Source organism: Cornus florida, unplaced genomic scaffold (assembly GCF_030987335.1).
Source record: "Cornus florida cultivar Cherokee Brave unplaced genomic scaffold, ASM3098733v1 CherokeeBrave_3.0.0_Hap2_Chr10, whole genome shotgun sequence".
NCBI classification, from domain to species: domain Eukaryota; kingdom Viridiplantae; phylum Streptophyta; class Magnoliopsida; order Cornales; family Cornaceae; genus Cornus; species Cornus florida.
The window spans coordinates 32,357,841-32,429,929 of record NW_026775580.1 but is presented as its reverse complement, the minus strand read 5'-3'; the positions used below and the strand labels follow the sequence as shown (position 1 = coordinate 32,429,929).

The 72,089-nt window shown below is 34.8% G+C and overlaps 3 protein-coding genes across 13 annotated transcripts in view; 2 read left to right on the top strand and 1 right to left on the bottom strand.

Annotated features, from left to right (window-relative positions):
• Positions 1-1,813, top strand: part of LOC132279389 (cytochrome P450 734A1-like) — a 2,349-nt gene extending 536 nt beyond the window's left edge. Inside the window, exons 2-4 of the mRNA XM_059781347.1 lie at positions 232-476; positions 624-987; positions 1,112-1,813. Of these exons, the coding sequence (XP_059637330.1) occupies positions 232-476; positions 624-987; positions 1,112-1,531 (1,029 nt within the window). The 3' untranslated portion in view covers positions 1,532-1,813. The remainder of the gene's footprint in view (positions 1-231; positions 477-623; positions 988-1,111) is intronic.
• Positions 1,814-22,380: 20,567 nt separating this feature from the next.
• LOC132279158 (uncharacterized) lies at positions 22,381-29,430 on the top strand. 4 transcript variants are annotated; one of them, XM_059781090.1, is made up of 7 exons: positions 22,381-22,770; positions 23,268-23,347; positions 27,599-28,241; positions 28,346-28,450; positions 28,588-28,923; positions 29,046-29,113; positions 29,201-29,430. In XM_059781090.1, exons 3-6 carry the CDS (start codon positions 28,194-28,196, stop codon positions 29,079-29,081), a joined length of 525 nt encoding a protein of 174 aa, XP_059637073.1. In that variant the 5' UTR covers positions 22,381-22,770; positions 23,268-23,347; positions 27,599-28,193; the 3' UTR covers positions 29,082-29,113; positions 29,201-29,430. The 4 variants fall into 4 exon arrangements, with proteins under 4 accessions (XP_059637073.1, XP_059637074.1, XP_059637076.1 ...); XM_059781091.1 differs by lacking the exon at positions 23,268-23,347; XM_059781093.1 differs by lacking the exon at positions 27,599-28,241 and having other exon boundaries at positions 22,382-22,770.
• A 6,791-nt stretch (positions 29,431-36,221) lies between these two features.
• LOC132276103 (uncharacterized) lies at positions 36,222-50,933 on the bottom strand. 8 transcript variants are annotated; one of them, XM_059777371.1, is made up of 7 exons: positions 50,769-50,933; positions 50,555-50,649; positions 50,163-50,300; positions 44,611-44,629; positions 43,936-44,030; positions 42,979-43,051; positions 36,222-36,418 (listed from the first exon to the last, which is right to left on the bottom strand). In XM_059777371.1, the coding sequence occupies exons 5-7, from the start codon at positions 44,018-44,020 to the stop codon at positions 36,406-36,408; spliced, it is 171 nt and encodes a 56-aa protein (XP_059633354.1). In that variant the 5' UTR covers positions 44,021-44,030; positions 44,611-44,629; positions 50,163-50,300; positions 50,555-50,649; positions 50,769-50,933; the 3' UTR covers positions 36,222-36,405. The 8 variants fall into 8 exon arrangements, with proteins under 8 accessions (XP_059633354.1, XP_059633355.1, XP_059633351.1 ...); XM_059777372.1 differs by having other exon boundaries at positions 50,163-50,251; XM_059777368.1 differs by lacking the exon at positions 50,163-50,300 and having other exon boundaries at positions 50,769-50,932.
• Positions 50,934-72,089: the final 21,156 nt, after the last annotated feature.

Below are 72,089 nucleotides of genomic sequence, written 5' to 3'. Positions count from 1 at the left end.
TGTAAAATATTTTTAGAAAAACATTATTTTATATTTTTTTTTTGTTGTTTAATTATAGTAAAATATTAAAAATAAATAAATAAATAAATAAAACTTAACAAAAATAATTTATTCATTAATTTTGGACAAATTATTTTACCAATCTAGAAAGAAAAAAAATTTACTTATCATGTCCGAGCTATTCGTACATATTAACTCAAACCAGGTCAGGCTTAAATTATATTTTGACAGGATTGGGTGCCAGAAATTGTGGCTAGTACTACTAAGATGCTGGAGAAGTGGGAGGAACAAGGAGAAGGGAGAGATGAATTCGAGGTAGACGTGCACGAAGAGCTTCATAAGCTCATAGCCGACGTTTTATCGAGGACGGCTTTCGGGAGCAGTTTTGAAGAGGGAAAGCGCATTTTTGAATTACAAGAACAGCAAATAAGTCTGGTTGTAGAGGCTGAAAAGAATGTCTACATTCCTGGATTCAGGTATAATTATATATATATAAATATATATATCCATTTGTAAACATTTTATTAAAGAACTAGTTTTTTTAGTTGTTGTTTTGTGTTTCTTGATTTGGGACAAAGTTGTTCTGCTATGTTTTTTTGGCCTCAAAATTGAAATATATACAGGTTTTTGCCCACTAAGAAGAACAGAATGTGGTGGAGGATAGAGAAAGAAACTAGAGATTTTATTCGAATGTTAATTGAGATGAACAACAAAACAAAAGAAAATTCAAAAAATCTACTTTCGTTGTTAGTGTCTGCCCACAAGAATGAGGATGGAAAAGAAGAGAGATTGCAGGTGGAGGAGATTATAGATGAATGCAAGACATTCTACATTACTGGGAAGGAAACCACTGCCGTTCTTTTGACTTGGGCACTTCTTCTCCTAGCATTGCATCAAGAATGGCAGAGCAAGGCACGAGAAGAAGTTCTTAGGATTTGCGGAGACAATGGGCTTCCTGCTGCAGAGAATATAAATGACTTCAAGATTGTAAGTACAACTTCACAAAAGAAATTTTCTTCCATCAGTTTAGAGAAACAGTATGGTGATATAATCGTTAATATTGCTTCTCCTTTTTCTTGCACATAACAGAAATTTATGTTGTCTTGGACAGTTGGGCATGATACTCGATGAAACACTAAGACTCTACCCTCCAGTGGCGACGTTGATGAGGCAAACAAACAAAAATGTTAAGCTAGGGAGCCTCGACATTCCAGCTGACACGGAACTTTTTTTTCCCTTGACTGCTATTCATCACGACAAAGAGATATGGGGAGCAGATGCTAATGAGTTCAATCCGTGGAGATTCGCTGAACATGGGAAGTCTCTGGGCTCATTTTTTCCGCTAGGGATAGGCCCTAGAATCTGTGTAGGCCAAAATGCAGTTATGGTTGAAGCAAAAGTTATTCTAGCTATGGTCATCCAACAATATTGGTTTGAGGTATCACCATCGTATGTTCATGGCCCCATGCTATTTCTGACCCTACAACCGCAATATGGTGCACAAATCCTCCTTAGGAGGATTTTGAATTGAAGCTATGTTTGAAGTGTCCAAGTGATTGTTGTTGTTACTGTTCAATTTTGTTTTACGTTTCCTCTGTGTTTTAATACAAGTACGTTGTTTTTTACATTTTTTTTTTTTGTTTTGGAACAGCATGAATGATAAATCGGGCGGTCAATATAATTTGAGGCCTTAGACAAAAATTATTTAAGTGGCCTTTTAATGTGTAATATATTAATATCAAATAATGGTTATAATATTTGTTTTAAAATTATCCTTGTATTCAAGTTTGATCTTATATATGATTTTATTAACTTTAAGTTGAAAAAACTTCTAATAATATTCTATAAGCAATGCATGCATTTGGAAAATAAAATAGTCTTTTTATGTAATTTAACATTTCAATTAGAGTGCTTGTTTCTATTTTTAATTTTTTTTAATAAAAACTTTTAATCTTGAAAATAAATTTAAATTATTAATATTAGAAGATTCGTTTTGTCTTAGAAAGAGTTCTAAATTACAACAATATCTTCTCAAATTATCACCATCTAATGATTATAAATTTAACCTTTTTGAAATTAAAAAAAAAAAAAAAAAAACCAAAAATATATTCATATAATTTAAATTGTTCAAACACACTGTGAATTGAAGAGATAGATTGGTCAACTACATATAAAAAATAATCAATTCTGAAAAATTCTTTGACTGATTGAGTTAGCTTATCATCTACATTATCATTAAATTATTTTTTTCCCTACAAATTATATGTTTTTCATGAAATACAAGTTCTATTTCCATTTCATTAGGAATTTCTTTAGCTAAAATAATAGTTGATGTAAATCCATTTTCTCTATATTTTGTAAAAAAAAATAATAATAAATAACAATAATTATGTCATACCAAATATTCATACCTAATAAAAACTCAAAATTTTCAATTTTATATGCTACTAATTATAAGTATTTAGCTTCACTTCTTGTCTAGGATCTTCACTAATATTTAATAATTGAAGTAAAACATCTCTTATTTGTTGAGCTTCAAATTCTACTGAGAGAAGGGAGACCACATAATGAGGGAAGAAGGAAAATATGCAAGGAATAAAGGGGAAAAAATAATAAGATAAAAGTTAAAGGAGAATAGGAAAGTTTCATCAATTCCCACAACAAATTAGGTGAAAAAAAAAAGGGGGGGGTGCTGAGATAAGGTTAAGCAATCTTTGGGCCAAATAATTTAGTAAGGTTATAATATAAGGAAGTAAAAATTGTTGGGGTTTTCTATTGGTTGGAGTCTAATAACAAAAAAATAAAAATTTTAGGAAAGGTATAATATAAGAAAATAAAAGATTTTGAAGCCTTTTTATTAGCTGGAACCTTAGGCAACCGCCTAAGTTGCCTAAGGCTCCAGCCGTCCCTGATGATCTTGATGATAAATTGCAAGTTGCGTTATTGCTATCCATGAACATCCTAATCTAAAGAAAATATAAATTATACTAATACTTTGTTGGATAGGAGGATTGAAAAAATGGATAGAAGAAAAACGAAGAGGAATGCATGACGCATCTTAATAAAGGAATGGTGTTTTTTCAACATCGCTTGTAGAATAACCATAATGAAGTAGAAGATTGTGAATTCAGCATGCTTCATGACTAAAACAATAATTTAAAAGCTGATTTACTGATTTAGCATCTTTAGTATTTCCTCTCCTTTTGCTTGCACGACAGAAACCATATAAACTATTGCTTATTATAAATTTATACGGGACGGTTGGGCATGATACTCAATGAAACATTAAGACTCTACCTTTCAGTGGCGATGTTGACGAGGCAAACCACCAAAAATGTTAAGCTAGGGAGCCTCGACATTCCAGATGGCACGTAATCTTTTTTCCCATGACTGCTATTCGCCCCCCACTGGATTATTTTTTATTTACATTATTATCTATTTTTTTTGTTAAAATTTTGAAAAGCCCCCTTTTAATTTGTAAAAACTTTAAAAATGCTCCCTCAATTTGTAAAAATATCACACTTCACATTCTTGCCCACTGATTCTTTGGCACATTCATGATTCTCTAACACACCCTTTGATATTCCCATTCAGATTTTAAAAATAGCCACTTCCGTTTTAAATCCAAAAGAAAGTATAGTAAATAGGCTTTCTTGTTTCTTCACGTCTCACATCCATGGTAATGCAGAAAACACGGACACAATTAAAAGATCAAAAAAAGCTGAATCAGACAAGCCACAAAAAATTAAATTCTTATATTTATTATTTTATTTAAAAAATTATCTTCAATTTTTTTCACTCTTCAACAACCCAGCTCTCAAAAAAATTCCTAGATCCGTCACTGAATGCAAATGCTGATGAGTTCAATCTATTAAGATTTGTTGAGTATTGAAAGCATTTGGTCATCTAAGTTATCTAACAATATTCTTTTGAGATATAACCATCGTATGCTCATGCCCCCATGCAATATATGACCTTAAAACCGTAATATGGTGCACAAATCCTCTTTAGGAGGATTTTGAATTGAAGCTATGTTAGAAGTGTCCAAGTAATTGTTGTTGTTTTATTTATTTTTGCTGTGTTTCTTTGGTTTTTTTGTTTTGTTTTTCCCCGAAAGATAAGTGTCAAAGTGTTCTAATACACTTATGTTGTTTTTGACTTCTTTTAGTTTTGGTCCAACATGAATGGTAAATAAGGCTCCTCAATATAATTTGAGGTCTTAGGCAAAATATACTAAAGTGGCATTTTAAAATATTTAATATATTAATATCAAATAATAGTTAATGATATCTATTTTAAAATTATCTTTCTTACTTTTTGAGATGCAATATTATTAATTTGATTCTTGTATTCAAGTTTTGTTAAAATACCTTTTCAGTAGATAATATAGCCAAGTGACATAGTTGATCTTATACATGATTTTATCAACTTTAACTTTGTAAAACTTCCAATAATATTCTATAAGCAATGCATGCATTTGGAAAATAATATAGTCTTTTTATGTAATTATTTTGCAATTCGAGTGTTTGTTTCTGCTCATATATATATTTTTTTTAAAAACTTTTAATCTTGAAAATAAATGTAAATCATTAATATAAGGCTACGTTTGGTGTGCAGGAATGGAATATAATGCAACTTGGAATAGAATGAAAATTAGAATGGAATGGAATGGAATGAGTATTACTATTCTAATGCTTGGTGTGACACGCTGAATCGTAATGGAATAGAATGATTATTACCATTCTACTATTTGGTTGACTATCATTAAATCTGTAATGGAATAATTTTTTTCAAAAATACCCTTTTCATTAATTTTTAGTAAAATCAATCTAATTAATGGATAAAATCGGATTGAATACTTAACCTAAGAAGTTGATGTAAAGGCTAAAATATATATATATATATATCAATATATATATATATATAATATGGTTGAAGATCTTGCAACTTTTTGTCAATGGCAGATCTGGGTATATTCAAAAGAGAGGAAAGGTGAAAGACTTTTACCACGTCTAATAAAGAAGCTCGAGAAACGTGAAAAATGGAATGTGAAAGATTTTTGATCTATGCGAAATATTTTTGCCTTATTAGAATGTGATGAAGGGCTCATTAGGAATATTACAAAAATATTTAATCTTACTATGGAATGGAATGGTCATTCCATAAGTTTAGTAATGGAATGGATTTTCATTCCCTGAAATGGATTTTCATTTTATTGGAATGATCATCCCATTCCATTCTTATACACCAAACAAATGAATGGTTGGAATGGGCATTCCATTCCATTCCATTCCTGCACACCAAACATAGCATAAGATGATGGACAAGAATTTGAAATTTTGACTTCTTCACTTTCATTGTGCCTTCATGAGTAACTAAAAAATATCCCAAGCTTCTTTAAAAATCCTACAACCATATATTCTAGCATATTCAAATGGGACCACAAAATTAAAAATAACATATAAAACTGTACCATTGGCATTAGCAAGTTCAGTTTCAGCAGGAGAAATTTCAGAAGGATCTTTTAAAACTGTAATAGTCTCACCATCTTGTTCCTCAAGAACCGTAGGGGGAGTATATCCACTTTCAACAAAAGCCCAAACTTCATTTCCTTAATTTTGCAAATAAGCGCACATCTTGGTTTTTCAAAAAAAAAAAAAAAATAGTGTTAACCTTTGAATAAAGGAGCACATTGATTTGAACCACTCTCTCTCAAAATATAAGACATGATTTTAGAAAACAAAAATTGAGTTTTGTTTTTTCAAGAGAAAATTACCACAAGGAACAACTCAAAATTTAAAGAATCCGATGTGATACTAAGTCTAAGTTGCACAGTACGAAATAGGTTGTGGAATTTCTTTTATTAAAAAACACTTAGATGGAGATGAATATGTGAAACACGATGCTTTATCCAAATTTTTGCTTCAATTAAAGTTACCAAATTAAAGATAAATTAAATAACCCAGAAAGGAAAAATAAATGCAATAAAGTAAATGACGACGACCGTTCCAATACGCCAAACTGAATGTGTGGTTCAAGAAAAGCCTTTTATGTCAAATTTAAATTTATAAAAACCACTACCAACACTACTACTAACGTAGCAAGAGTGAGTAGGGATCGTCCCAAGGGATTATACGTGTTAGAATTTCAACTTTGACTCTAGCGTACCAAATGATTGCAAAAGAGAGTTGGGTTGGTTGATTATTTCTAGAAAAGAATTAATTAAAATGCAATAAAAATAAAACTAAGTAGAGATAGGGATTTAAGAGATGAGAAGAGAGGACTTAGGGTGTTGGAATCACCACTAAGCTCATGTAATTAACCACTTGCTTTCCATTAATGGGGAATACATTGTTGTGAACAAAATTGGTTCGACTAGCAAAGGTGACTCAACAAGTGTATAATGTCTAAACAACATGTGAAAGGCTACAGTATATCTATTGGAAGAGGAATACATTGTCTAGACAACATGTGAAGAGAACAAAATATCAAATCAAGTCATTAAACCTTTCATTAAGCTCATAGTCCAAATAATTCACAAGGATGACTTAGTTAAACATGTATTGTCTAAACATCATGTGAGAGGCCACAATATATCTATTGGGAGAGGAATATATTGTCTAAATACATGTGAAAGATACAATATATCATAACAAGTCATTAATCCTTCATTAAGCTCAAAATTCCATTACACCACAATATTAGAGCATATGCTTCTTGCATTCAAAAACATGGAACATCAAAGAACAAGCATGAATTGTCTCCCCCATCTAACACTACGCTACAACTACACTACTAGCATGAAAATAAACTAAGGGAGAGGTACAATCCATCAAGGAATAAGTATGAACCATTAAGAGACATAACAAGAGCATTCCATTAAGACTAATGTCTAGCCATCACTAGATTCTCAATTAACCACACATAGACATGCAATTAATATAGAAAAACTAGTGTAGAGATCAATTCCCCAAATAATCACACATAAGACAACATGTAATTAAAATAGAGAATTAATGGAAGAATTAACCCATATGAATCATGTGAGACATAATTCCTAATTTAATCACGCATAGACATGTAAATAAACTAGAGAATTAATAGGAAGAATTAGACCATGGAAATCATAAAAATATACCAAGATTCATGAAATTCACAAGGCTAGAACACTAATCACAACAATATATATATAAATCCCCAAAAATAGAAATACAAGGGTTTAGATTACACAAGACTTAGGGCTTATCCAAGCCCTAAGTGTAGATCTAGTCAATCATGGAAGAGGTGGATGTAGTCATGAAATCAAGCTCCAAACATGGCTCCATCTTCTTCTTTCTCTTCTTCTTCTTCTTCTTTGAAGCTCTAGAGATGGAGAGATAGTGGATTTAGAGATGTGTTCTTGAGATGTGCCTCCACTTCTCTCTTTTCTTCTAACCCTAATCTCTAACTTTTCTAGAAAGAGAAATAAAAAATTGCAATGTAGAAAATAAAATGATAAAAAGCCTAAAGAATCCCCCTTTACAAATGGGTCACTTCTCTTTATATAGAAGGTCATTTTCTTAGTCACTAAGTCTAGAATATATGCCCAAAAATATCTAATCCCGCAACTTTTTGGTAGGTGAACTTTTGGGCGCGCACGGAAAAAGTGACAGCTTGCTGCCAGCATGTCCAGTTCGATCGATCCAACTTATTTTCGATCGATCCAACTTTTTCGATCGATCCAACTTATTTTTCGATCGATCCAACTTTTCTGATCGATCCAACTAAAAGTTCGATCGATCCAACTTTTTCTGCGATCCATCCAACTTTTCAGCTTTTCAGTATCAGCTTCTTTTTGCTCCAAATCAGCCTCTTTTTGCTCCGGATCATCGCTAAGACTTAGTTTGACTCCAAAAAGGCCTTAAGAACTCATTTTTAGCCCATTTTAACATTATTGACCTGAAATAGACAAAAACACAAATAAGTACTAAAACAGGTAAATAAGATAGATAAGGGTCCTAGAATACTCAAGCTTAAGGGGTTTAAATGTGTACTTTTCAGCGCTCATCACACCCCCAAACTTAAATATTGCTAGTCCCTAGCAATGAACTACGAAGTAAGGAATGAAATGAACAACTAAACAACTATGAACTCGAAAGCAATAAAATGATAGCGCCACTTTCGTAGGGAACACGATTGCATTTAGCATATGCAACAAGCCTTTTAAACCCCTAGGTTGCCCCTAGTGGACGAGTGAAGTCTCGTGAGGGTTTCCAGAAATGGTACCCACAAACATTAAGCTCATTCTTTCAAAAGAGGCACCAATATTCCAAACAAGCATTGGGAGAAAACTACCTCAAGTATGCAATTTTTCAACCATTTCCAAGCAATCCCAAAATCTCAACATCAAACAAGCAAGCATGGTCCTCCACACATCAAGAAAATGATCATGAAAATCAAAACAAGTCTAGAATCCATGTGAGAGGTCCGGCATCAAGTGTGTTGTTATCTTAGCCAACTAGAGAAGTAATCACATCCTTACCCTCAAACTAGCACACAAATCTAGTACTGATCATCAAGATAAGAGAGTGGACCTTTTATTAAAGCTTTATTCTTCTAGGTGCGCTTATTCTTTTCACTCTATTTTTTTTTTTTTTTTTATTGAGGATCAAAGATGGAAATATTGTGCAATGTATTGATCTCTTAAGCTTTCTAGAAGATTCATGTAGCGAGCTTTAGGTCAATGACTCCCAAACCAGATAGCTTTAGGGCATTAGGTGTTAAGACACCCCAACGGACTTACAAACTCAAATCAACTAGGTTACAAATCAAGACAACAACCATCTAATCATTTCCTACTTCTCACCTTTTGGGAGAAGTCCTCACTTTTATTGCTTTTGCAACTTCTTCTTTTTTTTTTCTTTTTTTTCTTTTTTTTCTTTCAATTATTAACCTAGAGTTTGGGCCCTCCACCTTTCGGCGCGAGAAGTTCACTGCTTAATGAGGCAAGAATCCCGGCTACTCAATGAAAAGGGGTTGTTATCCACCTTTATCAAGAATGAAAGCTTTCAATGCACTACTAGCCCAATTAGGATATAACCAATTCAATAATCAACAAAGCATGTACCCCACAAATGAATGCTAGTGTGCACCGGTGCTAGTGTAGAATCCTAGAATGAATCTCAAAACAATCACAAATTCAGGATGATGTGGACCACAAATGCAAGCAAGATATCAATCTTTTGAAAAATTTACTCCTAAATGGCATCCTCAAGGCATACAAGGAGTATTGGACTATCAAGTCAATCAATTTTTAAATTTTAAGCAATATAGCCCTTAAAAGATCAAAATCATAGCTAACATCAATCTCAAATCTCAATCATGCATTTAAAGCTCAAATCTTAAGTAGAATGCAACAAGACACCTTACCCCCAAACTTAAACCGCACATTGTCCTCAATGTGCAATGAGAACAATGGAAAAAAAAAAAAAATAGAAAGAGTATACCGTGGTGGTGTAGACATGAAGACCGGTCATGATCCAATTCGAAGGACGTCTCCCCCAAACTTGGAATCAACAACCTACTTGAATAACCACGCTAGCAAAACTCACATCAAATATCAAATGGGATAAGAATAATCAAATCAAGCATTCTAAGGCAATGTAACACATGATGCAAGAGAGATATAAGATCAAGCCCTAACTAAAGCATAAAGTATGTATGACTACACATAAGGGCACAATGATGAATCTTTTTATATTTTTCATTTAATGAAAGCAAGTATATACAAAATGCAAGAAAAATAAAGAATAAAATGCATGAACAAAATATAAAAAGAAAATTAAATAAGGCAAAATATAATGAAAGAATATGTTCAATGTAAGAAATGAAAAACAATATGTGCAATGCAAGAAATGAAAAGGAACATGTACAATGCAAAAAAAAATGGAAAGAATATGTACAATGCAAGTATATACAAAATTTTCTTACTTTTTGTTTTTCATTTTTTTTTTTTTTATTTAATATATATGTGAAAACATGCAAAGAAAAATGAAAAATTTAAGAAATATGCAAAATGGGTGCTAAATTTAACGTCTCTAACAAGACGGAATGCTTCTTTGAAAAATCGTCTCATTTTTTTATTTTTTATTTTTTTAGACAAAACAAATATGTACACAAATAAAAATAAAAAGGCAAGTAAATAAAAATGTAAGGAAATAAGGAATGCAAAGATTTTTTTTTTTTTTTTTTTGATAAATTAGAAGAATTAAAAAAAAAATTAAAGTTAAACAAAATATTTTTGGATTTTTGGAAATAAGATAAAAGGAAATAAAATAAAATAAAATAAAAATGTTTTTAGGATTTGATTTTTTTTTTTAATTTTAAATATTTGAAATAAAAATAAAAATAAAGCTTGGAAATAAAAGTAAAAATGAAAATAAAATAAAAATCTTTTTGGAATTTTTGAAAATAAAATAAAATTAACAAAAATATTTTTGTGTTTTTAACAAATTTCAAAAAACTTCTTTTTTTTTTCTTCTTTTTTTTTTTAGTCAAGAGAGAGAGGTAACTAAATGAAATAAAGTAAAATAAAATAAAAAAAATAAAATAAAAATAGAAATAGGAAAAAGTCAAAAAGTGAAAGGGTCAAAGGGGCAAAGTTGTGATCGATCGAAGATGAAGTTCGATCGATCGAACATAGCTATGATCGATCCGAGATGAAATTCGTTCGATCGAACATGTAAAATTTTGGAGATCCCGAGAGCATGCATTTTTGAAAAATGGATGAGGCCTGAAAATTTTTCTAAGTGTTGGGACTCATGATGGATCGAACCACATGTTGGATCGATCGAAAGGTAGTTCGATCGATCGAAATGGTTTACGATCGATCGAACTTTTGAAAATTTGGAGATCCCAAGAGCATGCATTTTGGAATTTGGATGCAGGTCCAAAATTTTTCTAAGTGTTGGGACTCATAATCGATCGAACCACATATTGGATCGATCGATCGAAGGTGATCTTGTGATCGATCGAACTGGCACCAAATGCCTAATTTTGAACTGAAAGTGCAGAAAATCCTATGCTAAGCCCCAATGATGGCAACAAGAATGAAAATTTGAAAAATAGATGGAATAATGTACACAAGAATGAAAAATAAAAAGAAATGAGGGAGGAATAGAGTTGTGAAACTCTACGAATACTAGTGTTTAACGTCTCTAGCAAGACGTTAGGTCAACTCGCTAATCAAACGAATCAAAAACTGGATATGAAACATCCTTATTGACCCTCTTTTCACTTTTCTCATTTAATATCCCACTTATGACAATGAAATCATCCTCCAAAAGAATGATTTGAAAAGAAATAAAAGAGATGATATTGTTCCTTTCATCCACGGTCTTGAAACAAAATCAATCATGGTTAGGCTTGTCTCTTTGTTGTGTTCTTGAAACACATTCAAATGATCATCCATATTGATAATTGGTGAGGTATTGTCTTTCAAAGACTCATTTGGATTAATAAGAAACACCTTCTCTTCATCCCTCTTCTCCTCCTCATAAATTACCATTTCCTCACCTTCTAAGTAAGCTAAGGAGTCCATTAGATTGTTTATTTCATTTTTAGAGCTTTTAAAGTCAAAACCACAATTTTTATACATTTCCAAAAGACACTCCTCAAGAGGGTCATTAGAGATAATAGACGGAAGGCCCTCTTCAACAAGTTCCTCCCCCTTCTCTCCTACCTCAAGTGTGGTCAACATCTCCTCACTCTCTAGAGTAGCTATGTCCGAGATAAAATCATAATCAAAACAAGGAAAGTCCTCATTAATCATGTTATGTTCTATTGGATTAGCCACTAACTCACTTGCCACTTCCTCCTCTATACAAGATAGAGTGCTAGGCATTAGCTCACTTGTTTCATTCTCCTCACTCTCATTATCCTCATCTATATACATTAAAGTTCTTGTCATTTTTTCATTTGCCTCTTCCTCCTCCTCTTGATGAGAAAGAGTACTTGCAATTTGCTCAACTTGAGCTTCTAAGTTGGCTAAAGTTTGAGAATGAGAATTAATAAGTGAAGTGTGTAAAATATGCACATCAAGTAAAGCTAACACTTTTTCTTCAAATCCGGGTGAGTACTTAGAAGGTGGTGGAATTGATTCATCATAAAATGGTGGTGGAGGGCAATAGTCACATGAAGGATTAAATGAGTGATTAAGTCCATAATAAGATGATGCATGAAATGAATTGGACTCAATCTCATAAGGATTAAAATGTGATGGAGGAGCATAAGGTGAAGGGATGTAATTTCCCCCCAAACTTGGATCAAACAATTTCTCCATTCACAATTAAAACCCAAATGCAAGAAAAAATTGGCCTCAACAAGGGCCTATGCTTGGACAAAAATTTAGCAATAAAATGAGCCTCAACAAGGCCTATCACAAGCATACAAAGAAGTGAAACAATTAAAATACAAGAGAACCAAGAATTGGTTACAATGGTCCTTTAGCACTTCAACTCCAAATTTAGCTTTTAAGCTCCAATGATTGCTTTAAGTTCCAAAGTTCGCCTTCCTTGTAGTCAAGTACCTAATTGAACAAATAATAATGAGAATCAAGAGAAAAGAATATACAATGGAAAATAAAATAAAAATAGAAGCAATCTAATGAACACTATTGTCTAGTTTAATTCCAACAAAACCGTTAATCCCCGGCAACGGCGCCAAAATCTTGACGAGGTCGCTTGTAATACGCCAAACTGAATGTAGTGAATGTGTGGTTCAAGAAAAGCCTTTTATGTCAAATTTAAATTTATAAAAACCACTACCAACACTACTACTAACGTAGCAAGAGTGAGTAGGGATCGTCCCAAGGGATTATACATGTTGGAATTTCAACTTCGACTCTAGCGTACCAAATGATTGCAAAAGAGAGTTGGGTTGGTTGATTATTTCTAGAAAAGAATTAATTAAAATGCAATAAAAATAAAACTAAGTAGACATAGGGATTTAAGAGATGAGAAGAGAGGACTTAGGGTGTTGGAATCACCACTAAGCTCATGTAATTAACCACTTGCTTTCCATTAATGGGGAATACATTGTTGTGAACAAAATTGGTTCGACTAGCAAAGGTGACTCAATAAGTGTATAATGTCTAAACAACATGTGAAAGGCTACAATATATCTATTGGAAGAGGAATACATTGTCTAGACAACATGTGAAGAGAACAAAATATCAAATCAAGTCATTAAACCTTTCATTAAGCTCATAGTCCAAATAATTCACAAGGATGACTTAGTTAAACATGTATTGTCTAAACATCATGTGAGAGGCCACAATATATCTATTGGGAGAGGAATACATTGTCTAAACACATGTGAAAGATACAATATATCATAACAAGTCATTAATCCTTCATTAAGCTCAAAATTCCATTACACCACAATATTAGAGCATATGCTTCTTGCATTCAAAAACATGGAACATCAAAGAACAAGCATGAATTGTCTCCCCCATCTAACACTATGCTACAACTACACTACTAGCATGAAAATAAACTAAGGGAGAGGTACAATCCATCAAGGAATAAGTATGAACCATTAAGAGACATACAAGAGCATTCCATTAAGCACTAATGTCTAGCCATCACTAGATTCTCAATTAACCACACATAGACATGCAATTAATATAGAAAAACTAGTGTAGAGATCAATTCCCCAAATAATCACACATAAGACAACATGTAATTAAAATAGAGAATCAATAGAAGAATTAACCCATATGAATCATGTGAGACATAATTCCTAATTTAATCACACATAGACATGTAAATAAACTAGAGAATTAATAGGAAGAATTAGACCATGGAAATCATAGAAATATACCAAGATTCATGAAATTCACAAGGCTAGAACACTAATCACAACAATATATATATAAATCCCCAAAAATAGAAATACAAGGGTTTAGATTACACAAGACTTAGGGCTCATCCAAGCCCTAAGTGTAGATCTAGTCAATCATGGAAGAGGTGGATGTAGTCATGAAATCAAGCTCCAAATATGGCTCCATCTTCTTCTTTCTCTTCTTCTTCTTCTTCTTTGAAGCTCTAGAGATGGAGAGATAGTGGATTTAGAGATGTGTTCTTGAGATGTGCCTCCACTTCTCTCTTTTCTTCTAACCCTAATCTCTAACTTTTCTAGAAAGAGAAATAAAAAATTACAATGTAGAAAATAAAATGATAAAAAGCCTAAAGAATCCCCCTTTACAAATGGGTCACTTCCCTTTATATAGAAGGTCATTTTCTTAGTCACTAAGTCTAGAATATATGCCCAAAAATATCTAATCCCGCAACTTTTTGGTAGGTGAACTTTTGGGCGCGCACGGAAAATGTGACAGCTTGCTGCCAGCATGTCCAGTTCGATCGATCCAACTTATTTTCGATAGATCCAACTTTTTCGATCGATCCAACTTATTTTTCGATCGATCCAACTTTTCTGATCGATCCAACTAAAAGTTCGATCGATCCAACTTTTTCTGCGATCCATCCAACTTTTCAGCTTTTCAGTATCAGCTTCTTTTTGCTCCAAATCAGCCTCTTTTTGCTCCGGATCATCGCTAAGACTTAGTTTGACTCCAAAAAGGCCTTAAGAACTCATTTTTAGCCCATTTTAACATTATTGACCTGAAATAGACAAAAACACAAATAAGTACTAAAACGGGTAAATAAGATAGATAAAGGTCCTAGAATACTCAAGCTTAAGGGGTTTAAATGTGTACTTTTCAGCGCTCATCAGTAGAGTTAGAGAAACATCAAATTTTTAGCGGGAAAACAATCTACAAAAACTTGGAGGAGTACTTTCATGCTGTCCCAAGCGAAACAATCCACTATGTTTGACGCAAAGTACAAACGACTTAGACTCAGACTCACAACCCTTCACTTTACCAAGACCTAATTTGTTGAACGCCTCTGGTGTGATAACCCTCGACTCTGAGACAGGGGTTGATCAGGCCCAAGCCCAAAATCGAGGGATACAAAACAATTAAAGTATTTAAACGAACACAGAATACAAAAGGAAATAAGAATAAAGAATAAAGATGAAAAGAAAACTAAATAATAAATCCTCCATTAAAATAATCCAAAAATATAATCTTCCAATATAATCTAAATCCTCTAATACCAGTAACCATCTAGATTATAACTCGGGAATCCATCACGTAGACCCATAATAATCCCAATTGAAATAACTGAAATAAAACCATATCTAAAAGCTAAAACATAAAGAAGAATCTTATGTAAAATCGGAATAGTGAAGTAAACTGTCTCTGCTCAGCACGAATAGTCTCTAAGTCTCGAACTGATAAACACCTGTAAATAATAGTGGGTCAGGCCTACAAACAAGTTCTACTTTACTACATCCCAAACAAAGACCCGATACACGAATATATATCTTAATCAACTCAACAGTAACTAAGTAGTCCGTATATATATATAGATACACACTAAAGGACCCTCATTGGACTATAAGGCGGCCTTAACCTGAATAGTAGGCGACATGCAAAACGCACATAAAATGGGCATAAGTACCTAGACCTACCAGGGCACACATATATCTACTATATCTAGCTATGCATCCTAGGCAATATACGCTCCTTAACCACTGATCCTAAGATTCAAGTTCATATCATGGCACATACATATATATATATATATATATATATATATAATCTATCATATCCAAAACATAAAAGTAAACTATCTGCCATATTATTTCAATGGCATGTCATCCAACTGTTTTCGTGGCCTGACACGAATAGGTGGGATTTAACTTATTAGTTAATCCATTCCTAATATGCCCCAATATCCTGACAATGGTGCATTAATCCACATAATCCATAATTGATGTAACATATACAATTATACATCAAATAATCCAAAAGTAAGCATAATCAAAATCAGATAAATACATGATTATATTATACTGCCAATGCATGATTAAAATCATATAAACATACCTTGAAAATTGCTAAAATGAATTTAAGCAATTAGACTCTCCATTAACAAAATGTAAGTTAATTAAAATTTCCATATTGTTCAATTCCTGAACATTTTTAATATAGATTATGCATACCAATCCTTAATGAATTTATTTTAGCCAATTCAAAACATTTAAAACAGATCCAAACAACATACACTATTAACATCCCAAAACTCTTATCGCAGTGCCAAATCAGTGACCGATAGAACAACCGATCGTCCGATTTAGACAATTCAGTCGACAGATACTCCAAACCGGTTGGCCGATGAGCCACTTCGGTCGACCGAAACTCCTATTCATCTTCTTCATCTCTAACAACCTCTGCTACTTCAAACCTCCATTGATAAAGGTTCTAAGCATAAAATCTACATCCCAGAGTGTCCTAACATTGATTTTAAAGTATATAAACATGATTACAACACTTTAGAACACAAGTCATGCATTAAATCATCAAAACATGCAAGAACTATACAAACCCAATAACATATAATCCTATACTGTAAATCTGATTTTTAACAAGCAAACAAGTTTATTAATTTAAATTAAACATCCTAAAATTAATCTAGGCATGTACAGAATACGTAGTCAAAGGAGAAGAATAGAAGTAAAATGTGACGGCCCAAGTTTTTCAACCCGGTGCGTCAGTGATGAACCGAAAGATGACCCAATAACGGATCCGAAATGCAGAAGTAAAAGACAAAACAACGGTCTCTAGAGATACAAAATGGCTCTAAGACACCATTATGACCCTCAACAAGGTCACGGAACCCAAAGGAATCAAATGCGGAAGCAACGTTTTCAAAAACGAACAAAAATGAACGTAGGGGCAAAAACGTCATTTCCAGCTTAAAAGTGGGTGCCACCGAGCACACCATTGGAAAGACAACGAAAAATTAATGAATTTAGACTTAAAAACCACTTGATTTGGAGTCCGGATGAAGAAGATATGGCTAACGGAAGAAGAATGGGCAAAACGGTCAAAAATAGTAAACCCTAGGTCATCTAACTGGTTACCAAGCCTTCCTAACCGGTTAGGAGACCAAAAAACTCGACCAAAACACTGACCAAGCACATGTAACCGGTTACCAAACTTCTCTTAACCGTTTAGATGTAAAGGGGGCAGAATACTCAGCAAGGAAAACCTGGCAGCAGGGGTTTTTTCGAAAAAAAAATGGGATTTTGAGGCCATGGATGACATTTTCTAGAAAAACACAAAGAAGAAACCCCCCTCAAAATTGAGTTTTCTATGTGATTTGAGAAAAAAAAAAATCGAAAAATACGTACTGTGAAATGCCTAAAATGCCCTCTCAAGAAAACTGGTCCAGAGGGTCCAAAAAGCTACTAAATGAAAAAACAGAAGCTAAACTTTGTGATCGATTTCCGATACCAAGATGACATTTTCTGAAAAAACACGAAGAAGAACCCCCCCTACAATCACATTTTCTAAGTGACCATGTGAAAAACAAAATTTATTTCCCAAAAAAAATTCCCAAAATACCCTTAGGTTAGAATATGCAACAAAAGTGTAAAACGAGTCCGTAGGAGACTCATTTCACCAAAGAAGAAGCTTTGCCCAAAAACAACCATGCACGCAAACGTAACTTATCTAGTAAGATGTGCTACAATGGTCAATGGCCCAAAAATATGGCCGATACAAAATATGACCCCCCAACGGCCAAAATGCCAAAAACAAAGTTTGGAACGAAAACTTGGAATTTAAAATCATGAGATGGTTTCAAAATGCCGTTTGGCCCTTGGCCACATTTCATACATGGTGAATGAATGCTAATGGAAGAATTAAAATGGAATTCCCACACCCAATGCAAACATGGTGAAGCAAAAACTCAACATTTTTCAATACTTTCATAATATTCCATGAAGTCAAAAATTACAGAAGATACAAATTACATGTCATTGGCCTCCGGCCTCATCTCATACATATCAAATACATCGTAAAGAGTGTACTCATGTACACATTACATATAAGGAATCAAATTTATACATGTTGACATATAAGACTACAATTGGCATTCTAAGCTAACCTTCACAAAAATGGAAGTCTCCAAGTCCACAAACCATCCAAGCATATGAAAACCTCAACTTTGATTCTTGTACCTGAAATATGCCCCAGTAATGTAGGGGTGAGTAACATAAAACTACTCGTAGGAAATGAGCATGCATCGACCTACGTTTTACAAGTGTGCATGATTTAATTATTGTAGTTCATTCCACCTAACGTCTATGTCAAAGGTGAGACTCAAGGAGCATCCTAGCTACCTAAGATCATTTCTAGCATCAATCACCTCATTCATGTAATTTTAGCAACATAGGGTCATGCTTACACAAAGCAACAGCATAGGAGTATGCTTACACAAAGCAACAACATATAGATTCTCAAGGTTCTCAACTTGAAGTCTAAAATGCAACATCAACTAAATATAACAATTTAGCATAATTAGAATATCTAATGCCACACATCAAGACATAGGTTCTCTAGGTTATCAACTAGAAATCCAAAAATGTAAATCAACTAAATATATCAATTTAGTATGGATGTACTTAACAACATCAAAATCGCCAATAGCCAAAACCACAAGTCAACAAGATAAACATGATTGTCAACTTGGAATTGAATGCGAAAACAATTAGTGGAAGACTTGGATATCAAGCTCGGAATTCTGCCGAGAACTCAATGGTTATTCCGGGCACTAACCCGCAGGGAAGACCACCCTAAGTGCTCACTATCTCAATGACTTAGAGGACTCACGTCCCCGTACTAGAGCCAAACCCTAGCTATCTCAACTCAACAATGTCACAAGATTCCAAAATAAGCCAAATAAGTTCACAACTTATACATATTACTACTATATAGTAACAAGTTAGCAATTTAACTCCCAATAGTGCATAATAAGTATTTCATATCCATAATGCTATGAAATCACAAGCCAACAATATATTCATATTAGAAACATACTCTTATGAATATAATTACACAACAATGTTCTTCAATGCATATAACACAATCAAGTAAATGCATCACAAGTCAAAATCCATGCTCTTAAAATAGAAACAACTTCTAAAACATGATTAGATCCATGAATAAATAAGATATAATTTAATTATATCAAAATAATTAAACTTTCTAGATTTCAAATCATTTCCAAATGGCCTCAATTTAATATATGATAAAAGACATATCATGGTCATTACATATATTCACACAAAAGCTTAATTAGGCCCATGAAACCACAAAAATAGATTTTAATTAATTCTCTTTATTAAAGCCTCTAGATTTTCAAACTCAACCAAATGCTCTCAAATTAAAGTATGTTAATAAACATGCCAAAACTTAATTTAGAAACATAATACAACTCAATTTCATGCAAGGTACAGTCATGAATTTTAATCTTTCACAAAAGATAAATATTAATTAAAAAGAGCAATTCTTATTTAATTAATCCAAATTTAATATATGTTAACCAACATATTAAAACAAGATTTTTTACCTTACCACAATTCAAATCAAAGTTATATATCATCATGAATTTTAAATCTTATACAAAGAATTAAAAATTACTAACTTTCTAGATTTGATACAAGGCACATATATAAGTTGTATAATCATGCTAAACACTCAATACAACACACACAAAAGCCTAAAACATTTGAGATGAAATCTCAAATCCTCACCAAAATGGAACAGCTCCAAATCTGACGAAACTTCTAGATTTTGTCAGGGACAACACCACGAACATGAATCCCAAGGAAGCTCCATCAAAAACACAACTTGACTTCAAACCTGAACTCAAGAAATGGCCAAAACGAGATTCCAATCGGTTGGAATCGAAAGCCTCGCCGAGGGGAACATTAAACACTAAGGTACTAAGGTATTTCATTGAAGGGAAGAAGCTGAAAAGAGGAGAGAGAAGATGGCAGCCATGGCTGCCATGAGATCCGGCCAAGAGAGGGGAGAAAGAGAGTGAAATATGATTTTTCACTTAAAGATCCCCTATTTATAGAAAAACTCAAAAAGTGCCCCGAACGGGTCCTGCCGGGTCCGGAAAAGTGAAATTCGAGCAGACGCGCTCAAATAGAAAAACTCCGTGAACGAAAAGTATTCCAAATGAGAAAATATGAACAACGGAAGAAATATCGTCGAAAATCGAGTCCCGAGCAGAGAGTTATGCCCAAAACAAGTTTGGCGCAAACCGGGGCCAGAAACCCTGAAACATAAAAATATCGTCCAGGAGGAAATTCTAAGAGTTCACAACTCGACAAAATGTGAAAATGAATCCCATACGAGGATCCAGGCTCAAAACAAGGCATTGAGTAATAACTTTCATTAATTGCACAATGGCCCCTCCAAAAAGTGAAAACTACGAAACTGCCCCAGAATGATATTTTCTTAGATATCCTTGACATAAAATATCTTCAAAAGATATTTATGAAAAACACTCCAAGAAAAGAAAAAGTTTCCAAAGAACTTTGCACTTGTGCCCCTATGGGCACCGGGAGCAACCAGAATACTTTCTCACGAAAGTAAAGATACGTATCTCATAGAAATCACTGAGAATGAAGATATGTGAAGTCAGAAACCAACTCCGAACATAAGAAGTGTGGTTACGCAAACAGAGTGACAAACGAGGAAAAGACGAAATAGGAAAAAAAGACAAAATAAAGAAAAGACAAAAAATGAATAGTGTCGAAAAATGAAAAATGTAGGAATGACTCAGTCCTCAAAGGAAGTTGTCAATCCACAGAAAAGAGTCTCAGAAATCACTCCAGAGCACTCGAGACGACACTAATCGACAAGAAACCAAACTCAGAAGGGAAAAGACAACGGAAAAAATTTATCCGAAAATTTCGGATCATTACATAAAACTTATCTGAAGATTTTGGATTGAAACCTTAACCTTCTTCTTTCTAGCTTTTCCGGCGACCCTTTAGCTGCCTTCGAAGCCCTTTGTTGCTCGGTCCTAAATCCAAGAACAACCCTTTCTTCTTTCACCTTGGTCCGACCTTAACTTTAGCTAAAACCTTCATCCTTTCTCTCGATTTCTCGCCCCTCTCCTTGTCTGCGTACAAGGGTTGTGTAATCCACATATAACACACACACACACACACACATATATATATATATATTACTAATATCCTAATCAAACCCCAATTCTATGATATATATATATATATATATATAATATAACATTATAATTATATATAATATTGACTATAGTTATTAATATTAACTATTTATAATACTAATAAATATAATATCCTTATATACATATATACCCATATATATATATGTACATCAATCCATGGATAAATATTCGTACCCATTAAGACTCCTATCCAAGTACCATGTGACTCAAATAGTTGGTCCATTACTACTATCTATATTCATCTCTATTAAAATATAAAATAACATAGATATTTAATTCATTTAATCCTAACAATTAAAATACAAATAGCTACACATCATTTAAGTAAATAAAATAATACAAACAAATTAAATTAAAATAAACCATTTAAGCACACAATTAATTTAAATAAACAATTCAATTACAAGCACATAAACAAATAGTCACGTAATCAAAAAATTAATTAAAAATAAAAAAATAATTAAATAAATTCTGAGACTATCATTTTAAAATTAGGGGTATTACATTATTTTCCTTAGCAAAAGGAATTTCGTACTTGAAATTCGCCCTTACCTTCTTCCATTACTTATGGAAATTGTGAGCGAATTACATTATGTCGTTCCCAAGTAGACTTAACCTCATTATGATGGAGTAGACTTAACCTCATTATGATGGTTCCACTGGACATGCACTAAAGGTATAACATTGTTACAAAGAATCTGATCCCTATGGTCTATAATACAATACAGTGGCTCCACATATATTGCGTCCAGCTGCAACTCAATCTCGCCAACATTAATATGCTGATAACGATCCTTATTTCGCAGATATTTCCACAACATGAAAACGTGAAAGACATTGTGGACTACATGTAAATGGTTTGGAATTACTAACCAACACTACAACAAATATCATTTTCATTAAAAAGTGCTGAAAAATATTAATTTTTTTCGGCAGCCTTTTTAAAGTGCCGGAAAATTTTAATTATTTTCAGCAGTCTTTTTAAAAGTACTGAAAAATATTAATTATTTTCGACAGCCTTTTTAAAAACACCGAAAATTATTAATTAAAATTATTAATTATTTCCGACAGTTATATTACTAACACTGTGCTGATAATAATTTAATTCTTATTATTTTATTTATTATTATTTTATCCTAGTATAGCACATTTTGGGTTTGGGTTTGGGTTTGGGTTTGGGTTTGGGTTAGTTTCATATATAATTTTATCCCAGAATAGCACATTTTAGGTTTGACTCCTTTCTTCTCTTTTACCCACGATATCAGGGCTTGGTGGTGCGGCGCAGGGAAGAGCACGGCGGCGGTGGTCGATTAGTGGTGCGGTGGTGGTGCATCGGAGGTCTGGACAGTGGTGGTTGAAGGGTTGGGCTTCTGTAAGTTGTAAGTAGTTTAAACCCTAACTTCCTCTTCTTGAGATGAAAATTCGCACATAAGGGGATTCGAGTCAAGAACGAACCGTGATGAATCTTTGCATTGTGATTTTGGTGCGGACACGTTCATTCTGTGATCAAAGTAGACACATATACCCCAATTTCAGATCTCGGGGTTCTCTTGCCTATTCTACTATTTCATCAGCTGTTAATTCCAATCAACAGGTCATTTTTCTCTTATGCTTCTTTTAAACAGAGTGTTGAGGTTTCTTCTTTCTATTAAAAATATTGATATATATGTCTGTGTCTATGCCAGTGTATCTTTCTGTTTTTCTGTTTTCACATTCTACATTTTTCAGCAATTGCTTTTCCTGTCTGTCTTGTACACTTGTACTACCCCCACAGCATACCAATTACTGCCGATGCTTCCTATATGTTAGGCTGAGCTTTTATATTTAGGCGTTTTGGATGTAAAATATTTTTTAGAAAATATTTTTTTATTTTTTGACGGCTTGGTTGTAGTAAAATATTTATATTAAAATTTTACAAAAGTTATTTATCAAATTAATAAGTTATTTTAAACGTCTTGTTCAAAGAATTCGTTTGCCGAATACTGCAAAAGTACAAATAAAAAAAATATTTTATTTAAAAAATGAAAATATTTTCTGTAAAGAATATTTTAACGGAGCCTTAAAGTTTGTTAAATCTCGTCTCTTATCGAGGGTGCAGTACTCTACCGCTTTGCCTAGCAGCACGACGCTTATATTGCTTTGCTTTCTTCTCGAATGGTGCTTTGTCCAAGGTGCCTGCTCTTTTGCCTGGAACTTCCGTTTTTGTCTGTTTTATGGCTACTGTAGAGAACTTAGAGAATTTAAAGGCTGTATGAATATATCAACAGTACACCATCAATTATCCGAAAAAAACTAATAGGTTCAGGCATGTGTTAGATTTTACTCGCTGTAGGGTTCTTAAGTCGCAGCCAAGTTAGATTTTAAAGCAGATGGACCTTTCCAAAGTAAATGTTCAGCTAGTCACCCGTACTGACATATACATTGTGTTTGTAGGCTATGTTAGTCACATTTTTTATAGAAGTTTTTTGCATTGAACTATGATAGCCTCGAGTAAACTTCAATCCATCAGACCAAAAATTATCCTGTAAAACATATTAGTATAGTTAGAAGAACCATTCAACCCTGTTAACTATCTCAACTGTCTAAGGGTGTAATATATATCTTGCTCTCATAATCCATCCTTTTCAAAACCATATATTAAACCCAAAAATAACAAGCTTTGCTTGTGAAACATAACTTGGTGATCTTATAATATAGTTGATTCCTACATTATACAGCACAACTCAAATCCCAGAATCTAAAAGAGAAATCAAAAGTAATAACATTTATTACTGCAAGATCCATAATAGGAAGACCCACCTGAAATTCAACAAATTGCCCTTTGACAAAACGCAACCCCAGACTAGATTATCCGCTTCCAACATCCCCAAGAAGCACCTGAAACATATATCAGACATCATGTTTAATAAATTGGCAAGCACGGGAACCTAATTAAGAGAAACAAGAGCTAAACGTGAAAACAAATGCAAGAAAAAAGGGAGCATGGAGAAAATTACTACTATTAATTATAAGGGTAAAGTACAGCCACACCCCCGAAGTTTGGCAAAAGGACACTAAGAGGAAACTTACTTGTTTTTTTGGATAAAGACACTCTTGAAGGTTCAAAAATAAATGGACAAAGACATCCCTTTACATGAGAAATTGACCAAAATACTCTTTGACCATTTAGGAGACTTTTTTAACTTTACAATTTAATAAATTAGACCAATCTATCCTCATGAACAATTTATGCATAAAAAAAAACGTAAAAAAAAAAAAATTATATTGTTCAATTTTTTTTTTTTTTTGTTATTTACTTTATTAATGTCCCAATTTCTTAATAATGTAGACGTTTAAAATGATTTTTTGATCTAATACATATATTTCAAATAAATTATATTTTGTTATTACTTTTTTTTTTTTTTTTTTTTTTTTAAATTAAGATGCTTAATTCTTTCATCTAAAAAAATTAAACCGATCTTTTTTCCTTAAAAATAAAAAATATGGTTCCAGTAAAACTTTATGCATCCTAAATTATATATTAAAGGAAAAAAAAAAAAAAAAAAAAGGCATGCATAAAGTTTTTTTTTTCCTAAATGGGAGGAAATTTTATAAATATAAACAATAAATACAAGAGGCACATGGGACATACCCCACATGGGAAAACAGCCTAATCAAGGCAAATCAAGACATAAAACAAAACAATTTCAGGCAAACCTCTAGATGAAAAACTAATGAAGAGCTGAAATAACATCTTGGAGGCATACGCCCAAGATATCCATTACTTCCCACAAAATACTCTTAGCCACTTCAACCGGAGAAACAAAAGTTCCATTATACATTCTGTCATTCCTTTCTCTGAGATCTATTTTGAAACTGCACGGTAAAATCCAAAGCCATATCTCGGATTGAAGTATATGACTTTAACCTCCAATGACAAAGGTCTGCCAACGATCCCCAAACCTTCCAAGCAAACTCACAACAGCAGAAGGCATGCATAAAGTTAAGATGCATAAAGTTATACTGGTACCTATTTTCTTTTATGTTGGGAAATGCATAATATTTGATGTATAATTTAAGATGCATAAAGTTATGTCTTAATTTAAAAATAAAAAGGAAAAAGAAAAGAAGTAATAACAAAATATAATTTATTTGAAATATATGTATAGGATAAAAAAATCATTTTAGACGTCTACATTTTTAAGAAGTTGGGACATTTATAAAGTAAATAACAAAAAAAAAGTGAACAATATAAAGTTTTTTTTTTTTTTTTTTTATGCATAAATTGTTCATGAGGGTAGATTGGTCCAATTTATTAAATTGTAAAGTTAAAAAAGTCTCATAAACGGTCAAAGGGTAATTTGGTCAATTTCTCATGTAAAGGTGTGTCTTTGTCCATTTTGAACCTTCAGAGGGTGTCTTTGTCAAAAAAAACTTTACCCTAATTATAAATAAGAATAACTATTTATTATTGTGTTTTTTTTTTTTTTTTTTTTTTTGGGGGGATAAGTAAGTTGAATTTTATTACCAAAAAAGGAAAAAGGATAAATAATTCTTTTATGACCTTAATTGGACAAGAACAACTAATTTTAGTAGAACCTCTCCCTGAAGAAGAAACAATCCAACTTGAGTTGAAGAAAAAGGTCACCCAGGACAGATTCATAAATGGATTCTAATATGCTAAAACTATGATAAAACATATAAGAGAGACACAAGTGAATGGAACCAGATACTTGAAAGGGAAAAAAAAATGCCCTAAATGATCAAGCAAAGCCAGTAGTAAACAACTCAACTCAAAAAATCATGAAAAGCTCCAATTTTATTTACAGAATTTAATTAAAAAGCTATTAACCCAGCAGAACTTCCTGAATAAGAAATATTCAATGTAAACTTTCAGCTGGATAATGCAAGAGAAACAGCAAACACAGCAGACGACAAGAGCACAATGTAAGAATAAAATAAAACCTAGGCCAAAAAAGGAAAAACCCACATCAGTGATCGCATAAAATTAAATAAACTATGATCCAAAAGCAAAATAACAATCCTGTAAAATATAACACCACTGTCTCAATTTCAAAATTGAAGTATTAGAAATTCAACAAGAACTTTGAATTGGAACTACTGAGCCAAAAAAAAAAAATCAAAACAGAAGGTAATTTGCGGCGCAATACATCAATTTTTTAGGAATTGAAGCAGAACCACATCAGAATTCACATGATTTATATATATATATATATAATATATAAACCAATCAGAATAACAAAGTTGACTAAACAGAATAAAAACAATCTCAACAAAAAGGGGAAAATTGAAGACAAAAAAAAAAAAAACCACCAATTTGGCGTTGATGCTCTTGTTTCCAGTGGTGGCCATGGCTGTAATTGATTCAGCTCGAATACGGATCAGAAAATATATATTATATATGTATATATAGAAATGAAAGGGTTTTAATCAAGTTTCCGTTGACAAAAGTAGAGGGGTTGATGACTTGGTGAAAGAAAGGCAAAACATATACCAATTCCAACCAACCCTTCTCTCTCAGAATTAAGAACACAGAATAACTAGAGGCACAAAAGTAATTGATAAGATTATATCAACTGATAAAATTTTGAAGAATGCCCCTTCCTTTTCTCCTAAGAAAAGAATATAAAAGCTTTGTATTTTGGGCCTTATCAATATGTGCAATTATTAGTACACACCAAATACTTTTTCAGAAGCAAAACAAGTTTTGCGTAAAGATTCCTTCTTATAGTAACCCAGGAAACTACGGGAAAGAGAACAATTTTCATTCATGTTATATTAAGCTTCATACATTTAAATTTTCCCCATTTTTCCTATCTCGAGATTCTTTCTAAATTCTAAAGCAGATATCACAATGACCATTTGAAATGAACTCAAACAAATGCCTCCAAAGGATGTAAATCCTCCAAAGAGCAACACAACTGTACTCTTATCGACCATCTATTTTCCCAAAAATGTTATTTTAGCTGCACTATTTAGATGTTAAACTATTCATTATTGGTTTATTCTTAAGAGTTAAGGCTCCCCACCTAGTTGTCAAGAACCTAATTACTTCTTTTCCTTTTATCCCATTCTTACATCTAATATCACTTTGATCATTTTATGTATTTATCTCACAAAAAATATAACAATATGTGGTCTGACTGAGATTATGAGCTTAGATAAAGTGGAATAGCGAAACGAGATTCATGCAGGTCACCCCAAACAATTGAGAAAAGGTTTTTGTTGAGTTTAGTAGGTCTCTAAAGATAATATTGCAAGTTTTTATCTTCAATGATCTTCCTACTAATGATGAAAAAAAAAATATCTATCCACCTTACAAGTTCATGTTCTCTTTTGGAAAAGGTGTTGCCAATTGCTGAATTAATTTGGATAATCTTATTTAACACTATTTGAGATTCATATGTTCCTTGTTTCACTAGGTTATATAATGGATAAGAAAACAAGGCAAGAAGTTTTGGATGACTTGATGTGGAATGGGTTTATCAATGCATACACAATTTGGATTTATCATGGAGAACAATTACCTTCGTCTTCTAGGCATAATGATGGGGACACCTCATACGAGCATATCGACTCCAACGTAAATATTGATGACATGCACAAACTCTAATATGAGGGTTTTGGAATTCAAAATGAAATGGGTGAACAAGCTGATTGGGAAAATGAGTATCATCGGGGCCCTAATGAAGAGGCAAATGAGTTTTACAAGCTTCTAGATGATGGAAAAACAGATCTATATCCTGGGTGTTAAAACTTTACGAAGCTGTCTTTTATAGTGAAACTATATTTGTTGAAAACATATATAACATATATAAGATTTGTTTAAAAATACGGAGTAATCTAATTAGCTCATTAGAACTATCTAGTGGAAGCGTGTGTGTGTAATATTATATATATATATAGTGTGTGTGTGTGTGTGTGTGTGTGTTTACAATTTAAGAGCTAATATATACCTTCTTATTCCCTTGTTTGAAACAAAGCAAACAAAATGAAGTAAATCGCTCTAAGCAAACAATGTTGCACACAACTCGGACAATGAGTTATGCGCAGAAGGCTGAAAAGGTTAAGCATGATTTTTTATGAAGTTAATCACTTGTATGTCACACAATTTATTATACATCATTGCGGTATAATTATAATAAGATATATATATTTTAAAAAAACAGATGAAGTTGGAAGGAAAGGCGCCAACCTGTGCTCAACTATTTTGCGCAACTCATAAGAGCAAGAAGGATGGCAAAGCTAGTGATGAACATGCTGCCAAAATGATTGTAAGTATTTTTTTAGACCATCAATTCTTTATTTCCTAGTTTGATTAAGTGTAAAATATGAGGACTAAATTTTTTTATATTTGATGTTTTATATCTTTTTGTGTTTCCTTATCCATTCTATGTACGCATGTATGCAGACACAACTAGAAGAGCTTGCTGCAACTCAGCCTTCTAACCAAGATGAACCTTCACCCCACGATTTTTATGCCCAAGTTAGGGGAGAAGAAAGAAGGGGTCATGTTTGGATGTATGGCTTGGGACCTACATCAACTAGTCTCTGGGGGCCATCTTCTAGTAAAGCGGAGCTGATAAGGAAGACCTCACAAGCAGAGGAGGAGACACGTGTTGCTTGTGGAGAAATGAAGGAGACAGTGGAAAAGATGCGTGCTGAGTATGATGAAAAATATGAAGCTTTGAATGCAAAAATGGCTATGATTTTGCGTCATATTGAACATCAAAATTATAATGTACAGGTAAATATTTTTGTTATTGTATCCTTGTAAACATTTAACTATATAAATATTATAAGTCCTAATATATTAATAATTATATTATATTATGAAGGTGCATGATAAAATTATATTTTATTGTAAAGGTACCTGGCTCCGCAACTACACTTGGTGATCCTTAAATTTTATTTTTGGTCATGAAATTTCATCCTTGGTGAGCACTATAGATTTTAATTATCATGTTATTTTATGTCTTAATTATTATTTTTTGTTTAATGGCTTTTATTTAAAATGTATGTAGGGAAATTTGAAGCAAGATGAGAGATGAAGTTGAACCATTAATTCTTAAGACCCTCACATAGTCTCACTCAAATTCTCAATGAAATGTTGATGTTTTATTTTGAATGATTTCCTTTTGAAGCTTTATTAGATTTTGGTGTTTCCTTTTGAACCTTTTATTAGCACTTGACATTTTGAAACAAAACTTATATGTTATGGGATGTTATTGAATTTGAATGCAACTTTGTTCTATGTTACGTATAAAATTTAAGTTGTTGGATGTGTTGTGATTGGTAAATTATCTTTAATTTCACTAAACAAGGAACAAAATTAAATATTTGCTAATATGTAAATTAAACCATAAAATAATATATATTTTTTAAAAAATTAACACATTATCGGCGGTTTAAAACGCTTTCAAAAGTAAAAAAATTTCTACAGTTTATTTAGAATACATCAACGGTTTAAAACGCCTTAAAGTCTACATTACCAGCGCTTTTAAGTGTCAGAGTATACTGTTAACTGACAGTTACACCGGTGGCCTATCCATGGGTCTCTCTAAACCACTGATATAATGAAAACATCGGTAATCATAATCCCTATAGGTATTCACTCATTTCTCTCAGGGGGCAATAAGAACATGCCACTACCAAGAGATCATGTCACTAACTTGATTAGACGGAAACAATTTCCACCATATCCCACTATCCTGGGCATCTCATGCCAAATGAAATATGGCAACCAATTTAACCTTGGCCTCTAAGTGAAAATACCCCTTGAGGTGGAGCGTACTCCCACTTAGTTAAGTGTACACCATTGTCTAAAAGTAGTGCAATTGAATGAGGTCCATCTCCTAATGGTGATCGTCCCCGTCTGCCTACCGCTAGTTCTATCATGCGAAATCTATATCTAGGAACCAGTGAAACAGATACTCTCCGGAGGAGCACCGAAGATTGGTGGCGAAGTACTTATTCCACCTTACAATAGATCGACAATGGAAGGCTGTGGAATTTAAGATTAAATCCCACTCCCACTTAACTTTTGAAATTAGAGAGTTTTAAATTTCATACATCTTATGCATACTATCATCATATTACAATATCAATTTTAATCTAAATAATATTGGAATGCATTTTAAAATTTCTTTTAGTCTCAATGAGCTTAATCCATTTGGGTCAACTTAGTTCAATTTCTTGAGCGTAACTATGAGATAATCCTACACTTTCCACAAAATTTAATTAAAAATAAAATTTTTAATTTTTAAAAAATCAAATTTTTGAAAATATTTTGAAAAGTGTTAATTTTCCCAAAACAACCCAAATAAATAATTCCAATTTTATTTAGTTTAAAATTAACAACAACACAACTAGAGCAATTGGTCATTTAAGCAAGACATTCAAGCATATAACCATCACATGAATATAAGCATGCAAATAAAAATCATGTTGCACCATAAATAGTACTAATCCCCTCTAATGGCCAGTTAAATATTATCTTATGAGCACCTTGTGCTTCCAAATTCCTCCATTAGAAGCATTGACTCTTATCTTGTTTGAATCTTTTCTTGAACTCTTCAAGAATTTTAATCCTAAATTTTGAAAATATAGTACAAGACTTTGTCTTATACCCAATTTAGGGCTTACAAAAAATTCTAAACAAGATAAAATAAATATGTCCTATTCGGCTAGGAAAAATCAACCTTTATTGGATCAGCCCTTTAAAACGCCACCTCTAATTAATTAATTACATCACATGTAATTAAATAATAAATTAAAAGTCAACCGGACTATGAGATAGTTATATTATTATTACCTGCAATCAAACTCATATAATATTTTATGTTATATGCACATATATAAATTATGTTCCAAAATAGATTGCATAGAATTGCATAGAAATAACGATATAAAAGAGATACATAGAAATCATCTCATTACATGGGTGTGCACAAATCACCAACAGCTGCCTATATGCAACTGCTAGATACAAATATATATATATATATATTTATCTGAATTTCACTACAACTGAAATCCCATCACATAAACAAGTCACACATTAATAAATGCCATGAAAAAAAAAATCAAAAAGAAAATCAAAAACATAATACTGGAGATTTCTCCATAAATGATGACTACTAATTAAAGTAATAGACCCATGTGAAATAACAAACAATATGTTACTCATTAAATTAAATTCAAAGATCTTTTCATGAGTTTCCAATTAAAACTCAAAACTTGAGTTTATAAAAATGAGATTACTAATAATCAGAATACCCAAGAACCTCAGATTATTATGTAGTTGATTAATTTGTATTTTGTTAGGACAACCCATCACATGGGAAGTCCCTATGTGTACCAGAAGTTGTTGAACTGCTGCATATCATGACAGACTCACCCGGTATACATATCAGTTGCTCTGTTTTGTTCTAACCGATAATCAGAAGATTACCATTTCTGCATAACACCCCATCACATGGGTGTGTTAGGATCACTGCACTTGATTCGTCAATTTAATCAAACTAATATTAAATTCATTAATATCAAATCAAGCAAATTAGAGACCTAATAGAATTAAATATAATATTAGGCGCAAACTCATTAATAAACACTCACTCTTACTTCATAAATAATCAAAAGATAACCTTTTATTTATTTATTGTTATTATTTTTTTAATTGCTTGATGAAAAGCCCATCACATGGGCGTGTTTCAATCACTATAGATACAAGAAGTCGCTACCTTTGGAAGCCGCTGGAACTGTGTCTTATTTATTTATTTATTATTATCTTACTACTCTTATAAGAAATAATAAAATATAAACTTGAGTCACCATGGAAATCATATCACGGCTGCTACAGTGCAACCGCTATGTCCAACATATATATATATATATATATATATATAGAAAACTAACCGAACAACCATGCAAATAATATTTACCGACATGAATGGCTCTTAATTTTCATCATTAAATTCAATCAATTTTATGATTTAATGAAAATTTTATGGTTTGCTCTAATACCAATTGAAGGCAAAACGAAAGCGATTATAAATTTTTTGGATTTTAATCACATGATATTTCACCAAATCAAGAACTATTGAAAAGACTCACATACCTTTTTAATGATTGATTAATCGTCAACATTCCGAGAATAACAATGAATTGGATAGCTCCCCTTTAGCCTTGAAAATCAGTAAATCTTCACCTCTATATCCCAGAAACACACAGGTTTGTGGAAACCCTGTATCGCTCGCTCTAGATTATTCTTAGGTTTTTGCGTGAAAAACCGAAATAATCAACCTGATCCGAGCTTTAATTAGATAGAGATAGAGTTATCTATCCTATCAAATTAATTACAATAAGCACCACAATAGTATTGTAATTGCACTCTAGGATTTAGAAATTACAACTAGGCCCTATCTTACTAAACAATTACATATAAGCCCCTCCACTACCGAATATCCATAATAACCCCAAGGAAAATAAATATTGTACCACCTAAGACATGCTTACTTCTTATATTCCTTGAGACTAATTTAATCCTTAAGATCATTTAATTAAATTCTTTTATAAAAAAGATTTTTTTCAAAATAAATATTAGAAAAATAATTTAGTAAACATTTTACTAAAATGCCTTGGCCAAGTTCCAGCGATCAACTTATTAAATTGCATCAAGGGGATATTGTAATTCTTATAAAGAGTGTGGATTCCATGTTAAGCATTTGTGTTCTCAGAGCTCCAACATTAGCCACCCAAGATACCATGGTATTGACCTTAAAAGATTTCACACATTGGTAAGTCAAAGTGACTAGTATTGAAACTTGAGTTCACTAAATTTCTTAGAATTTAGAGCCTATGAATTTAGTAGATAAGAAACACACCAAAATCATGACAATAAATTATATGGTGTGATCTTATGGTGATACAGTTCAGTGTACTCCAAGCACACTAACACACTGCCTAGAGTCAACTATCCCAATGGTCGAGACAAACCATCATATCTTATAGAGGTCAAGTGTGTTACAGTCTTACAGATAAAAGTGTTCAACTTTTATCACTGATTGCGAACAATGCCAAGGTACAAGAAACCGGTGAGCCCAAATCTCCTACGTGTAAATCTCATTCATACACTTAAGTCACCTATAATGCAACTTTAGGACAATAATGCATCTCATGCAAATATATGTAAAGCCCAATGCATGAATATCACATTTTTTAATAAAATATCGAATTAATAATAAATAATTGGCTTGTAGGGGTATATGATCCCAACAGAATATTGTGGGAATTCCTAAAAGAACTCATAAAACTGCTACTTATTTAAAGAAAGAATTCGAAAGCAAATATCTCAGAAGAAATTTATTTTTTTGTCTTAACCTGTAGATTGAACACTTATGAAGTGGAACCCTCATCCCCCAATCCACATACTGAAACGATTCTATATGGATAAAGCCCATCCATTGAGCTCCCCAATGATTGTCCGATCACTTAATATAAATAAAAGATCATTTTCATCCTCACGAGGATGATGAAGAAATTCTTGGTCCTGAAATGCCATATCTTAGTGCAGTCGATGCTCTTATGTATTTTACAAATTGCACAGACCTGATATTACTTTTTCAGTCAACTTATTAACAAGATACAATTCTACATCAACTCGAAGACATTGGAATGGAATTAAGCATATATTGCGATATCTTCGTGGTACAATTGATATGTGATTATTTTATTCAATTGGATCAGGCTCCCGATTAATTAGATATGCAGATGCCGGCTATCTCTCTAACCCATATAAAGCTCATTCACAGACAATGTATGTGTTTACTTGTGGCGGCACTGTTGTATCACGTCGATCTATGAACCAAACAATGACTATAGTTTTTTCAAATAATTTAGAGATACTCGTAATTCGTGAGGCAAGTAGGAAATGCATTTGGTTGAGATCCATGATCTAACATATTTAAACAACACGTGGTCTCTCATCAATAAATGATAACCCATCAATAGTATATGAAGATAATATTGCATGCGTTGCACAAATGGAGGAGGGGTTATATCAAAAGTGACAGGATTAAGCACATCTCACCAAAATTCTATTGGGTGTAAAGCCTGTTGGGTACAAATGGGTGTTTACATGGCCTTTAATTTTAATATCATATTAATTATCATCTACTCTGACAGCACACACACATGTGAGACAAAAAAAAAAAACCCATGTTCTTCACAATACATTTGTTAGTGTTCTTCTTATGAGATTAGAGAGTGCGCACGGTTTCATTTTTATCAATGGGTATTATATGCATTAGACATGTTGATCCCGATCATAAAAGGTGGACAAGTTGAGTGCGAAAAATAATACAAGTTGAAGAAGCAGTTTAAAAGGGAATTTTGGAAGGACCGAAGGTTTGATAACTTATTTCTTCAAGAGATCAAAAAGGTTTTTTTCTTCATAGCGGATTATTCTACGAGACTATGGAGATTTTCCATGAAAAAATATAATGTGCCTCTACACTTTATTTTGTTTATCTCGCACGTTTAAATTGCTTTAAATATTGGAATTTATCTTAACAAGCATGATTGAATGAATGATAACGATGATATAGATGTTTAATACAGTATTTGATATGAACCAAGCTTGTGTGCTTATTTATTTCTTTAAAGCAATTGTCAAAGTACTTACATTGAATTATCAATTGGCATCAAAAGAATAACCAAAGAGTTGTGTAAGGAACTTGAGAAACCGAGTATTGTTTATGCACAATGGTCAAGTGAAGAGGACGAGGCTTAGAAATATGTCAATATGAGTGATCAGCAATCCAAAAATGAGAGTAGCCCTTCAAGTCTAAATTGTAGCTTTCTTAACATAAAAAAAATTATGCTCTCAGAGGATCCATATGTCAATGGTGCGTGAAGAGACCGACTGGTACAAGGAGAGCGAAAACGTGAAAGCGACAAAATTGAGTCACAAATAGTGAAAATATAAGCAAGAGCACTTAGAGCGTGAGAGCGATACCTTAGCTTCAGTTTAAGGATTTGGGGGGCCATTCCGGCAAAAATATTTAGACCCCAAAACTAAAAATAATTGTCCAACATCTACGATATAATTGACAGATTATAGGAATTCCAGAGTGAGCTCAAAATGAGATGTTCTACAAATTCTTTGCATAAAACACAAAACTGCTAAATCAACACCCACTGTCAGAACTTATCCCTAGTGGATACCTTGTCCTTATACAACAGTTGCAAAACAAAAAAAAGAACTTTTGTAGAGCTTGGCGGAGAGAGAAAAAATTATAAAATAAAAAAATGATAGTATTCTTGTTTGAATAAGATAGAGAAGAGAATAAAAAAAATTATAACAACCAAATTATTATCATACCCTTTTAATTAGATCAGACATGAGTGAAATAATAATCTCCTCCTTGTAATTACTGAGGGCAATTTTAAAATTTTAAAAATACTACTTAACCCACTATCATTTCCCTCCCCATCTTCTCTTTTTGGAAGGATATCATTTGAGAAATAAGGAGGAAGGGATAGCTATCCCTCCAAATCCCTCTCTACCCTTTCTTTTCTCTCCTAAAACCATCCAAACACAATTCTACTTATCATTTCTTCCTTATCCCTCTAAATCATCCCATCCAAACAAAGCCTTAGAACCAGAGAGTATCATGCTATTTCATCTGTGGATCCCCCCATCTTACTTCAAGCTGAGTCCTAGGAAGCTGGCACGTCTGCCATTGCAAGAAGCCATGAAGAAGGTGCCCTCTTACAAAGGGTTGCAAGTACACCATCAATTTAAACATAATTCCAAGCTAATGCTCCTATCTAAAAAATTAAGGGCATCCTTTAGTTGACACTGCTAAAGCAATCAAATTCCTCTCAAAAAATTTTGGGGTACAATATAAAAGTATACAATCAACCACTTACTTTCCAAAAAGAGGTTAGGGGTTCAAGTCTAAAAAAAAAAACGTGCGTGTGTGCGAATACCAACTAGGAAAAAAAAAAAGTATACAAAAACACACGATAAATAGCAACATATAGGAAAACAATTCCGCCATTATACTACGTTTACATCTGGGTAACAATATACTTGCATGGCATGCTCAAATGTTCAGTAAAGTTGGGAAATTCCCATTTAAATTTAAAAACACAGCACAATCGGCAACACTGTGCACTACCACCACCCATTTTGATATTTGCTAGTTCATTTTACACCTGAGCTTCACCATAGATGCCTGAAAAAATGAAATTGGCCAAAAAAAAAAAAGAACACTTAAATAATTAGAATATGATACTAGCTATAAGGCCACACATCAAGAAGCAATATGGTACTGAATTTGTGGTGCGAATTTAAAAATAAAGCTCATTTATGTGCCTTTAAACCAAGCATGCTTTTCTTATTCAAGGGAGACAGAGCAGCCCACAATAGTTGCCGACATAGTTAACAAACATATATTGCACAATTGCGTACAAGTCGTGGAGAGAGAGAGAGAGAGAGAGAGAGAGAGAGAGAGAGAGAGAGAGAGCCAACATTATCAGTATCCTAACTCTTTTTTTATCGGGTAGGTCCCAACTACCCATTGAATTCAACTTCACGCTTGTCACTGGTTACACACTAAAATCATTTAAAAAATTGTCAAAGCAAAAATAAATAGTTATCTAAAATATATACACAGATATAGAAGATGACTATGAAGGTGATCATGGCTCCCAACCAAGTGATTTGCCATGAACAAAAATAAATCAAAAGAAATTTTTTTGTAGATCACATAAATGAAGTCCAAATTGCACCCAAAAAAAAAAAAAAAAAAAAACCTTATTTTGCATATATTTGGAATGAATTTATCTCACAATGAGTATAAGATATTCTTTGTGATTTCTAGAAAAGATCGAGTAAAAAGAGGAGCAGTTGTCAAAATAAAATACAGTTGCAGAGAGACTAATAAATCAAACTTCTAACTGAATACGTCCTAAAGACACATTCTGAAAAGTTTAACCTCACAGTCTATAACTCTGTTTGCATTTCCAGTTTCGTTCACTGTTCAAAGACTCTTACCAACAATTTTCCTTCACATTCTCTATAAATCATTTTTTATGACTCCTTCATTTTGATTGATCTCCAAAAAAGATTTTGATTTGAAGGATGGATCAGGTTTTCACATGCGATAGCAACCAGAATAATATAAATCAATTTCCAACAGTGTTCCCTTGTGTACTTCATTTTTTACAGGTCTGAAATGAAAAATGAATAGAAAAAAAAGTACAACTTAATCAACTAAAAATCAGAACAAAACAGAAAAAAAATATATAAAAGAATTATATTTCTCATATGACAATTCACATATTTGCTATTATTAGTTTTGTATCGAAGAGCTAACCAAGTGCCAAAGAGGAGAAATGAAAAAATAGAAACACAACATTAAGAACTAAGGACCCTTTTTGCTTCTTAAAAGCACTCTCAGAAAGCATAACTAACAGTGCCTGGCTAACTAACTCCTGAAGTGAACTCTAAACAGATCATAAATTCTTGCCTACAAGCTCAATGCTAAAATCATTTCATGATGAATCAATAATTAATGATACGGAACATAACTAAACATTTACCCTAACCAAACAAAGGGAAAATGCCAAACTTAACGTTTACTTGATGTTGATGACAGGCTATAATTTGATCATATTCTCTAGCTGGCTTGTGCTCTTGCCATATTAGAAACAATGTAACATGTTTTATGTTGCTCCTGTATCAGATCTTTATACTGGCAAAAAATCCACTGGACACAACAAGAATGCTGACAAACATAAGAGAACAGGCAGCTAATGTGGCAACTCACATTAAACCAAAAAAATTCTGACACTCCTGGTAACTACTCAATTGTTTTCTCATGATTCATGCCACTTGTGTAAGACATCGAAGAGCACCTTTAAGCTAAGCCAACAAATGTATAGCACTCTTCTCGTCTTATAGGATCAGTGTTATTAAAGGCCCAAGGCGCACCAAGACGCAAGGCGCGCGCCTGAGTGAAGTGAGGCGTACAATTGAAAATTTAAACTACCATAAAAACATTCAAATCCCATAAGTCATATCAATATTCTAAAATTAATATCAAATATAAAAATGTAAATCTGTCAACTAAACAAGCATCCAACAACCATAATACAGAGCAGAAATTTGTTTTCTTGAAAGGCAAAGCAGAATTTGTTCTTTTGAATGGCAAAACAGAGCACAAAAAGAAATAAATAAATAAATACATAAAAACCTGTTAACAAGAAAAGAAAAGAAAAAACAAAGCCAAAAAGAAAAGATGCAGAGACAGAAGAAGTAGATGAAGACAGAGAAGTAGACGAGAAGAGGGAGAAAGTGTTAAAGAAATAAAGGAGAAAAAACAGAGCCCCCAAAAAAAAATGAATGAGAGAGGAGAACTAGACGAAGAGAGAGATGTAAACAAAGATAAGAAGAGAGGAGTAGAGGAGAAGAGAGGAGTAGAGGAGAAGAGAGGAGGCAGAAGTAGAGAAGAGAGGAGAAGAAGAAAGAACTGACGTAGCCTCGTCATTCATCTCTGTAACTAGGGCTTCGTTGTTCGTCTCACGATCTCACTCTTTCTCTGTTCGGTTGACACTTTGACTCTTAGGCTTTCTTATTTGTTTATTCTTTCGAACAAAATTTTCTTCTCTCCTACGCTCGGGCTTTCTTATTTGTTTATTAAGTTGCCAAAAGTACCCTTTTTGACTTAAGAAATAGAATATCAAAGTTTTTTTTTAAAATCAGTGGGGCGCGCATAGGCGCAACTGACAAACAGGACGAGGCACAACCGAGGCACGCACCTAGTAAACATCAATGAGCCTGAGATGACAACAAGTGCTAGACCTGTGCCTTGAGCCTAGGCTCGCCTTTAGCCTTTAACAACACTGTATAGGATGTATTTTCCTTTACAAAACCTTCCATTGACTTTATTTTATAGGAATAAGCTCCCTTTCTCTCTCAATGGAATTTTTTCTCTTCCCACTCTCTGGTTGATCCAAGGTCCATTTTCCTGTTCTTTTAAGAGTTTCAAAGTAAATAATTTTTCTATTCAAGTCTTCAACCAATACTAATGTCTTTTAGGTTTCAATTGGTCCAACGGCATGTGGAAGTATAAAAATATCAATGGGCAGAAAGCACAGAAAAATAAAATATTTTTTGAAAAAAAAAAAAATAGTTTGAAAATTTTGTTGATTTGGAAACTAATACTGAAGCCATAGATAATAAATTAAATTTCGGAAAAGGTTTCGTTTTGACTAATAATGAATTTTAGGTTTCAATTGGTCCAACGGCATGTGGAAGTATAAAAATATCAATGGGCAGAAAGCACAGAAAAATAAAATATTTTTTGAAAAAAAAAAAAATAGTTCGAAAATTTTATTGATTTGGAAACTGATACTGAAGCCATAGATAATAAATTAAATTTCGGAAAAGGTTTCGTTTTGACTAATAATGAAGTGTCTTGTGAGCAAAAAGAATAAACAGGGACGGATCTACAAACAGTACAGTGGAGAAATTTTTTATTTATATTATATGCCTACAAATTATGTAATATTTTGAAAGTGCCCCCATTAAAATTATGAAAATATTCCAATATATAAATCTGCCCCCACTGTTATTTTTGGATATGACAAAAAATCGTTTTATATTTTCCTTACGTATATATAGATTTTAAAAACTACCCCCTTCAAAATTTTATATTTTTATTCTGCATATATAGAATTTTATAAATTCTAAAATTGTCTCATACTGATAATTTTAACCTTGATTTTATTCTTTCTTTCTCTCCTAATCATTAGACTCTATATCAACAACTATTCTTGAACAAAAAATCACAATCTCTAAGAAGATACGGAAAAAGGAACCTATATAAAAAATTGTCTACTTCTCTTTAGATTCATTTATTGTATATGATACATGGAAATAATGTACATACACCCATTATAAAAATGGGAAGACTCATACTTTAAAGCACACAATTCCTTATTTATTTGATTTAACCTAACTATAGATTAATTTTAAATTTGGAGACCTGACTGGAAATAGTTCACAAGTTTCCAATACAAAAATAAGTTTCATTCATTAACTTTTAAATTTTTGCATGCAAAGACTTCCTAGGTTTGTTGAGTCTTAACTAATTTGACTTGTTAGAAAATTCTCTACACTAAACGGTAAGAGAAAATGAGATAACACTAGAATACAAGCACACATTTGAATTTGCTTTATTTGCAAAATTGTGTTACATAAATATACATAATTTTTCTCTTCAATTTTGTATGAAAATCTTGCTTGATATAAAAGTTCATTGATAACAATTGTAAATTCACAAATGAAAAATTTATGAAAAAAAAATAAAAATCACAAATGAAAATATTATCAATCAAAATTTAATTTTTTATATTTATTATTTTGTGTTAAAAAAATTATCTTAAAATTTTTTTTATCTTATAATCTTCAATGGCGCCCCCTCAAGAAAATTTATGGGTCCGTAACTCATAATAAACTGTTCGTGTCAATGAAAGTATCCTTTGATTTTGAAAAAAGACTTCCAAAACATGTGTGCACCAAACATTATTTTTCTTCAATTTTTTTCTGGAACAGTGTATCCAGCAAAGTCCATCCCCAAAAAGGACTTTCAGTTTCGGAAACTGCAGCAAGTAAAGCCTATGATAACCTTACCTGTAACCTCAAATTGGGTTTATATCTGTTTCAATTATTATTAGAAAGAATAAATTCGGGTGATCTTGAGAAGTCTAATAGTGAAACAGATGTTTCCCAAGTATCATAAGGCAGCGATTGTCTAATTCCATTTTTCTTCTAGCCCAGTCAATATGAAAATCCAATCCTTAGGTTATAGAGTCACATAATGACATGAACATCATTGCAAATTTTACTACAATCCATGTCAAGGTCTCATTCTGTGGGACCTGTGAGTCTGACATGACTTTTTCCAAATCACCCAAATGTGTAGTGGTCAAAGCTCATAGATGCTTACTCATATAATTGGTGTAACATTTTGAAGTAACAGCAATGCACAAATATAAGTGATCCAAAGTTGTCTTAATAAACTAAATTCTCGTTAGATTTTGGTTCAAACATTTTGCAAAACAGAGACGCACAACCAACTAATAAAAAACAATAGAGAAGGTACGAAATTAAAATTTTAGGCCAAAATTTCATGATCCCCATTGAATACTTCCACAATCCACATGACTATTAGAAGAGCTCTTAACCATTCGAAATGAAATTTCTGCATCCAGATCCTTTTAAAAACTACTTGCAACGTCAACAATAGAATCATTGTCAAAAAAAGCAAATAACTTAATTGAAACAATCTAAATAATTCTGGTGAATGGGGAAAATTCAGCAAAAAAAATATCCATTTTATCATATTTTACATGGGAAATCATAAGAAAACTGCAAAAGAGGTCACTAAGGTTGAGTCAGATTTATCCCTTAAATTTATCTTCGCAGGCACACAAATGCCAGCAGCCAATAATAGACACTGGATCCCATGGTTGCTTTTAAGAAACAACATTTCCCTACGTGCAAAAATACTTTCTGAATGGCGATGGTATTAGGAATTATAATAAGATTTTCCATTGTGAATTTCCAGTATGAATCCCTTAAGCTTGTTTATGTTAGTTTTCATTATCATTCTCTTCTCTTTCATTCCTTTCATACTTCCTTTACTAATCACCATGCAGCATCCCAATCATTAGATATTTTGAAATGAAAATTTTTTATTTTCCAATAGGAATCTTAAGCTCGATATGATAAGCCGAAGCAGGAATATTTTATAACCGTACATTTATAAAGAGCACTGGAGGTTTGGAGAGAAGCTTTAGAACTAAAACGATTTATGGTTAGTCGAAATAAAACTTAATATATAGTGCTATATCAGTAAATCCAGAAAGATAAATGAGGATGTAGTGAGGATTGAGAACCAAGAGGTAAAAAAAGTGAACATTTTCGTTATTTAGGCTCAATTATTCATGATGAGGGAGAAATTGGAGATGACATTAATCATAGAAAAAATATTAAGGCGGGATGGGTTAAATGGAGAAGTGCAACTAGTATATTGTGTGATAGGCGTATCCCTTACGATTGAAAGGGGAGTTCTATCAAATAGCTATTAGACCAACCATACTTTATGGTACCCAATGTTGGGCAGCTAAGAAACAACATTTGCATAAAGTGGGCATGGCAGAAATGCGAATATTGAGATGGATGTGTGGTAAGCATAAGATTAGAAAGGATACAATTAGAAATGATTGCATCTTGGAGATGGTTGGAGTAGCACCAATTGTAGATAAAACTGGAGAACATTGATTAAGATGGTTTTAGACATGTGCAAAGAAGACTTTGTAGTGCGCTAGTTAGGAAAAGTGACATAGTCCACATTGAGGGTAAAACTAGGGGAAGAGGACCAAAGCTAACGTAGGTAGAGTTAGTAAAGAAAGATATGATAGCATGTGGATTGACTAAGGCTATGGCCTCAAATAGAGCGGAAAGAAAACATAGGATTCATGTAGCCTACCCCAGGTAATTGGGAAAAGGCTTGGTTGTTGTTGCACGTGTATAAAGCATATATATATATATATATATATATATATATATATCAAAATAAAAAACATACTCTGAATGAGCAAAGCCATTTTTTCCATGTTCACTGTATATAATATAAAGACCATGCTCTAGCCTCTAAGATAGTAAATTAACATGAGCAGAATTACTTCAATAAAATGAAACCAGGAATAACAGTAGTGATGCTACCTTTTGCAGAACTCAGTCGCATATTGGAACCCATTGTAGAAAATAAACCACATCAACACAAGTACCAAAATATCTAACGGCATTAAGGAACTCAGATCAGCAATCACATCAGAACCTACAAAACAATTGCATTGCATTTTTTTTTTTTTTTTTTACAAGTAAGAATTGTATTTACTTATCAAAAAAAATATAAATAAATAAGTAAGAATTGTATTAAAAGTGTTCAAATCCCTCAAAAGCCAAGGCCAAATAGGGCCTTTAGACCCTCAAAGAGTCCAAAAAATCAACAAGTTCCTCCAAGGTTCTTCTATTTTTTTGTTGGCAAGCTATAGATTCGCACCCCAATGACTCCAAATCTCTTTCAGTTTCGTGCAAAAACTTAAACCAGTGTACAATGAAATATTTCTCTTAACTCTGAATCAATGACGCTCCATAAACAGTAACTATTTAGATTTATGTAATGTGTCCTTGAATTTCAAGTTCAGTGCTTTTTATTTATTTTAGTGACATTGTATCTACATTGTAATTAAGAAACCAAAATTAGCAACAACAACAAAAGAAAAAGAAAAGAAAAGCGGAAAGGACGAAAAAGAAAAATCCAGATCACTGAGGTGCATGATTCGCAAAATGTCCTAAATCTTGAATTAGAAGACTCAATTTCAAATCCATTCTTGTATACTTGATGATGAACTGATCCAAAACCACTGAACTAGTGATCCCAAATTTCAATAAAAGCAGAACAAAGTCAATAACAGAAACACTGATTATGGAAAGGAACCAGGAAGGCATTCATTAATTTTATCATTTGGAATATCAATAATTTCAGAGTTTTAGGTGCAGTCCAAATGTGCATATAGATAGATAGAGAGAGAGAGAGAGAGCGAGATTGCAATCCTGGAACAAAACAAACACATATCAAATGGATCAATTCATCAAAAGAACATACAAAAAGGATACTGAAAAGGTAACGCTCCCACCAATCCAACATGTAGAGTCCAAAGGTGACATTGTAAAGGTAGATCTTGCGTTGAATCCAATTCATATCGTTAAACCTACAAACAATAGCTACAAAATATTAGAAACACCATCAAATTATAGTCTTTTTAAAGTTAAATCAAGCACAAATAAGTTTGAATCAGCAAACATCAGATGCCGATATATAGAATCTACAGTTTGAATTATATTATAGGTTTAGCCTCTTCTGACAGATGAACAATGAAATAGAATCGGACTGAAAATGCTGTAGGAAGAGGGCAACAGCTCAATAGATTTATTCACTCCTACCATTGACAATCAACAAAAGGAATAAGAACCTTCCTTGATTTCTTCTTTTCAGCAGTTGTGGGTATTATAAAATAACAGTATACTTCACAATTAATTCTTGCCATATATATTGTATGAAATATTTGCCTTCATTGAACATGGGAATAAGATTTTGAGATCTTTCCCCTCCAAATTTTAAAAAGCTAAATGGAACCAAATACAGCTGTTCATCCATGTGAATCTCATTCATGTGGGCTCCCAAATAAGTAGGACCTATCTGAAATCATTGTAGGGAGAGGTAAATGAACATCTTCCCTAAACCAACCATCAGATGCAGAGAAAACATAGTAATTGAACAAAAGAGGTTACCGTCTAGTTTTGTGATTCACTGGAGAGCAAATGGAAGATGTTCAGCAGATGCAGACAGAACGCAGCAGCATTGAGTGCACCAATTAGGAAAAGCAAAATGATCCACATTAAGGGTAATGAACACCAAAATTAACATGAATTAATAAGGAAGGATATGGTAACATCTGGTTTGACTAAGAGTATCGACTTAAATAGAAAAAAAATAATAATAATAAATAAAAAAAAAAATTATGTAACTGCATCCTAATAAGTTGAGAAAAGGCTTGCTTTGTTGTTTTTGTTGTTGTATACTATGTGACAAGGAAGATTTAAACTGATAGGAAATCTCAAGGCGACGACCCTTTCTGATGACTCTCCCACTTAGTGATGGAGAAGTCAAGGGAATTAGTTCCCTGGGTGGACGCTACTGCCTACACCCCCTATAAAAGTAGGAGTCGGTCAACCTGCTAAGGTATGACAAAATTTTCCAAGAAGTCTTTTCTTCTTTCCCTTTCCAATCTAGTACTAACTTGATCGTCAAAGTCCCTCCGGCCAGTACCACATTGGTGCTTTTCTCCGGTTACTCTTTCTTTTTTACAGGAAACGACACCTTACGATGATGTTGGTGTTGATGGTGATGGAGATGGAGAAAGACTGGAACTTCTCATGATCCAGCGCCACTCGATGCTTTTATAAAGTCAAGATGAATCTGGATTTCTTCATTGGAGAATGTGCAGCAAAGAGAAGAGATAACGTAAAGTAGAATTTTAAACGAGAATGAAGTAGTGTCATCTTTTAAGTGAGTTGTAGCTTTCCGTGTTTTCTTTATTTTGAAAACTCTTTCCAAAAACTCAGAGAAGTCCATTTAGTAGTTCTCTAAAAACCATCACTTAGGTCAAAAACAAAAAATGGCTTTTTGTCACTGAGAAAACAAAAAATTGTTTAATGTTATGGTTTCTTGTCTCACATTGGATCCGAATGGGAGGATGTTGAGTTTGTAAGGGCGGGTAGGAAGCTCCACCAAATAGCTTAAGCTTTTGGATCGGATGGCAAACGCCTAGCTCATTACAAGTGGTATCAGAGCAATCCCAGTCCTTGATTTGGTGTAACGCCAAGCGTCCACACAGAGGGTCGGGTTTGTGTCACGGTCATTATCGGATCCTCCTGCCATTAAGGTGGGCAAGCAGGCAGGATGGTCCGACCGCAACAAGGGCATTGCGAGTTCAGGTAGGGGAGAATGGTATGGGTTCTTGTCTCGCATTTGTTCCAGATGGGGAGGATCTTGGACTTATAGGGGCGGATAGGCAGCTCCACCTAATAGTTTAAGCTTTTGGGTCGGATGACAACTGCCCAGCCACTTACAAGAAAAGTTCTGTGTTTTTTTTTTTTTTTTTCATTTTCTTTTTCTTTTTCTTTTTCTTTTTTTTGATAAGAACATTTCTGTTTCCTAAATGATAAAAAACAAAAAACATTTTTTTTAACCTGCTTGGATCTGTTTTTGAAGAATAGTTTTTAAAAAAGTGAGTTACACAAGTGATGGTTTTTGGAGAGAGCTCTTAGTTTTTGGAAGGAGTTTTCAAAACTAAGAAACACGGAGAACTACAGGCCACTTTAAAATGACCTTACTTCATCCTCGTTTAAAATTTTCCTTTACCTTATCACATCTCTCAGCCGCACATTCACCATTAATCTCTCTCTTCCTCAACCTGTTGAACGGCTTCTCTTGTCTAGTTGAAGTTCTCTGTTAAATGATTTCTCTTGCCTCAACTACAGCTTGCACTCTCATTTTCAACTGAGAATGGAGTTCATGAAGAAGCGCTTCAGGTAATCATAAATGATTTGCATTAATGACTTGAATGAAGTGCTTTATAATGGAAAATTTTGTTCAAAATTCTTCTATATGATGATCGAAGGGTTATGTTCATCCTTTTGCATTGTGCAAGTTATAAGTTATAACTCTTTTCTTGTTACAACAGTCTGGATTTTTTCCCTTGCCAAAACATTATATGTCCGATCGTCCACCTTGAGATACTGCTTGAATCAATATTCAATTTTAATAGTAGCCATCCGCTATCATGATAATAGATCTTGCTTTGTTGTATTCTTCCATCACTACAATGGACCTTACAAAAGATGGGAACTCTTTATAATTTTCTTCAGTAAATAACTTTGGCCTACTTAAGCATTTTTGGTGATTACTAATATTATTAGGACAATGGTCTTGTGAGGTGACCATATCTAAATTTTCATGATCTTTAGTTAGGTAAGTGTTTGTACAAATGTTAAAAGGAAAAAAAATTCCATGATAATGGTCTTGTGAGGTGGTCATATCTAAAGGCAGGCCTAAGGACCTAAGGTCACCTATTAATTTAGGACAAGAAACCAGGGCAAGTCAAGAGAATCAAGACTGTGTGATGATCTGTTATTTTATTTTTTATTTTTAAATTTTAGGGTTTTAGCCTTATATTTCGTAGTTTTGAGGTTTTAATAGTAATGTTCAAGTCCTTATACATTGGGTAGGCTGATTATAAAAAGGTTATTGCTTCTGCTTTAGATATTATGAAGCCTATAATTTTGTTTGGAAAACCTTTGACATCTCAATGTGGGTTGCATCGAGCTGCTTCTTTCTAATACATCCTCGTAAAAAATGGCTAAAGGGTCATATTGTTCTCATCTTTTGGCAGCATATTGTAGGTTTTCAATGCAACTCATGTTTTATTCAACCATTTGATATTCTACAGCTTCTATGTGGAGGAGCCTTGGCCTTTAATCCATCAATGATCAAAAAAATGCTTGTGCTTTATACATTTTTTCTTTTTTCTTTTTCTTTTTTTGCAAGCTTTACATAGAGAGAAGCAATTGTAAGATTACTAAGCAATGGTCATGCAATATTTTATCCTTTTCTTTTTACAAAAACGAATGAATACTTTAATTGTATGTAACAATGAACTTATAATATCTATATTTTAGCACAATTGATGTGATTTATATACAATATATTTGAATATAAGGATATTAGATTCAATTTCTTTTATAGATAAATTTTATTTTGGTATGGATACAATGTATGAATAAATAGGTCTTCTAATCTTTCAGAAAAAAATAAATGGATTTCTGAGTTATTGATAATTCTAAAAACAATTTTCTTCCAATCATGCCAAACAATTTTCTTTCTTTTCGTAGTTCCAAAAACTATTTTCAATAAATACAACCAAATGGATTTCTGAGTTTTTGTTCTCTCAAAACTGTTTTGTAGTTTTTCCAACCAAGCGAATTTTCACACTAAAGAAACCATTTTCTACTCTGATTTTCTGAGTTGGAACTTTTTCAAGACCCTTTCATAGCTGAAAAAGGAACATGCTAAAAATAGGGAACTAGATGTGTCAACATAAAAGTTAAGTTGAACACAGCTTGGTCATTTTTCTATTTTTCGAGTCCAAACTAGAATCATTTGGCACCCAACAGATGCTTCTGTATATAAATTTTGATCAAACAAAGCAATCCCCCAACTAACGTCGTCCTCAACAACTAAAAACTGATCCAAGCGGGCCCTTAGTTTCTAAGTTGGAACTTTTTCTAAACCCTTTTCAAAGCTAGAAAAGGAACATGCTAAAAAAATAGGGGACTAGATATGTCAACATAAAAATTTGTTGAGAACAGTTTGATCATTTTTCTAATTTTTGAGTCCAGACTAGAATTAAATGCTAATAAAACAGAGCAATCCCCCAGTTAACGTTCTCCTCCTCACTCAATGTCCCCGTAAATTTGCATCCTCTTAATATGATTACCCTCCTTAATCCACAAAGCCCTAGAATAGACCGCCATGAAATCTCCTCCAAAGTAGCAATCTCCTAATCTCCGCCTAACACAGTTTCCTCACACACCTATCCACATCATCTAAGCCTAGAATCCCCTCCTTGCATTCTAACTTCTAAGCCGGTAAAATTCTAACATGATTCTATTCTTTCTCCACTTCCAATTCCTTAACAGCTCCCTATACCACTTCTTCATGTCCTCCTTCAATAAACAAAGCTTGCTAATTAGAACAAAGCTGGGACCACCATGCACCATTGTATATCCACCCCAGCGGTACCTTAATCTCCCCTTGCAATCCTCCGCACAAAGCCACATGTTCTCAAACTTGAACAAAATTTTCTTCCTCCTTAATTAATCTTCCATAACCCAAAAGCAATGGATTATGATCTAAAATATTTGGAAATTTCTCCACCCAATTTCTGAAAATCAAGAATCTGTCCAAACAAGATAGTGTAGGACACTATCTGCAACTAGACCATGTAAAGAAAGCACCCTTTATCGGCAAATCAATGAGTTGTAGGGCTTCAATGAACTTGAAAAACATCTCCATAGTCGGCGACAACCTCCCTCCAGTATATGTCTTAGACAGGGATCTAACCACACTAAAAATCCCATCCCACACACCAGGGGATGTTCCATCTCCTCCGAGCATAGCCAAGCTCCTCCCACAAAAAAAAAAAAAAAAAATTGAAAAAATGAATCCCTCTTTGCATCCTCAATAAGGCTGCCGAGAACACCCAATGAAATCCATCCTTCTCCATAGAGAACACTTGAGATGAAAAATATTCCATTCTACACGCCCACCTTCAATCCCACCTCCTATCCCACATGTCCAGAATACCCCCAAGAGGAATTCCTCTTTCTTCCAGCCATCTTCCACTCCTTATTGATAGATTGGAATAACTCCATAGTCTTCCCTTCATTCCCTTCATACGTTAACCCCAAACACTTGCTCACCTATATTATCCATTATGCAATTCTCCCACCTCTCATCTCCCGCCATAACAAGCATGTTGTACCTCTCCCTTCAGGATTCATAACAGACAAAGGTTTCTACAGCCCCAACCCATCACCAAAATCTTCGTGGACTTCCTCTCAAACAACATCATCCACAATACAATTAAAAGGATCAACTGGCAACCCCTCCCCATCATCCCTACAAACTAGGACAATCTCCAGTCCATGGATGTACTTTACCCACCATCAGATATCTCTCCATCCCCGTGAAGAGCATCCTTCATCCCCACCAACTCACTGCGCAGCCGCAACTCAGTCAACTAGGCTGGAGCCGAGCCTTCTTTCAACCTCAATTGATTAGCTCTCCCCACGCACAAGGTGACCACCTCTTCTTCCACCTCATTTAGAAGACATAGACCATGTAAATCGGCCTGTCTGCACTTCGCTGGGCACAACCTAGCTTGGCCCCAGCCTCCAGAACCAAACAAAGAAAAAAGAGAATTAACCAAATGCATCATTGTCCAGCATATATAAAACCATAAAATCAATGATCAGTTCGGCGGTTCATTTATAACCCATAAAATCAATCAAAAACCCCTCCTCTGGAGAATGAAAAAATGAACACAGCATTTATATCGAAGCATTTATATCAAAAAAGAGACATAAAATTACACTCAACTGCCAACAGTTTGCCTCACTTTCCTCACTCTTAATTGTCAAACACAATCCATACACTCAGATGCAACAATTCAGATTAACCAAAAACATAAAAAGTTTATAACAAAGCCTCAAAAACTAACCTTCTCAGTGACCAAAAGAACCCACAGAGCACCACCTTTATCTCCCAACCCTTTGAGTTTATACTCCAATGATTAGCTCCAAGAAGCACCTGACATAACACAGTCCAATCCCTCGCCTAAACAACAGCTTTTTATCCCCTAAAGCAATATATTAACTGACCGAATTAGTTAACTTGCCTAACCCCCTAAACCCTAAATTGTTTAAATTTAAGGAAAATAACAAGACCTATCAAGAAAAGAAATTTAGATCCAGAATTAAAACCTTCATTAAGAGAAAAATTAAAAAATTAATTTGAACCAGTAAAGCATTTCAAAATGATTATCCTCACTCAAAACAAACAGTTAAAAATTCAATTGAACAACCAGTAAATCATTGCAAGAATGATTCGTACCTACTGTGTGAATTCCTTTTCTTTTGCTTTAAGATTGACCAGAAGTCCTAGAAAAGGGACGAGAGCTGAAAATCGCAGAATGAAACGAAACAATTCTGGAAGAGAGAGAAGCAGAGAATAACTGAGGAGAGAAAATGGAGAGGCAAAAGCGACTGGTCTCTTTGTGGAGAGATGTTTTGGGTTTTCTCTGCACAACAAACGAGAGAGACTTAACCTGAGGAAGAGCGTTTGGTGGTGGCGCGGAGCTACCAGATACGCTAGATCGACCTTCGCGGCTAGGTTGTCGATTTTGGTGGCGGCGGTGGCGATTCTGTCGTTTAAAGAGAGATTGGGACGGGGAGAAGACCGAAGAAGATGACCCGGTTGGGGGAGAAGACCCAATTACGTACAAAGCGACGTCGTTTCAATATTCCTAGTCAGTACGCCAATGACCGATTTGGTTAAACGAAAGCGACCGTGCGAATTTCAACCTCATGTGGATTAGTGTTATGGGATTAGGACCTTAACAAGCCTCCTGACAGTTATGGGATGCTGTCAGCGTGCACTGGGGGTGCCCAGTGGCATTTTTATAAATATGGCGAAAAAGTGAAGCTTAGAGTTTTGGCTCGGGATCTTTATGAGAGGTACCTTGAGTCTATAGAAGATGGTTGGCACAGACAGCACTCGATTCGGATGTCGTGCACTTTGAGACATTTATATGTGGGTGCAGATTAGTGGGCTTGGCATGGGCTAGGTTCACAAGGTTAGCTCAAATATTACTTAAAGCATGGACCACACAAGTCATGGCTTATGGTTACAGAAGATGGCTAAGTGGGCTCAGGTGGTTGGGGGAAGTTACACTTCCCGCTGAGTGGGCTTAGTTGGTTCGTGGAAGTTACACTTCCCACTAAGTGGGCTCAGTTGGTTGGGGGAAGTTACTAACACTTCCCACTCAGTGGGCTCAGTTGGTTAGGGGAAGTTACTAACACTTCTCACTAGTGTGCATATATTGTGGGTAGTGGGTGTGTGCTGAGTAACTTCCCAACTTCCCACTCATGTGCATATATTTTGGGGAGTGGGGGTATGCTGAGTAACTTCCAAAGCATGTGGCACAGATCTGAGGGGACAACACACAAGTGGTTAGAGTCGGTTTTCTTCCACTATGTTGATATATAGAAGGTGATAGATAATGTGAAACTTCCTATGAACAAGTGGCATGAGCAGAGCGTGCCAACAAGCTAGTAGTTGGGCTTGTCAACTACATATGTAGTGTTGGCACACTTAGTGGGTGCCAACATGACCCTAGGTGGATGGGGGTGTCATCCACCACTTTAGTGGATAGTTGTGGGTGGATGGGGGTGTCATCCACCACATTAGTGGGCGGTTTTGAGAGTTTGCCTATATATTGCTAATGTGGGTTCTGTAGAGAGGAGAGATTGAGAGTGAGACACAGAGTTGTGTTATGAGAGACTCTTGTATGCTTCTGCAGGTTGAGGCCTTTCCTCGTACTGTTTTGTGAATAATAATAAAAGGTTGGAAGCCTTATGCTTCTGTAAATTCGTGGGTGTTATTGTTTTTACATTCTTGCAACTATACTTGTGTGCGAGAGTGTTTTACTTGCTGTGTGTTCTAGGCAGCAAGTGTGAGTTGGCTGAGCTAAGTTAGAAATTCAAAGAAAAGTTGTTCATATTTCTGGCTTAGTGCCATCACAGGGCACTAGATTCGTGTTCAGAATTTACCCCTGTGACAATTAGTAATTTTTCAAGAAAATATTATGGCCTGGTACTAAGGGGGAAAAATCACATAACCTCTATGGACTGTCGTTTTAGTTCAAAATGCCCACTAAAATTAAACACCTTCCTAAATTAACAAAACTCATCATTTTACCTTAAATTCGTAACCAATCCGTTAATTAGATTATGAAATGATAAATTTAACATTATTATTCAATATTAAATTAAAACTTAAAAATTATTTTTAAAGTGACGATTTTACCCTTTCATTATTAACAAAAGCCGTTTGCTAGTACCCCATCTTCGCCTCCTGCGCCGCCAACACCAACTTCCCAAACACTTTCCTCCTATAACACTCCCTCACGAACAAATCTTCCACATACAGACTCGGTTCTGGGTTTGATTAGGGTTTGATTTGAATGAATCAGATTCTGGGTCTTAAAATAGAAATTCTTTGTAAAAAGAGAAATTATTCTCATCGGTTCAATATTAAAAGAGAAATTCTTTGTAAAAAGAGAAATTATTTGTAAAAAGATAAATTTAAGATTTGCAATCACAATTTCTTATCTTTTTCATTAACCAAATAAGTCATCAGAAGCAAATCAAATACCTTCAGTGTCTCTTCGTTCACATATGTATACACATGTATACATACAGATATATATAAATATAGATAGATAGATAGATAGATAGATAGATCAGAAATGCCCAATACAAATGCATGAAATCTTCGCCCCTCTCTCTCTACCTCTCTCTCTAAAACCAGACCCATGAAAGAAATAGAGCAAGCATTTTTTTTTTTCTTGTTATGTTGCTGCAATTTCAGATCGGTGCCCTCTCTCTCCTCTGATTGATCCTTTCACAAGTACAAAACCAGCAATCCAATAGAGAAACTCCCTAAAATGTCTTTTGGGACTCAAATTCAATCAGAAACAACCTTTTTCGACTCCAAAACTTCGAATTCCGAACAACAAACAAATCAAAATTGCCAACATTCTTGTACGTACTGATTCTCAAAAACCAAGCTTCTCTCCGGCCGTCTGGTGGACGGGACCGTTCTTCACAATTGCTTGGTCGTCGTTTTAGCAACTTACTAGTCGCAAAGAGAGAGAAGGTGTTGGGCAAGAGAGGCATCAAGCCATGGCTCAGAAGTCGGCGGAGCAGGCACATGACATGCAGACAGATGGTTTGGGAGGATCAGGTGAAGAAGAAGAAAACCCACTTTTAAAAGGGTATTTTTGGAATTTTAAAATAAGAATTATCAATTAAAAATTTACTATTACATCACAAAGCCAATTTTGACATTTCACAATGTAATAATCAATTTGGGGGCAACTTGATGACTTTTGTGAGTTCAAGGGGGTATTTAATTTTAGTCGGGGCATTTTGGACGAAAACGATAGTACAGGGGGGTTATGTGATTTTTTCCCAAAAAATAATAATGAAAAGTAAAAAGAGAAAAAGTAAAGTGAATTAAAAAATAATAATAACAATTTTTTAACATGTTTATGGTTAGGAAAATCATATAATTGACAACAGACATAAAAATATGAAATTTCAACTTAAATCTCTAGTTGATAGTCAATGCCGTGTAATTAATACTTGGGCTGATATCATTAACTGCGCTAACCTTGGTATGGAAGTTATGCACGAATGTAATGCTCATAACTTCCCTCTAGACCTAGCTACTATTGAAGCTCCATCTACAAATGGATATAAATGGATAAGACTTTTTCTTAGTGTATATGAGTTCTTGAAAGTAAAGGAGTAATAACCAATTTCTTGTTTTTTTTAGTTGGTAGTCACACACTGCCTCCACTGAGGTTCGAACCTCTAACCTTCCTTTGGGAGGTAGGGGCCTTGTACCGTTAGGCCAAAGGACTGTTGGTAACTTAAATATGTATCATTACTACTCTTGTTTGTTTTCATAAATTCGTCAATTTCCCTTTTCCTTTCCTTATCTTTTCAGTTTTTCATATCCCCTTTCCATATCTTTTTAGTCCTCGATAGCCGTATCATCTTCTTTTTTGTTGTCACAGCAAGTTTCATAGTACTCAAATTTAATAATTTGATTTTGTACAAAATCTATAGCAAAAACTGCAATATTTTTATAAATTTTCCATACTTTGCAATTTTTTTTTTAAAAAATTATCTACTTGTTTTTGATTCTGGGAGTCAGATAAATCATTAGCTTTGATCATTAATGTAGTATCTTTGTTGGCAATTAAAGTTTCAACCACCGTGTATATGTATATTTGTTTTATATTTCAAATTGCAAACTATTGGTGTCTTTGATCATTAATATTCATCTATTACTTTGATAGGCATTTGTTAATTACCACTTTCCAAAGGAAAATGATATTTTGAACGACTAATTTTTACCGATCCGATCTACCTATTGAGATTGCATGTCCCCACAACTTTATGCTCTCTCTCTCTCTCTCCCCCTTCTCTTTTCTTCCTAATCTCACTCCTTTGAATATTACACATCAAGGACGCCATCTTAGCTTCTACAACTTAGGAGTTGTTTGTGCAGATCAGAGACTTGACATCATTACACTTCCGGTGTCAGGATTCTATCTTCTGATTAGTTATTTCAGTTTTTAGACATTTATTATTTTCAGTTATGTGATTTTATTAGGGGTCCGTGTTTGAGGATTCCCAAGTTGTATTCTTTGGATTTTATTATTTATCTTTGAGGATTAAATGATTTTATTCATGGAAGATTTTATTCATTTAATTATTTAGTTTCCATTCAATGATATTTTTCCTTTATTTATTTATCTTTTTGTATTCCGTGTTAGATTATTACTTTAATTGTTTAATATCCATTGGTTTTGGACATGGACTTGATCAACCCATGGCTTTAAATTTAGCCTCGAGCTATTTTTCCAAAACAGGGCCTGAGCGCTATTTACAGGCTTGAGCGATGTTTGGGCAGGTTTCGAGCGTTATTCAGTGCTTGAGCTCAGTAATGGGGTGCTCAAGCACTTATGACCTGTTTTGCCACGAACACATTCTGATTTGCCCTGAACTAATTTATTAAAGTCCCGAATATATTATTAAGGCTTGGGAACAGTGGTATGTGGATTAAATGGCATGAAACTTAAGTATGCATGTTAATAGGGAATTTATTCAACTAATAAGTAGTAAATTGAATCTTTGAATTATTTAAACATTGGTATTTAAATGTTTAGCATGGAATATGATTATGACCATTTTGGTGGCTGCAAGTATGATTTACATGTATGATATGGGGCTATATTTTAGAGGTTGACAATGTTAGATGAAACGGACCTAATGACTTATAGGTTATACGTGTGATTTATTATTGTTTAATTGTTATAATAATTACAATATGTGATAAAATGATTTTAATCATTCTCGTGACTGTATTGTATAATCTTATACATGATCTACTTTTGTTGTTATGTGGGACCATTGTCAGAATACGGTTTTGGTATTGATGAGTATAGGTGGACCGGCTAATAAGTTAGAGCCTTTTTTATTTATGCCATTATCAGGATATGGCTATATTGTTTTATTGTGTCATTGTCAGAATATGTTCACAATATCTTATATGTGGTCATGTCATTGTTAGGATATGGTTACGGTAGTTTATACGTGGTTGTGTCATTATTAGGATATAGCTAGATATTTATTATTAGGTGTGCCATAATATGAACTTGAGGTCTCGAGGGATCAGTGGTTAGGATTGAGACGTATATTGCTGCTTGAGATAGGTAGCTAGATATAGGAATGTGTGTGCCCTGGTAGAAGGAGGGCCCATGACCACCTTGTGTGCGCTTTTTATGGGATACTCACTATCCGGTTGAGTTTGCCCTTTAGTCTAATGAGAGTCTTTAGTGTGTGTGTGTGTGTATATATCTATCGACTATGTAAATATTGCATAAGTTAGCTAGGGATGTATCACTCATCCGGTCTCTGTTTGGGTTGTTATAGAAAGGACTTGTTCGTGGGTTTTGACCCACATTTGTTTATATTTTTCAGGTCCTCGTCAATAGCAGGTTAGAGGTTGTTCGTGCAGAGCAAAGACTACTCTTTATCATTCTTCCAGTGTCGTCAACGTAAGATTCTATTAAAGTCTTTGTTATTCATGATTTAGATATTTATCATTATTATTTCATTTTTGGGGATTTTTATATTAGGGGTCCATGATGCGGATTTCCGAGTTGTATAATGGAGGATTATTACATTTGGGAATTTATTGAATTTATTTTGTGATTGGTATCAGTGGATTTATTTAATTATGATTTAGTTTTCCATTTCAACGATATTATTTATTTTATTATTTATCCCAGTTGTATTCTGTGTTTATTTATTATTAATTATTTGATATTTCCCGATTTTTGAGCGAGGACTTTATCAACCCGTGTTCGAAAATTGGGGGTATCACTGTGGAAACCATCCATTTTTATCCTTATTATACCCCTTGTGGGTTGAGACCTTATAATACTCAACCACAAGTACTATAATGCTTATGTCTCCTTCACGTCCCTTTTTGCGTCGACCAAAAGGGTGGAAACCCTATAATACTCATTCATGATCACCATATGTAATACCTCTAGTTTTCAAAAGGATGAAATGGGAATTTAATTTTCAATATTAATTTGTATTTCATTTTTTTTTAATTTAATTATTGGACTTATTTGTTTAAATTAATTATTTTATTTGTCAAATTGATTTATTATTATTTGTGTGTATTTAATTGAATTGCTGAATTGAGACTATTTTAATTTAATTATTTGAAAGATTGTTTTAATTATATTATTTGAATTTATTTAAATTAATTGTCTTAGTAATATGTAACTGGTTGACTGTTTATAATTATTTAAATTGTTTTAAATTATTGTATCTTAAGTTAGGGTTGTGGATTTTACGTATTGCCGACTTAGCATTAGTCGGTTCTTTTCCAGAGTGTATTAGGAATAGGGTTATAGATTTACTGAGTCTATAGATATGTTGTTACGTTAGGCTTAGGGTTTTGAAAGAAATACAACCTTAGTCTGTTCACATAAAAACAGACTGTTCACCTAAAACAGAGAGTTACAGAGGGAAACGAAAAGTGATCTTGGGTGATTCACAAAGCAGAGGCAAGGAGGATAGTTTGGTGTATGCTACTGGGTTGAACTAGGAGCAGCAAAGGTCGTTTAATACAACCGACGTTGCCGGAGTTGATAGAGACGACAGTTAGAGATTTTAATCTAAAGTCTCAAAGGCAAGTATCTGTTCTTCTCTTTCCCTTAAACTTGTGATCTGTGCATGCTTAGATGGACTCCAGGAGTTTAAATAAATGCCTAAACAAACGTTTATGTATGCTTGACTGATAATTAGACTCATTGAATGAAGCTGTTTCACAAAATTCTTAAAGTCTTTGTTTGTTTGGTTCTTTTTGTTTATGCATTTAAGTTATGCTATTTGATATTAATGATGCATATGGATGGCTTGTAGTTAGTCTGGAAGGTTAATTGGATGTTAGAAAAAGAATTTATTACAGTGCAGAGGGCTGGAACATCACCGGAGTTGAAGGAGATGAAGCTGAAACAGACGAGGATTGCTAAGAGGAGGGAGAGCAGTCTCCCAAAACCTTAGAGCCGGCTCCCAAAGAGGGGGAGCCGACTCTAGAAGCATTGGAGCTAGCTCTAGGTCATTTAGAGTGTGACGACCCTGGTTTTTAGGCCAGCGTGTCCTGTGATGAACCGTAAGGATGATCCGAATACGGAAGCAAAAACAGAAAACAAGACTCTAAGAAGTCAAAATGACCTTCCATGAGGTCGTGGAACTCAACAAGAACTGATGCGGAAGCAAAAGATCGAAAACATGACAAATAAGCCCCCAGGGGCAAAATAGTCATTTCTGAAAACTATAGATTCGGGTGCCACCGAGCACACCATTGGAAGGACAATGAAAAACTAATCAAGATGGACTCAAGAATCGCATGATTCGGAGTCCGGACGAAGGAGAAACGGCATGACGAAGAAAAACGAGCACTTAAGGCAAAAATGGTAAACTGGTAATTATTTAGGAAGAACCAGGTGCAACCGAGCACACCGTTGGAAAGACAGCAAAAAATTAGTCGAGTTCAAAAAAAAATTCACTTGAATCGGAATCCAGACGAAGGAAAAAAGCCCAAAAGAATAATTGACGTCGCGGCAGCCCGACGAGGGGCCATGGCGCACACGGCGCCCATGCGCGAGCCCACCGGCGTGCATGCTGGCGCCCAAAGACATGGTTGGTGGCAACCCTTGGCTGCTGCTACATTTTTTTTTGATCTGCCTAGAACTGAGGCTTGAAACGGAGGTCAAGACGAGTTTTTCTGGAAAAACACGAAGAAGAAACCCCCCCTAAAATCGAGTTTTCTACCCGACATCGTGGACGGAATCGAAAAAAACTCAGTGTGAAATCCCCAAAATACCCCTAGATCAGAACTGAACAAGAGGGTCATAAAGCTGCTAAATGAAAACTGGAAGCTGAAACTTCATGAGGGATTTACGGTACCAAGACGACATTTTCTGGAAAAACATGAAAAAGAAACCCCCCCTAAAATCATGTTTTCTAAGCGACCATGTTGAAAGAAGAAAATAAAACTGAGGTGAAAGGTCTATAATACCCCTAGATCAGAATATGCAAAAAAAAATGCGAAATGAATTCACAAGAGGCTCAAAACACAAACGATGAGGTTTTACCCGGAAACGACTATGCACGCAAACGTAACTTACCTATTTAGACGCGCTACAATGATCCATGGCTTAAAAATATAGCCGATGCAAAATCCGACCCCCCAACGGGCAAATAGGCAAAAATGGAACTTGGAATGAAAACTCAGAATCCAAAAATACAAAATGGGGTCAAATGACTGTTTGGCCCTTGGCAACACTTCAAACATGATTTATAAGACCCTATGAAAGAATGAAAATGGAATTCCCACACCCGATGCAACTATGGTGAACCAATGACTTACGATTTTTCAAGGTTTTCATAGCTTTTCAAGAAATCAAAAGATACATATGATACAATATAATGGTCATTGGCCTCCGGCCTCATCTCATACATATCAAATACATTGAAAGGAGTGTACTTGAGTACACATTACATACATGGAATCAAATATACATATTTTGACATATAAGTCTACAAAATGACATTTCATGCTAACATTTGCATGAAATAGAAACTTGAAAGCTACACGACATCCAAGGAATGCTAGGCGTCACGAACCAAGTCTTCGTACCTGAAATATGCCCTAGTATCGTAGGGGTGAGTAACATAAAGCTACTCGTAGGAGATGAGCATGCATCAACCTAGCATTTTACAAATTTATCACCTTATGGTGAAACATGTTAAAGGGGCTCATGCCACCTAACGTCTATGTCCAAGTGAGACTCGGGGAGCATCCTAAGCTACCTTAAAGTCTAAGCAACAAGAATCATGATATACATACATGTATGAAACGAATCATGGTTGGGATAATCCAAAGAACACGACAAGAAGAATGCTTGAGCATAGATTAACATGAACTGCATTTTCAATACAATTGAACTAGGTCTAGAGTAATCCATACAACATGACAAAAGCATATTTGAATACAAGTTAACAAGAATCACATTATCCATGCAATTCAATAATAAAAGAGCATGTTATACAATGCAACAAGGTTTAAGTTCTCAAAGCCATCAACTTAGAATCTAAAGCACAAAATAACAGTAGTGGTTCATGCCACCTAACGTCTATGTTATAAATGAATCAATAGGATCAATCTTAAGCTTTATTAGAACGTCAAAACACGATTTTCAATATTGATGCAATTTAACCAACATTGGAACTTCCAATACAACGCATAAAGCACAATTTCGCAAAGTTAACATCCTATAACTTAAAATGGAACGACAAATAAGAAACAAGTTACAACATCATCTAGTTATCAACTTGAAAATGAAATGCGAAATCAAACAAAGTGGATACTCGGACGTCACGCCGGATCAGACCGACAACATAGTTACTTTAAGGTTACTAGCCCATGGGTAACCTCCCTATGTGCGCATTAGACCATATAGAGGGACTATCCCTCGTACTAGAACCACGTCCTAGCCATAGTCAAACAACGACATCCCCAAGTTTCCAAAATCAACAAGTTATGCAACAACGCATATATCAACAGGAATATGCAAGATAATCAACTATCTACCAAGCACAACCAAATTTGGAAACCTATACAATATATGCTCTAAGTCCACAACTAATATGATGTGATGAATGTCGAATCTTCAGTGTGCGATTCGTTACACGCTATGCATGAACGATGTTAAATACGAAATGTGCAAATTATTACACAAGGCAACAATATATTCAATAAGGAAAACATATTCTCATGAGTATAAACATAGCAACTATGTTATCCAATGCTCAAAATATAATCAAATGAATATACAATAAGTCTAAGTCTATAATTTGAATATATAAACCACTTCTAAAACACAACTAGATCATGGAGCAAATTGAAAGAATTTAAATAGATAAACACAATTAAATTCTCTAGATTCCGATTCAATTCCAAATAACCTCAATTTAGTACATATTAAAGGACATGGCAAGGTCATCACCTATATCCATTCTAAAACTCAATTAGGTTGTTAGAACAACAAAGTAGAACTTTAATTAAATCATGCTAATTTAAATCCCAAGGTTCTAAAACAACTTCAAATAGTCCCAAATTAACATATACTAGTAAACAAGTCATGGACAATACAAACATCAAGTTAAAACCTTAATTAAGCTAATGAGACCACAAAATAGATTTTAATTAATTCTTTTAATTAAAATCTCTAGATTTTCAAACTTAACCAAATGCTCTCAATTTAACATATCTTAGAAAATATGCCAAGGACTAATGTAATATCACATTACAAGTTTATTTTATTCAATTTAAGACCATGTGACTTAACCTTTCACTAAAGGTAAATATAAATTAAAAATTACAATTCTCATGCAATTAATCCCAATTTAATACATGTGAACAACTACACCAAAGCTTAATTTTCTAGCATGCCACAATTCAATTCCAAGTTGTATATCACCATGATGATTAATTTTAAACAAGGAAATTAATTAAATGAAAGATTTCAAAACCTCACCGAATATTCTAAATCAAATATATGTGAAGCTATATGGCATATAGATCAAGAATATCAAGTCGGAATTCGAATGGAGTGAATAGTGCACTCGGGGTAAATTAATTAATCAAATTAATTAATAATTACTAATTTTCAAAACACCTCCAATTACTTTCAAATTCAACTATGTTAAAGGGCATGCTAAGGCCTAATATAATATGCTAACATATATTAATTTCAAGCTAATTAAGGTCATGTGAATTAATCTTTCACCTAAGATAAATATTAAATAAAATCTTTAATACTTATTCAAATGTTCCAATTTTAATACACGACAATGAGCATATCAAGGGGCAATATAAAATCATGCTACATGTTTAAATCAAGTCATGAGCAATCGGGAAAATTAGATCCCGTACAAGAAAAATAAATAATAAAATCTCTAGATTTTATATTTAATCATGTAAACAAGTAGTATAAGCATCACAAGCATGCTATATAACAAGAATTTAAACCTAGAACATCTCCTACCTCAATTTGAGATGAAAATCCCAAAGGCCCACCAAAATAAAAGTTCTCCGAATTCGACAATACCGAGAGGTTTTGTCGGGGACAACACCGTGAACAAGAATTCGCAAGAAGCCCCATGAAAATCATAACTTGACCTCAAAACCAAACTCAAGAAATGGTCAAAACTGAATTCTAATAAGGGGAAAAGGTAGAGCACGGCGAGGGGAACAACAAACGTTAAGGCCGAAGACTTTTCATCAAAGAAAAGTGAACCAAAAGAGAAGAGAGAAGATGGCAGCACCCCTTGGGCTGCCATGGGAGCTCCAGGTTGTGCATGAAGAGGGGAGAAGATGAAAAATGAAATATCTCACCCCCCTTTTATAGAAATCTCAAAAAGTGCTTCGAACGGGCCCCGCTAGGTCCGAAAAAGTAAAATTTGAGCAGACGCGCTAAAATGGCAAAACTTTGTGAACGAAAAAGAATCAAAATGATAAAATATGAACAACGGAAGAAACAGCGTCAAAAACTGAGTCCCGACCAGAAAGTTATGCTCAAAACAAGTTTGGCGAAAACCGGGACCAGAAACCCTAAAACTGGAAAACATCGACCAAGAGGAAATTCCAAGAGTACACAACTCGACGAAATGTGAAAATGAATCCCGTATGAGGATCCAGGCTCAAAACAAGACATTTTGCAATAACTTTCATTAATTGCACAATGGCCCCTCCAAAAAGTGAAAACTGCACTTATGGCCCAGAATGAAAATATCTTCCAAAAATATTTTCTTAAAAACCCCTAAAATAAAATATCCTCAAAAGATATTTACGAAAAACACCCCAAGAAAAGAAAATAATTTCAAACAACTTTGCATCCATGCCCCTATGGACACCGGGAGCAACCAGAGTACTTTCTTGCAAAAGTGAAGATACGTATTTCGAGGAAACCACTCAAGATGAAGGCACGTGAAGTCAAAAATCAACTCCGAGCATGAGAAGTGAGGTTGTGCCAAAAACTGACAAACAGAGATAAGACAAAATAGGGAAAATGACATAATAGGGAAAAGACGAAATAACGCATAGTGTCCGAAAAACGAAAAATGCGAAAATGACTCGGTCCTCAAAGGAAGTTGTCAATTCACATGAAAGAGTCTCAGAAACCAATTCTGAACACTCGAGATGACACTAAACGACACGAAACAGAGCTCAGAAAAGAAAATTAAACGAAAAAAATTCATTCGTAAAATTTCAAGAAAAAGGAAAGGGAGGCAAATGACTGGGTCGTTACATAGAGTAGGCTCCCAATTTTGGGAGAGCCTGCTCTCTCCTTAGGCTGCAACAGATTTGATTTTAGGGGCTGTTTGGCTATACAGGGTATTTGCACTTCGTTTAACTTGTTTTAAATGATGCTTAGGACTGTAACAGACCTGTATTATGATGAAAAAACATTAATTTATAATTGGACTGGGGAATGGAGCAAGTTGCAGTTAAGGAACAATGGTAGAACTGATCGGTTGAGAATTCGATCTATAATAAATCAACATTCGCAATAGCACGAATCATTGTAAAATAGGACTATTGGTCGGGTAAGTCGAACCACTGGGACTGCGCTAATCTATGGCAACCTAAGTGTCTAGAGTTTTTTTAGAATGATACGGGGTGTTCATAGAGGATTTGTTGGTTGTCACTTAAGCTATGAAAGTAAGGTGCATAAAATAAAAGTTTGCAAGAGTTTAAAGGAGATGAAATACAAGTAAAGAGGACTAGGGAAGTGAATCCGCCTCCATCCCTATACACATGCTAGATTAGAGCTAAATTGGGGGAAAAAGAATATATGATGGTCAAGAAATATATAGCAACACATAGTTGCCGTATAATCAACAAGATGCACATTAAATCTCAAGCAAGCATGATCCATCAAAGGTTAACATGTTTAGACTACCTAACTAAGGTGAAGCTTAACCACATTTACTTGAATGAAAGATTATCTAGCCCTAGATAAAATGATGAAGCACATGAAGGTAAGAAATAAGCATAAACCATCAAAGGCTTCACCTCAGCAATGATCTATAAAAGTACTTATCAACATGCCATTAAACCATTTCATAACCTTGTCTCCATTCTTACCATGAAAACTCAAGCAATATGATTAATATAAGACATCATCTAAAATAAGATAATCAACTTACAAAAATCATCCATACATATATCAACATTCATTACAACAAATGAAGTGCTCTTGGTTATGAAAAGATCATAGAATATACATTGTAATCCCCAAAATATAGCCTAAATTAGAACATGCTTACAAGGGAGGGGCCTCATCACCTCCCTAGATGGAGGTTTAGTTACCCATGGGAGCCTTAGAAGAAGGAAGAAGCTTGGAAGATCCCTCCATTTTCGAGCTCCTTTGTTGTAGCTTCAAGAACTCAATCTTTTCCTCCTCCTTTTCTCCCTAGAAATCTTACAAGATGAGATATATCTATGTTATGTGGTTCCCCTCACCTCTTGTAGACATCATCCTACCAAACCCTACCAAACAAAGCTCAACTCCCCACCAAAAGACATCTCCAACCAACCCATAAAGAAGGAAATCAGAAATGAGGGAATCAAGGTGCAAGTGGGCTGAAGTGATGGATCCCGGAGAGCATTCTGCCTAAAGTTCAAGCACTTGAAGTAAGCCCTTCGAGCGCTCGAAGTTCCATTAGCTTGCTCATTTCTCTTGACCTACTTTGCACTACTTTGGTAAAACAGCCTTAACTTTCTGCTCCGAACTTCAAATGATGAACCGTTTGAAGATATAGAAAGCTAATTTAAAGCTCTAAATACGCCATGTTTTAATAGAAGTCCAGTTCTCAAGTTTGTTAGGTCAAAAATGGCGAGTAAGGTCAAACTCCACTGCTGCCAGAACTTCAGTCTTGAGCACATTGATATTCAAAGAATCAACAAAACATCATTTTTGCTCCTTTTTGGCCAATGAGCCTGAAAATATATAAAAACATGCAAATGAAGTTAGTCTACATAAAATAATCAAATAATGGACTTAACTAATGCAACTAAGGGTGCTTGAATATGCAATATTCGGCGCTTATCACACCCCCAAACTTACATTTTGCTAGTCCCTTAGCAAAATGAAAAACTCAATGAAATGACAACAATGGGATTGCTACCACAAAAATATCAACTATAGCAAAATGAAATATATACATAGCTTAAATATAACTCAAAACAAACACAGGACTGGAGACGGGGTCATTAAGTAAACTACCATGCATATATGAAGCATTGATACAAAAAAATTGGCTAAACACATTTCAATACACATGCATCAACATCCTAGTCTATATAAATAACTCAATTGTCATCTCTTGAATGGAAATCAACTCTAACTTCAGTGAAAGTGGATTGGATTCTCAACATGCGGCTTTTACTTTCTTTTTCCAATTTCAAGACACAAGTCTTCAAATCATTGAATTCCCTTTTAAATGAAGTCCCTAAGGCATGAATTTATTTATAAGACAACTTTTGCTGCTTACTGATAATTTATTATAACTCATAAATGATACATAAAATGGTTCTGCAATGCTGAAATCCTTTAAGCTTTCTAACCAACCTATATAGCAAGGGTTAGGCCAACAACTCCCAAACCAGATGGCTTTAGGGTGCTGAGTGTAGAGACACTCCTAAGGCTTAATAGCTCGAATTGGTATGGTTACGAACTCCAACGAACCATGTTTATTACAATATATATGTTTTATATCATGCCAAAGGTATCCATCTATTAGATTCATCAATTCAGATTGACTAGGTCAAGATCAAGGTTAATCAAGTTACATGCCTCACGGTTAAGTTTCCAATGTGCGTTTGTGCATTGTGAAGCATAAAAGAGTATAAGATCCAACGAGAATTTAATTGAAACATTTATAAAGATTAAATTGCATCCACATGATCATTTCAAATTCACACTTTTCTTTATTTTCAAAAATTCACAATTGCTTCTATATACAAAGTATTAAATATATGCTTCATCTCCGACAAGTTTCAAATTATACTATCATTGCTTAGCAAAACTGTGGAACCAAAAATGCAATATTGCATCCCCAAACTTGAATGACACATTGTCCTCAATGTGTGAAGACAAAGATGTATAAATAAAGAGTATATAGGGTAAAAGGAACAATAATACCAAGTGGACTGACGAAGGCAAAGGTTTCCATCTATGTGAATTCGCAAATGTTTCCCCCAAACTTGAAATGTGCCACCTGAAATGGGACACGAAGAAAAGGCAGAAACAACTACAAAAATAGTAATAAATAGTAAAACATGGAAGGAAAAATGCTGAACAGAAGATAATAGAAAAGTTAAAGAATTTGCATTCAAAATGAAGTGGACATGATTACAAAAGGAACTGAAAGCCAATCATGTCTAACCAGAGAAACTCGTGCATAGCACAGTCCTAAAGTTTAAAAGTAAAACAAAAACAGAAAGGAGAAATATACACATGTGAAACAAAAAGATAAAGTCCAACACTAGCAACTATCTACGGGGCCGGGGGTAAACGGGCGAAGATGGCATTGAGGAGAGATTGAGTCGCACGCCGTTCTTCCTGTGCCATGCGACAGTCCTCCGCCGCAACACGTCGGTTGTCTACAGCAAGATGACGGTCTTCTTCTGCACAGAAGAAATCTCAAAATGATCCATCCGCTCATGAATACAGGCAAGGCTAGCCCGGATGAAGGCCTGGTCCGACGGAAGATCAACAAGAGGCTCGCCCCATTCAGCGTCCTCCGCCATGGGATCATCCTCAAAAAAAGAAGGAGATGGAGAGTAGGGAAATGGAGGGGCAACGAGCTGAGGGTGCCGAGAATGGCTAAGAACATTGGTCCACCGGCGGAGAGTAAAAGTTAGAATCTTTTTGCCTCTCGGTTCATGAGGAGGAACAATGAAGCCTTTGTGCTTCAAGAGCTTTATAACGAAGAATGGCAATGGCAAAGGCCGATTTTTAAGACGCTGCTGCCGTGCATTGATACACTCGTCCCAGAACCGCATAAATGTGTCCCACATGAGCTCCGGGACAGAGAACCATTTGCCTTGGTCCATGGCATACAAGGCTTACAACATCTAGCCTCGGCGCTCGGTGTTGTGCGCCAATGGGTAAACATTATGCTTGAGAACGGAATCAAGGAACCAAACTCGCTCCGGAAGAGTGGATTTGAGGGTAAAGCTCTGGGGTCGATGAGGGTCATCCACGTTGCAAATGGCAGCGACAACCTGCTCCACAGTTAAAGTATCCGGCTCCTTATATAAAGGAAGATTCTCACGATTGACAATGTCATCGGGGCATTCCAGAGGACAGCCGGAGATTGCCACCATGTTAGCAAGAGTGAAGGAAAAAAGGATGCCATCAATGGATGTGGTGAGAGAGACAGGCGGCTCTTCAGGGCAATTGAGATTCTGGTAGAAGAGTGGCACCACACGAGGGTAGGTGACCTTTGTAACGGGTTGGCAAATGTGCTGAAGGCGCCGGTTGACTAATTCTGCGGCAGCCCATGAAGTGGTGGGAAGAGTGTCAAAGACACCCGTGAGCGGGAAGAGAAGCTCATAATTGAGCTTTTTGTCAAGCCAAGGGGCTCGGGGCTGCTCATAAGGAACGACGGGGACATCCTCAGAGGGTCTAGGACGACGAGAAGGGTTGGTATGAGACATTTGGAGAGGCAGACGTGGTTTGGGAATTTCAGCGAGCACCTGGCATGCACCAAGAAAGAGAGAATGTGAGAATGAGAGGAATTGATGATGAAACCCAAAAATTTTCAGACACAGTGCTCTCTATCTTAGAGCATAGCAACAATCACAACCAAACTCCAAGGATTTGATGCCCATACACCTCAAATGGAACACAAATGAAACAAAAAGAATGAGAGAAAGAGAGAAGAAACATACCTTGAAAGAAGAATGAAGAGAAATACGAATGGAATGAGGAGGAATAGTGGGGGAGATGGGTATTTATAGGGATGGTTGTGCATGAATGAGATGATTGAAATGGGTAGAGGAATTATGGAAGGGAGGGTAAAAGGTAGGAGGACATGGGTGGTTGGTGCATGAATGAAAGTAGTGGGATGGTTTAGGAGGTAATGGGGAAAGAGAGGAAGTTGGAAGCGTTGAGGTCATGGGGTAATGGAAGGAGTGTGGGGGTGGGAGAGTAGTAATGGAAGAGAGGAAGAAGGAAATGGAGGAGTGAGGTCGTGGGGTGATGGAACTGAAAGAAGCGGAAGAGAGAGAGTCAAGATTTAAAAAGGAGGGAGAGAGTTCGAGCGCTCGAAGTAAACCCTTCGAGCGCTCGAACTTTGGGCAGTAAGTTTCGAGCGCTCGAAAGTGACACTTCGAGCGCTCGAAGTTTGGACAGTAAGTTTTGAGCGCTCGAAAGTGACACTTCGAGCCCTCAAAGTTTGGACAATAGCCGGTTGAACGAAAAATGGAAGCTTCGAGCGCTCGAAGCTTGGACTTCGAGTGCTCGAAATTGGACTAGTGAGCAAAAACCTGAGTGAACTGACTGAAATTACAAATTTTTCAACATCCCTTCAATGCATGGATGGAATTTGGGGAAAAATTTCAAACTTTGCAACATCACTCCAATACATAGATGGAATTGAGAGGTTACACACATGTGTAGCATTCCAAAGATCCGATGAAATTGCTGGAAAGAGATGGAAACATCCGGGAATGAAAACAAGGGTTGAAAAGGTCTAAGAAAACCAGTCTGAATTGTGGGAACACAATTTAAGATAGTTCCAGATAAGGTTAAAGTTTTGGCTTTTCTTAACCATTTCCCATAAAATTTCAAGGCTCAGGCAATTGGAAATTAGGGAAGTATGGAAATAGAAAGAATTTCTTCCCTTGAGTTGCTAAATTTAAAGTCGATAGCTAGACGAAGCTAGAGCAGGCATTAATCCTCGTAAATTGGGTCCGTCAAGAGGACTTTCTCAATTTTTCAGGTTGGGGCTATGCCGTCAATGCAAGGCTTAAGCCATTGGCTATTAACCTTGAAGAGCGATCCTTTTGCAGGATCTTGGAGTTCGATTGCTCCATGAGGGAAGACAGTAGTGACGATGTATGGACCATCTCATCTTGACCGGAGTTTATCGAGAAAGAGTTTCAAGCGGGAATTGAAAAGCCAAACCTTTTATCCCGGGGTGAAAGACTTGCTGACAATGTGCTTGTCATGAAAAGCTTTAGTCTTTGCCTTATAGATTTTTGCACTTTCATATGCATCATTTCGGATTTCCTCAAGTTCATTTAGTTGCAAAGCACGATTAAAGCCAGCCTGTTTGAGATCAAAATTTAGCCTTTTTATGGCCCAAAAAGCACGGTGCTCTAATTCTACCGGGAAATGACATGTTTTGCCAATGACAAGTCGATATGGCGACATGCCAATGGGTGTCTTATAAGCCGTCCGGTAAGCCCACAGTGCATCGTTTAGTCTTAATGACCAATCTTTGCGGTCCGATCGAACCGTTTTTTCCAAAATGTGCTTAATCTCCCAGTTAAAAACCTCTACTTGACCACTCGTTTGAGGATGGTAAGGGGCAGTAACCTTATGAATAACGAAATACTTAGAAAGGACAGATTTAAGATAACGATTTCTGAAATGTGATCCGCCATCGCTGATGATTGCTCGGGGCGTACCAAAATGACTAAAGATATTAGATTGAATGAACTCGATCACGATTTTATGATCACTGGTTTTGGTGGCCGCAGCTTCCACCCATTTGGAAACGTAGTCCACTGCTACAAGGATGTACTCATAGCCATAAGAAGGTGGAAATGGTCCCATGAAGTCGATTCCCCACACATCAAAAATTTTAATTATTAAGATGGATGTGAGGGGCATCATGTCTTTTTGGGACATGGATTCGAGCCTTTGGCATCTTTCACATGATTTACAGAAATTGTATGCATCTCGAAACAAGGAGGGCCAATAGAATCCGCTTTGAAGAACTTTGTGAGCTGTGTTTTTGGCACTGGAATGGCCTCCACAAGCAAGAGTATGAGAAAAATTGAGGATGCTTGTGGTCTCAGTTTCGGGAATACATCGCTGGATGATTTGGTCAGGGCAATACTTGAATAGTTCCGGATCTTCCCAAAAGAAATGCTTGACTTGGGAGAAGAACCGGTCTTTCTCTTGTTTGGACCAATGAGTTGGAATTTTACCTACCACAAGGTAGTTGACAATATCTGCAAACCATGGAAGATTTGCATGAGAAATCTGGAACATCCAGAAAGGAATCACGGACAGCGGCAAAATCGTAAGATTTTTCAATGAGTAGGCCAGAGAGATGATCGGCGATAACATTGTCTGCCCCTTTTTTATCCCAGATTTCAATGTCAAACTCTTAAAGTAAGAGTATCCATCGAATCAAGCGGGGTTTTGTCTCTTTCTTTGCTAACAAGTGCCGAAGGGCGGCATGATCCAAGAAAACTATGACCTTAGAACCTAGAAGATAGGAGCGGAATTTGTCCAAGGCATAAACTACAGCTAACAACTCTTTTTCAGTAGTGGTGTAATTTAATTGAGCATCAGAAAGAGTTCGACTAGCGTAATAAATGACGTATGGGAGCTTGTCCACACGTTGACCCAAAACCGCGCCTACTGCATAGTCGGATGCATCACACATGATCTCAAAAGGAAGAGACCAATTAGGCGATTTCATTATTGGGGCAGATGAGAGGAGAGTGCGAAGTTTAATGAAAGCTTCCATGCAAGCTTCATCAAAATTGAATGGAACATCATTGGCTAAGAGATTGCACAAGGGCCGTGAGATTTTGCTAAAGGCTTTGATGAAGCGACGATAGAATCCAGCATGGCCAAGAAAAGAACGGATTTGACGGACGGAATTCGGAGGAGGAAGATTAGAGATTAACTCAACTTTGGCCTTATCTACCTCGATTCCCCGTTTAGAGATGACATGTCCTAGAATAATGCCTTCTTGGACCATGAAATGGCTTTTCTCCCAGCTTAGAATTAGATTTGTCTCCTTGCACCTTTGGAGCACTAGAGATAGATTTTTGAGACAAGAATCAAAGGAGGAGCCAAAGACGGAAAAATCGTCCATGAAAACTTCCAAGAATTTTTCAACCATATCGGAAAATATGGACATCATGCACCTTTGAAACGTTGCCGGAGCATTGCATAGCCCAAAAGGCATGCGACGATATGCAAAGGTTCCAAAGGGACATGTGAATGTTGTTTTCTCTTAATCTTGGGGGGCGATTGCCACTTAGTTAAAGCCGGAATAACCGTCAAGAAAACAATAGTAGCTTTGGCCGGTTAGCCTTTCTAGGATTTGATCAATAAATGGGAGTGGAAAATGATCTTTCCTAGTTGACGAATTGAGCTTCCGGTAGTCAATGCACACACGCCACCCGGTGGTGGTTCGTTGCGGCACGAGCTCACCCGCTGAATTTTCAACAACGGTGAGACCAGATTTCTTGGGAACAACTTGTGTGGGGCTTGCCCACTTACTATCAGAGATGGGGTAGATGATTCCCACATCTAGCAATTTTATCACTTCTTTCATTACCACTTCCTTCATGTTAGGATTTAACCGGTGCTGAACCTCTCTAGTAGGCTTTGCGTCCTCCTCCATATGAATGCGGTGCATACAAATGGAGGGGTCAATTCCTTTCAAGTCAGCCACTACCCAACCAATAGCTTTTTTGTACTCTTGTAGCACCGCTAAAAGGTTGGTTTCTTGGTCCTTTAGAAGGTCCGATGCAATGATGACCGGGAGAGTTTGATTTGAACCAAGGAATACATACTTAAGATGGGCCGGGAGCGGCTTAAGCTCAAGTTGTGGTGGAGATTTCAGAGACGAAACCGGAGGAGTAGTGGAAAGCTGAGGAAGCGGCTTTTTTGGAATTTTCCAAGGGGGAATATCCATGATAGCGTCAACATCAAGCAGAGAATTAACTTCTTGGATGGATTGATCAATGTCAAAGTTCGAGAAGTCGAAATGAGACATGCAAGTTTCAAGGGGATCCTTGCTTAGAATGAAGAGGAGAGATTCTTCGACCACTTCATCAATGACATCAACAAGGAAACAATCATCCTCATTGGAAGGATGTTGAGTTGCATGAAAGATGTGGAGTTTGACTTGCATGTTTCCAAAAGTAATGTCCATCACCCCGG

Coding starts and splice junctions, on each gene's coding strand:
- LOC132279158 (XM_059781089.1), top strand. CDS start 22,636: ATGAATCTTTGCATTGTGATTTTGGTGCGGACACGTTCATTCTGTGAT. Junction 28,451..28,587: donor AACATGCTGCCAAAATGATT/GTAAGTATTTTT, acceptor GCATGTATGCAG/ACACAACTAGAAGAGCTTGC. Junction 28,924..29,045: donor ATCAAAATTATAATGTACAG/GTAAATATTTTT, acceptor TTTATTGTAAAG/GTACCTGGCTCCGCAACTAC.
- LOC132276103 (XM_059777369.1), bottom strand. CDS start 44,020: ATGAATTGGATTCAACGCAAGATCTACCTTTACAATGTCACCTTTGGA. Junction 43,052..43,935: donor GTGGGAGCGTTACCTTTTCA/GTATCCTTTTTG, acceptor TAATGCCGTTAG/ATATTTTGGTACTTGTGTTG.